Below are 68,527 nucleotides of genomic sequence, written 5' to 3'. Positions count from 1 at the left end.
GAAGAAAATAGGCTTTTATGAATTCTCAGAGATATAACTTTAAAGAGAATCTGCTTTAAACTTTTCAGCATGAGACAAGTCTACAAAGAGCATATCACTTTGTATTCCTGTAGCCTACCTTTTGTTCCCAGACCCTGCTAAAGCAGCCTATGAGCAGTTTGTGCTCTGAAGGATCCTTTCAAAGGCCACATGTTGCATCTCACAGGTGAGGGTACCTTGGTGGTAATGGAAACTGAGAGACAAGAAATAAAGAGCTGCAGCCAGACTGAGTTTTGGGACAGGCTACTTGGGACAGGGTTTGGAAAAAGCCTTGTAGGAGAAGGAATCTGAGGACAGCTTTAATTAAGGAGTGGGACAGTGGGAGTCTGGAGGACCTAGGGYTAAAGGCATCTGTGTCAAGTCACATGGACTGGCCAGAGAGATGCRCACTGAAGCTAATTTGGGTAAGTTAGGCACATTGGAGCATGGTTCTTCCTTTCTTCTTCATCATCTTCTTTCTAACTTTTGGAAACCAACAGCAAAAGGATGTCAAATTTCTGTCTACCTTGCAAGATTTTACTAGATAAAAAACAGTAATTGGAAGATTTAAAGAATGCTGTATAAAGCTGCTGCAAATCCAGTGCCTGTGCCAGTGTCTAATAGCAGTACTGCTTCACCAATATTGATGTAACTTACACCCAAAAGGAGAAAAAAGTGCCTGTTGGAATGAGAGCGGTTTCTGAAACCAGGAGGAGGACACGTTTTAGCTGCCTCAAGCTCTCCTAATCCCAGCTAATCATGCTGTGGTCCATGCAGGCATGGCTCCAAGATTGAACTGACTCCAAGAGGGGAGAGCTGGACAGGGTGAACACGTCACCYCTCCCTGCTGCTCAGCCCACCCTTGCAATGACAGCTACCCCTCTACCACCCAGAATGAGCTGTGGGCCAACAAAAACAGTTACAATATATATCATATGTTTACCCTGAACTGTAGTGTATTTYCAATATACCAAAGACCCAAGGAAATGATGTGATCCTAACTAAGCAAACACCATAGCAAACTCACAGCAAGCCAAAAACCATAGACACCCACTTACTGCTTCTGCAAAACACAGCCATGCTATATCTGATTTCTTGGTCATAATCCTCAAGGGAGAATGGTTAAATGAGCATCTYGGAAACTAAAATCTGTAGCTCTGCTGAAGATTAAGAGCTCAAAAAGAGACTTTAGTTTTGAAACTTGTTACGACCTTCACGATGTCCCCTCTCTGCTGTGCAGGGGCTACCTGCTCTTCCCTCTCTATCTGCCCAGGATGCCACTGCACATTTAATGGAATTAGATATGTCTAAGAGCAGTTCTGTAGAATTTAGCTCGGATTTCATTATATTCTGCTTGTGTGATTAAGCATCACTGAGCTCAAAAGCCTTTCCTTCTCCCTTCTGAAACCTGAGGCTTTGGTCTGAGCAGCAGGGCAAACCATCAGTCTGCTGCTGCTGAGAAGCAAAGCCTTGCTTTGCCCTCCCTGCTCCTAGCCCCAGAGCTCTGATGCACTCAGCACCCTCCATAAGCAGATTAAACTGTGCAGGCTCTTTTTTATTAGTTGTTGAATTTAGTAGCTTTTGGAAGAATGCAAGAGCAGAGAATCAGTTTTGCACCAGTGAATAACCCATGAGATGGGTTATGCCCATCTCATGGTCAGGTGCCTTTGGTCTCCTGGCCAGGTGGAGAATGTTGTCTCTCTTCACAGGCTTCAGAGGAGGAGTGAGCACAGCTGAGTTAATCACAGTGCTGCAAGAAACTGTCCAGAGAAGTAGTGAGCTGAAATCCTCAGATCAAGAGCAGAGTATCCAGGAGATACTTTTTAGTCAAACATGTCCTTAACACAAAATATCTGTGGAATGCAAGAGGTCAAACTAAGTGACCTAATGGTCCCTTCTGGCCTTTTAAAAATGTATGAAAAAATAAAGCATAAATAAGTAAATAATATGAAAATAGCTCACTGTTAGGATCCAGGATTTTAGTTTGAACTTAAATATATTTCAAATTATTCCTCCTCCCCTGTCTTTAAAAGTGAAAAGATAGAAAATTCATCTAGAAGTATGGGCTTGCTCCACACAAGAAGAATCCTCTAGTCATCATGTTAGATGAGACAAATCGGTTAGTATCTTAATTAATGTTTCAGTCAGAAATTGCTGTTCTGGTGCTGCTTTTTTCTTCTCCTCCCTCAAAAAAAAATATAGTGCATCAATAAAGAAGTGGGTAAATAAACTTACTCTATGGTCCTGGCATTGTACCAGGATGAGGTCATATTTGCTACAATAACAAAAACTGTCAGAATTTAGAAAATGATTTAACAGTGGCAACACTATAACTGCTGACACTGGCCGACTGCACGCAAAGGCAGCTGTACCCTAAGAGTCAGGGCATTTATTTTCTTGCTCTTTGGCATTCAGCTTCTTGCTTTTCTTCAGCTCTTTGTATACCACCATTTCTATGGGAGATTATTTCAGAACACAGACTGTGGGCTAAAACTAACTACTTGTCTAAAGTTACTTCATTAGAACATAACTGAAAAACTCTTTCTGCTGTAAAAGATAATGTGAAATTASACTTTAAACTGTCTTCTGCACACATACATGATAAATATAGTGAAAATAATTCCTCAGTGTGATGCTCTTCTCTTCATTTTTTTCTTTGAGTGGTATTGCTTTAGCTATTTTCTAGGACCCAAATTTAGGTCGGTTACTCAGTTTCACTGTAAACTTCCACTGTGGCTGAAAATGAAGTCTCCTGTAGTCTCTTACTTTTGCTGGACCGACAGAAGAAAATGGCATTATAAGTTCTCTTTGGACTTTACACTTCTTAGAATCACAGAATCACAGAATTGTTGAGGTTGGAAAGGACCTCTGGACATCATCTAGTMCAATGTTCCTGCAGGTCGCCCACAGCATGTTGCCCAGGACCTTGTCCAGATGGTTTTGGAGTGTCTCCAGAGAAGGAGACTCCACAATTTCTCTGGGCAACCTGTTCCAGTGCTCTGCCATCCTCACAGTAAAGCAGCTTTTCCTCATGTTCCTGTGTTTCATTCTGTGCCTGTTGCCTCTTGTCCTATGGTTGCCTCTGGGCACCACTGAGAAGAGTCTGTCCCCATCCTCTTTGCACCTTCTCTTAAGGTATTTGTATACACTGATATGATTCCTCTCCCTCAGCCKTCTCCAGGCTGAACAGGCCCAGCTCTTTCAGCCTGTMCTCCTAGGACAGATGTTCCCATCCCCGATCATCTTTGTAGATCTGTTGCTGGACCCTCTCCAGTGGCTCCATCCTGTACTGGGGATCCCAGCACTGAACACAGCACTACAGATGTGGCCTCATCAGAACTGAGTAGATCTTTCCCTTCACCTGATGGCAACACTCTTCCCAGTGCACCACGGGCCACCATTGGCCTTCTTGGCCAGAGGGGCACACTGCCAGCTCATCATCAGCCTGTAGTCCATCAGGATCCACGGGTATTCTCTGTAGAGCCACTTTCCAGGAGTTCGGCACCCAGTTTTTACTGTTGCAAGAGGTCAATTCCTCCCTCAGTGGGTAGAAGTCCAGAATTTATTTTTTTATTTCTTCTTTTTCTATTTTTTAAATTGCTTTTTCTATTTATTTTTTAATTGCTTGTAATACTTCAGCTATCCTCTGCCCCCATTGCTGAGAGACTCAACATAAACATCTGGTCAGTAGGCACAGGTTGACACCAGCTATTCCCAACCCATGTCCCGATGCAGAACTGAACGTCCAAGCGGCAGGCTGCAGAGCACCACAAGTCACATGGAAAGGGCAGGAGGACAAGGGCAGTTTAAAATAGCTTATTTCTCCCAGGAGTGGTTCTCCTCCATGTCYAGCTGCTGCACTATGCCCCTGTGCAAGCTGTACTCATTTGATCTGAGGTGTGTGTCGTCATACCCCATATTTATTCACTGCTCTTCTCTCTCTCTCCTCACCTACATTTCTCTATGTTTCTCCCATTTCTTCCCTCTTTCTTCTACTCTTTGTTTCTTTATATGCTGTGGCAGCAGAAAGGCTTCTCAGTCCCCATGTGTCCCAGCTGGACCCCAAGYTATGGGTGCAGGTGTGGGCTCCCTTTCCTCCAGAAGGAATGTGTTTGGTGGCTCCGAGGTGAGCCCGTGTGGCTCCCAGTGGGGATGTGGGCTGCAAGGCACGTTGCACAGACATCACATCCTCACAGGCCACAGTGTTTACTGCTGCAGAAGGAAGCAGCTTCCATGTGAATCACTGCGACTCTTTGTTCTGAAGGAATTTTCCATTGAGGCAGGAGTTTATAGTCTAGCTAGCTGGAATTAAAGATTAAATTTGCATGTTTAATTAATTGGGACATAACTGGAAAAAATATCTAGTACACACAATGTTGAGAAATAGTACTGTGAAGCTTGTTTCTGCCTTCATGGAGGTCAGTCAAGCATACAGTAGCAAAAACAAAAAAATAAGTGAGCTTGCTCTGTACATGATTTCCACATCCTGGATTACAATGGACCTTGTGCTCATACGAGTGACAAAGCTGAGGCCTAGCAGCAAGTGTCCTGCCAGAGGCTGGTCCTGCACAGATGGGTACACGGTACTCTGAGTGCTCCCCAGACCTGCACACATGATGTTCTGTRCTGCTTTAAGTTCAAAACCATTAAAACATGGAAATTGTGGTGTGATCACGATTTGTTTGCGTAAACCCAGTCTAATCTGAAATATGCTTGTCCCAGACCCGGACAGGCTCTTTAGGAATCACATCTTAAATACAGCATGAAGGCTAGGTTTCAGCAAAAAGCAACAGGAGGGTCTTCTGAGCAATAGAGGCTGTTAATGCATGGAGAGCTCCTTGCCACTGGAAGCACCTACTGTCTGGTAACCTCTTAGTTCAGAAAAAAAACCCTCCTTTTTACGGTATTGCTTAAAAAGTCCTTGGAGGACTTAGTTTAGGTTTAATTGCAGAGAGTAGCACTATACAAAGGCATAGTATGACCTGGAATGTTTCTATGAATAATGCTGCTTGTTATGGGAGCAGTTCCCAAACCGAACCAAGAGAGTACGAAGGCTTCAGGATGAGAAAGGAAGGTTTCCTAGGTTTAACCATGATCTCATGAATGTAGGAAGCACAAAGTGGCTGTCCATGCTGCCAGGGGAAATGTGTGGCTGTCCCTTGACCAAGCCACAAATGCCCCATATGCTCCCTATCTGCAGGCCTGCTCCTCTGCCCAGAGCATGGATATACCAACATCACCTTGGGCATCTTGATTTCCCTGGAAATTTCCTTGGAAATCAGGAATGCTCAGCAGGGGAGGCAAGAGACACATGTCTGAGCACCTGCCCCCTGTTTCGTTGGTCCCAGGGGAGCACGGGCAGCGATCTGGGGTTCGTGTAGGAGACCGTGCGAGGCGGCTGACCATGAGGGGCARGAGGGAAGGAGGACGTGCAAACAACAGAGAGGGACCAGAGGAGGAGAGATGGYGCTGGAAGGGACAGAGACAAGGCAGGGGCCAGGAGCTCTGGCCTCCGCAGGAGGCAGATGCCCCACAYGCCTTGGATGGATAAGTGTGGGAAGAATCAGGCCTATTCTTTTTAATGGCCTTTTTCCTACTAGCTAGATCCCTTAATGCCAGGGAAAGTTAAGGTACTTCAGAAAAAGCATGCTCCTATTTCAACATTACTTATGRTGTAACAAAAAAAAGGCCAGGACAACAATATTAGGCAACTACCTATCTTAAAAGACACCACATAAAAAGGCCAACTGTCATATTTGCCCTTCTTTTCTTCTCACATCACTGCAGATTTAGCATAAATGCTGATTCTAGAGGGGCTGCACCAGGTGTATGATGATTTGAGAGTTAGAAGTCATCTTTATGATCAACCACTTTGAGCTCTTCATGCCCTTGATCACATGAGTTTCCATACATTTCTATTTTATATATAAATAAACCAAGCCTGTTTCGACTCACTTCCTGCCAAAATAGTGGTGTTCAAGCCACAGAAATCCTTTGTATAGTGTGTTGATGCTCATTCTTCTGGGAAACTTTGTGGGTTGCCTATTKTATACTAACAGTGCTTTGTTTTAAGCTTGCAGAGGTCGTTCCGGGATGCTTCCCCACAATGTTATTGTGGCTGTGTTCAACAAGCACTTTAAACCCAGTGCATGCATCTGTASCAAAAATGAAAATATGAGCCCGTATGTCAAGCGCTATTGAAAATCACCACGTCCTTCCATGCTGGGGGAAGGGAATATTATCAGCAGGAAACTTCTGCAAGCCTGAAATAATAGGAGGAATAATAGAAATCTGAGTGTTTTTTGGAAATGTAAATACTTCTCCATTCCTGTATGGGCACCAGTAAATAGTTAAGTTTCATAATTTCTTTTTAGAGTTCCAGAAATATTACTACATATTTCAGAGATGCTGGGAAGCAGTAGCAAAATACCACTAGCTCCGGTCTGATGGAAAATTCTGCCTGTTTACTTAAACTGCAAGGTTATTAATGTGAAAGCCACACTCTCTCAAGCAAGCCAGCTTGAATGGAGCCCAGCTAAGAGCCATGATGATTTTAGTTTTATCCCCCTTAAGACCACCAGGAAACACTATTCAGTGGTGTTTCTAAAGGCAGGGCTTTATACAGATCCGCTCTGTGTGTTACCCACGTCAGCACAGCCCAGGAGGACACTGGTCCTCATTCAAGCACTCACGCAGCAGCTGGCTTGGAAGTCGCATGAGCCCTGGGTACCTCCTCGTCCTCTGTCTCCAAAGGGCAGACATCAGTTTGCTCGCTGTGATGCTCTCCAAGTTAAAGCYCCAGCATCCTTTCCTTCTCATGGTTCTTGGGAATCTCAATGGGTTACGTGCAGGTGTATCCCTTTATCCAGTTCAGAGGTGGACACCAAATAACTGTAGGATAAATGCTACTTTGCTGCTCTAAGAGTCAATTTTATTATGTGTTAATCTAGGTAATTCTAGGACTGTTTCTAGACTAGCAATACAACCAAAGAATACAAATGTGAAACTAATACTAATTTACATTTTGCACTTTTTTGAGACAAAATGTCGCAATGTTCTTGAGAAATCCTTGCAACCAAATAAATTCAGCTCTGAGAGGAGTGGTATTAGATGTGGCCTGAATTTGGTCTCAGTTACTTGAACAAAATTCCTTGTTTAAACAGTTTTGGTTYCTCTGGTTCCTGCAGTTTTCACATATGGTAAAACTTGAGTTAAGATAGGAACTGTCAGCAAAGTAATTTCACAGAATCACAGAATTCTTAAGGCTGGAAGGGACCTTTGGAGATCGTCTAGTCCAAGCCCTCTGCACATGCAGGGTCACCTAGAGCATGTGGCACAGGGTTGTGTCCAAGCAGGTTTTGAACATCTCCAGGGAAGGAGAGTCCACAACCTCCACAATTTCTACAAATATATATTTTCCTATTCAAGAGCACATATAGTGCTTCAAAGTTAACATCCAAAGATGAGTGCCCATTGCTTACTAGATAAATCAAAGCCTATCAATAATTGGATTTCGCCTGTACCATCTCTAGTCTTATTTTGAGGTAGATGGGACCATTTTAGGCAAGTTAAACTGCAGGAAGAATAGACAGATAAAATAAACTCCGCCTTATCACATCAGGTAGTATAATTTATTTTTGCAGTCCTTAATTCAGTGCAGGATTYTGGACGTTTTTTCTTCCAAACCCAGCATTTCATGGCAGGGTGCAGCCTTCCCACTCTTGCATAAATCTCCATTTCCCTGCTGCAGCAGTCACAAGGTCTAGCTGGCCCATTGGAGAGGTGCTCTCATCACCTGCTGCAATCCCTGCATTGATACACCAATCCCTCTGGAGTAACAGAGAGGAATTTGGGAATGAAGCACTCTTATAAACGGCTTGTGAGCAGGCTCCGAGCAGTCTGACTGCCCCGTGGGCCCCATTTGAATCGAAGGGGCTGTTTCCAGTGACAGCAGAGGAGTCTGATGATGACCCTGATCCAGAACAGCTGGCTTTGCTGGGCCAATATTTTATCTGTGTTACAGGAGAGTTAAGTGAAAAGGAAGCTCCGGACAAAGGGCAGGATTGTGATTTGTATTTACACATCTTGCTAGATAGAAGGGTTGGGCTAACTACAGCTTTTACTTGATTTATCGTTTCAGGTACTTGGGCCTGGCCTTAGGCTCCACAGTCTGGGAGCCAGCTTTAGAAGGAAGGTGGCTGTGTTGCCTTTCTCCTTTCTGGTTTGGGGGCAGACCTTGAAGTTCAAATTACATCACATTTTTCGAACGGAATCCACCTTCGTATCTTGCCAACATGTCGCAATTCCCAATATCTTGCCATTGTGTTCAAGTTTCCTTAGCTTCATTTCATTCCATCTTTCTCTGTTTCATTGCCATGGATTTTGCTCAGAGGCAGACACTGGATTTTGCTCAGAGGCAGACACCACTTTTTCAGGGAGATTTGTGTACTGAGCATATAGTTCTGCACTGGAATGAGCAGATGCTAACATTTATTTTTCTGTTGTTGGCTTGGCTAGATGAAGCAAAAAGCATTGAGTATTTTCCAACACATTTCTTGGGGATTTAAATTCCACAACTGAAGAAATTAATGCAAGACATTGCTACAAAGTCTTATTCTTTTCAAAAAGCATTCTGCAAAGACTGAGTATTGGATAGCAAGCTGTATTAAACTTAAGTGGAGGGTGTTTAATTCATTTCTGGATGAACTTTACAGCTGCTGTGTATTTTGGAGCATTTCTAAAACATACATTAGAAAGACTAATGGAATGCAGTCTGATTTACTCTACTGCATTGTATTAACATTTTTTGTCTCTAGGAGAGAGCTCTCTGTTACTGTGGAAAAAAATATGTCTTTTACTCTGCAAGATCTACCACCATACCTAGCACAAGACATATTGAATGTCTTCTTACTACTAATCCTCTTTATATTTTTAATGACAAGAATGAAGTAATAAGTTGGTTTTATCATTGCAGTTATCATCAGAATCAAATCAAGGGTGCACAAATAGTGATTCCTAACATAATACATAGCAGGTGCTTGCATCCTGACTTTCCCTTTAATGGCATCCAAGAACACAGCTTCAAACTTGGATGCACTTCAGTTACAGAATAAACATTCTTATTCTCTCTAAAGAACCAGACGCCTGTCCCTTTGAGGAAATGCTTAGTATTTTAGAGGAAAAAAGCTGTAAAATGATAAGGAACAGAAGGACTGACTTCAAAATGATCTTGTACAGAGGCAGGGAATAACTATTAGCCATCTTTTCCGAATTCTTGTGCCTACTTAGTGCAAAGTGCAGAATTGTTTTTCTTCAGTTTCAAGTTGAATAAAATTCCCAGTTGAAGTCAACTAATAAGCACTGCAGAGTCAGCTACAAAGCAGCAAAAGTAAATATTATTTCTTCCTGTCCAGGTCAGAGTAATTTACTTTTAAGATAAGCTTCTTAGGACCTTCATTTTTATTCATAAAATTCCCCAAGGAATATCCTAGCAAGCACACTTTCAGCTATTTAATTCAGAGGGAAACGTCATGCATAGCTTCAAGCTGATGCAGGTTTCCCTCTCTGGCTTCCTGCAAGACTCTGGGTTCCTTAGCAGCTTGTGCGTGTCATAGCACATCCCAGCCTTGGTCTGTTCATCACACAGATAACAAGGAAGAACACTAGGACCCGTCTGGAATGTGAATGATTTATCACAAATTCCCAGCACTCACTGAATCAATGGCTACAGAGCAAGGCACTCAAGTATGTATTCAGCAGGAGGATTTTGCTAAACTGTGATTTAATTTGCTCAACTAAAGCCTGAAAGTCCTTTCTTGGAGAAGTCATGGTATCATTGAGTTCAAGTGTCAGATCTGGCTGGCTCTGAACAGGTGCCTGTCATCACTTCCAGATTTTCTGGCTTTTAGACGAAATTCTTAGAGGGCTGCCAGRGCACTGCAACATGTCACAGTTGGAAGGAGTCCAAGAGCAATTTAGCTTTAAGCATAACAAAGGCAGGAAGCGGGAGTGTAGGCACCCGTATTCCCCAGAAGCCCCAAAGTCTTTCCAGAGATGTGTTGCTGAAGAACAGGGCAGTATCACAGGCACCCCAGAGAAGTGACCTTCCTGGGCACAGTTAAGGGAAGGTTACTTGTAATAGGAGCTAAAACCCTTCCTTTTAAAATACAAATCACTACCCTGTATTTCATGCAGTTATTTTTGTAGCTGTGCTTCTAGGCTTCATTTGTGTTTTGTGTTGCATGACTGAGCTCTTCCCTCTTTGCATGCCTGGTATGCAGATGGAATCTGTTTCATTGCTTCTGCTGATTAGATAACAAAACAGCCTGTAATGAAAATTATGAAGCTGAAGGCTATTTGTAGGAGCTACTTGAAATCTTTCCAATGCATATTTTAACAGGATTTCATCTAAGATCTACTTTCATAAGACATGCAGAAGCAATCTAATTCTTCAAAAGGATCAAATGTGCAAATATCCTAGAAAAATTTCATTACAGATAGTAGAAAGATATCAGGTTTCTCTTTCTTCCTCCCTTCCCAACTTCATTTGCTTCCTTTTCTTAATCTACTAGAAAATAYGTTTAAAATATTAAACAATAAATAGCTATTTATTATTAAATGTGGATAAGTTAACAAAAAGTCAGAGATTTTTTTAATGYCAAATTAGCTTTTTGTCCTCAAAAGAGAAGATCTAAGACAATATAAAAATATTTAAATTTTCTTTGAATAATGAAGAAATTCTTGAGCAAAAATCATATCTTCTTTTAACAAGAAATTCAGAGACAAAAAGAACCCCCTCATATTGGCCACATCTACACTTTAGTTTAATTTGCAGAYTCACTAAAACTGAAGTGGGGAAAAAGCTCTTCATGGCAACTTTACTTTCCAAAGGAGAAGACACAGAGCCAGTAACTAAGTCATTATACCCACGCGGTTGTCTCAATTCCCACCTCAGCCTGTTGGACCATCTTGAATAAGCAAAGCAGTCACGATTAGATCTAAATAAATTATGCCATGCTAGCAAAATCTAGCATGGTGCAAGAAAACAGTACAGTGTATATTCTCATTTCTTCTCAGGAATTCAGCAAGTACAGGTGCCACTGTGAGCTCATGATGCAGAATTGGTGGGTTTTTTTCAAAGAAAGGAAAKGTGTAGTCCAACATCCCAGCACAGACAATATGCCTGAGAAACTTCCACAGTATAATCACTTAAATGTGTGAGTGATGGTTTCTCTRTATCATTTCACCAAATGGTCCTCTGAGTTACTGGTAAATTACATTATGCTAATTGCAAAATGTCACACAAACATTTTCAGTCATTATGTTTGGAAAGATCAACAACCTCCAACTTCTCTTTCTGGGAGGGTGTCTCCTCTCCATGGAAATTATTATGGAAAACTTTTCTGCAGAGATGGAAAGAGTTGCAAGTTGTAAATGTTTGAAATGCTAGTAACAAATCCTTGTCACAACAAGGACATCTCTTGCCCGCAATGGCTTTAATAGACTGTGACAAGAGCACTGAATTGCCACACTGGCAGCATCCCAGCACCGATTTGCTTCAGTGCCACAGCATAGCAAAATCTCTGTGACAGTGTTTACTTCTCCTGTGGGTAACATGTTTTACCTGGCCCAGATTTTAAAAAGGAAAATATTACTGTTCAATCATATGATGCTGTATGAATTCAKAACAAGTGAATGTCTTTGAATTTAACTAAATTATGTAGTTGAACAGTCTAATAAAGATATATTTTGTCATCCCAACTTCTGGTCCAAACCATGCTATACCTTTTAAAATATCCAAATGACAGATGATAACACTTAGCTGAGGTTTCTTTCACATGAACTATTTGGAGAGAAAAACCAACACATGGCAAACAGAAACAATCAACAATCACCCTCTTCTTCCAATCATATAGGCTAATAGAGACAAAATGAGCATCATACTTTGCTGCAAGATTTGCAGAAGCTTGAAATGCTAAGAGGTTAGTGTGTCTAAAACTTGGGTCAGGTTTAATTAAAATCTGCTTATGTCACAAGCCTACAACACCTTGTAGGCAGCAGCTCAGGTGGTGTAGAAGCAAATAAAGAGTCCAGTTGGGGCAATTCTATTTTTTTAGTGTTTTGGGCAGAACCAAACTTACTACTGTTTCTAAAAATAATTCCTTTCCAAGCACATATGAAAAATATCAATCTCATCTTACGAGCAGAAGTAAGCCATCACCCCTCACACAAGCTCTGGAGACAGGCCTAGCCACGRCTGTGGTGTCATCACAGACGTTCAAGATTTTATGAAACCCAAGAGTGTCCCAGGACTCCTCAGAAAGCATCTATCTTGAATATAGACTGCATTGTTAATGATGTCAAATATCCAAAACTTAGTCATATCACAAGAACAGGAGCTTTCAAGGAACACTGGATGATACCCATTCTTCTCTCTAGGATCGTTTTTGTTGTTATATTGTAAATATATTCTGGCTAGGATTAGCACGATCCTCTCCTGAGGTGGCCTGTTGTGGCAAACAAGATGTTTCTCACTGCATCAACTGCAGCACAGAATATAGGCCAAGTGCTTCAAAAGCATATTCATAATTAAATACTTGGCACTGGGAATTGCCACAGTAAAATATTAAATACAGTCAGGCCAAAATAATAGTTACTTTAAGGGTTCCATTGTGTCACCGATCAAATGCAGATGTCCCAATTAATATTATGCAAACTCAGTATTTTGCCTGGAGAATTTCTAACAGCTAGGGTCGCAAAAGAAAATGCCTCCCAGGAAATAGAGGATAATCAGGCTAAAAATGCTCAAAATCTCCTGAGGAAATGTGATAGATGTCAATTTGAAATATATTACTATAGTAGTCTCTAACAGATTCTTTTATTGAAAAAAGACATGGGACTCTAAAAGAGCTCAGCAATGGCAGCTCAGCGTGACGCACAAAATAAAAAGGCAGCACAACACATATTTTATATACTTTTTAAATTGTGTGGCATATACATCACAACTGATCTATTTTTTTCCAAAGTCTAATAAAAATATAAGACKTAACCTCCATTATGAAATCTTCCTTGATTTATGCCAAATTCTGTACATGCTGCTTAATAAGCTTAACTGAGAGCATGGCATCAAAGGCATCACAGGCATCAAAGGCAAACTTCTTCCCTCAGGACAAGTTGAACAGCAAAGGATGCTCTTGCCTAGCTTCTAATGCCTAGTAAATACATCTGCAGTTAAACAAATAACCCTGGGCTCCTTCATAATGCTTCTGAAGACAAACACATTTAAGATGCAACTCACCTTAGGAAACAGATAGATCAAAGCATAAATTATCTCTTTCTAATCATTTATTTCAACAGTGGCAGATTAGAGTTATAATTTCAAAAAATGCATAAAGTGAGATGACTTCTGTCGACTGTGACTCTACTGTTGTCACCAGATATTTGAAAGAATTATGTCAAGTCATGAATGTTTCCTAGGCACCTTGACATGATATCAGTAGGTGCTTGTTTTTCTGCTGGCTAGGATATGCCTGAAGAGTAGCCATGGAATAATCAGAAGAAACACGGTTCTATTCCCAAATCTAGCTTTCCTGGCGATCAAGAGAAACCCACTGAAACCATGTGAAATTTCTGTTAGGACTAATGGAACCAGCACCTTCAATATCAATCTTTAGACAACTCCTCATTTTCTACATCTTATTAAAAAGAAATAAAGTCCTGATTTTTCTTCTTTTTTTCTTTCAAAACCATGAAATCAGAGACTCGTTTCATGTTGGAAGAGTGGACTATTTGCCTAATTACAGTATGTATCAAACATCTGTCCACAAAGCAGTAAGTCGAAGTGATCCACTTTCTTGAGTATGCCACCATAAATATGACTTGTATTAGGTAATATCAGAAAAGAATACTTCAGAACATGGGCATTAGGGTAGTCAAACCCAGATGCTTGGCCCAAAGTGACAAGGAGCAGCAAGAGCTGCTTTTGCCCAGAGGATGGGGAGTTGGAGTTGAGCAGTGCGAGGAGACAGTGACCTGTGATTTAGGGGCTGGACCAGCTAGACCCAGCCGTGGCTGAGCTGCGGACCAGCACTCTCACAGTGTAGCTCAGGCAGGCACTGATGGGCCATGGTTGGGCTGAAGTGGGGACAAGGAGGCTCATGAGTGACCTCGGGACCCAGGCACAGGCTTCCTGAAATACTGGAGCAGCAAGGTGGGAAGAGCTCACTGTATTCACAGGGCCATTGATTTTAGTAACAAGTTTTAATGAAATGTAATTATATCAAATTGATTTCAGCATCTTCTTGGGCATTAATTTAATTAGCTTTGGAAAGCAGCAAGGCTTTATTTTATTCAGGTTGGAAAAAAAAAAAAAGCTTCTTCCATCATACCTATGAAGAAAGTGAATAAGCTTCTTGCTACTGCTGGTAAGTGAAGTATTTGGCTTTGAAATTCTTCTAACTCATAATTTACCATTAAAGAAACTTGCGTGTTTCTCTTATCTCTCATGCTAAATTATGAGCTGATGATACTTTATATTTTGAAGGTTTATGTAAGGGGTTGCCAAATCCAGTAGCTCAGCAGATGTGAGACTGCTGCAGCTCCAAGGCCCCAGGTCTAATCAGGGGCAAAGCTGAGCATGTATCAGGCACACAAGCAAAGCACATGTACACAACACCTATCTACATATATACCCAGCCATATAGGTCAAAAGAGACAGGAACACTCAGCATCCCTCAAACACCAACAGCATCAATGTCTGCATTCGTCTTTGGCTGATCAGGATGAGGAGCTGTTGGTAGGAAATACATACAGATATACATACACACACACATTTATGCTCTTTCCCTGTGCCATAATGAGCCCATTCCCACAGGCAGTGATCCCGGTTTGTGCAGTGATGCCATCACAGATCATGCTGCCAGGTGTCCCCAGCCCTGGGGCTGACAGTCCCTCCGAGACAGCCCTGGCAGAGGCCAGGCTTGTGTCTCTGCTGGGTTGTCAGGTTTCCCCCACCTGCTCTCCTGCCTCCACGCTCCTTCCTCTCCTCACATCATCTAACAATTTCTAAAATGGCTATGATGGCAAATGACATTTTTATACAGCAAACCATGAAGCTTCCAAAATGAAAGTGCTAGACTGTAAAACCAAACGCTCCATTATCTTATTAACTCGGAAACGTTTTTCTTGCCCCTGGCTTGAGTGAACTACAATTTTGACTTAGGCAGAAAAAAGGAAGATATGCTATTGTACTTTTTCTTGCCTATCTTTAAAGTAATTAATGTTTTTATTTTAATTATCTCTTTTAAATGTCTTCAAAATTTACAGACATTAAGATCTGCAATCCCCTTCTGAGTCTGCAGACCCAGAAGGATGTTCTTCCTCGTTCTGAAGCAGAACTTTTGGTCTGTGAAACTGAGAYGACATGATGTGACTTCGATGGCCAGTGTTATATCATAAATACCAAAAGCTTGTAAAGACTGCTCAAAATGAGACCCTCATGTCTCCACACACTGTATTAGTGAAACAAMGCCAAGTGATGAACAGAGAGCTGAAATCACTTTTTGTGTGTTTAAGCTGCGAGCAGAAAGAGCGCTAGAGGCATAATCATGTGAATTTCTCCAAATGTGTAATTACTTGACTAGTTCTAATCACAGCTGAGTGAATTGAACACAGAGTGTGATTATCTCTACAACTATCCAATATTGTGTGTTACTATAGCAAATGAATTAGCTACTGAAGCCTGCCACAAGAGATATAACAAATGGGGCGATGCTATCAGTCCGTGGCTGTGCCACTGGGCTGGCTGGCTGCCATTTCCTCGCCTTCGCGTAAACCGAAATTCCTCATTTGCAGCTTTGCATAATAATAAAACCAATCTATTTACAAACACGAACAATGCCTTTAGAGATGCGCATGCACACACATGATAAAATTTCTTCAGGAAGAAGAGGAAGACTAAACCACAAATCCCCTGCTTCCTGTATTTTTCAGGCAGAGCCAGTTYCTCAGATGTGTATAAAGGAAGCAAAAATCTTATCCCCAATGAAATTATCTCAATGAAACATGCCTATCTGCTGCGCATACATCCCACCCTGCTGCACTAGAAAGGAAATACCTAGGCTGCTATTCAGTGTCCTCAGCAGGCAAGCAAAGAGCCCCCTGAAATGCTGTGGCCTTGTTTTTCATTTCCTTGTTCCTTTTGCAAGCATTCCCATAATAACGTAGCTCAGCTGTCTTCAGCTGCAGGACTTCATGGCCAGCTGGGAGTAGTGATCAAGACACCTAGCAACTAACCCTGCAAAGTCTAAAACAGAGAAGATTGTAACYGTATGGGCACGCTGATGCTAATGTTTTGGGTCGAGCCATTTCTCTCCTTAGAGATTCCACCATTTAGATTCCATAGTCCAGAAGCAGAAATTCTAATAAAACACTTCAGTCTCTTCTTCATTCGTTTTTAGAAACTGCTTCCTTAAAGGATTTTGAAGTTCAAAAGCTCATCTTGGCCACAGCAATGCATCCCCAGCTAAATTCTTCAGGGCTRTATCAGTTCACATTATTCCCAATAATCATTACGCTCCTCTGGAGTTTTCATCTGGTGCCACACGCTAGCTTTTTCTTTATTGAGACTTAGAGTGTCTTCATACCATGGTCAAGATCCTTGTTACTGCTTTGTTCTTCTAATGAAAATAATCCTCTGCCATTGTACTGCCATAATACTTTCTTCAGGCATTAGTAATATGCAAATACTAAGCTGAAGATTATTGTACTTCTATTTTTGCTGGCTGTTTCCCTGAGAAATGTATTCTATTTATGGCCCTTGTAGACACAGCCTGTTCTATTTTTCCTTTTCATGCACAGCAGTTCAGGGAAGCCTGCCATACTCCTGTATGTAAACGTGATCATGCCAGGCCTTTTTTTCTGAGAAACACCACAGCCTATGGGTCCTTTATACTGCCTGGGGAGACRTTGCTTGTGTTTGCTTGCCAGATTGCCCTCAGCTTCCTCATCAGATACATAGACCCTTCACTGGGACCACAGCCAGGGATAACAAAGAGAGGGAGACAATGCTCCTCAAGCCTAAGGCCTTGGTTTCCTCCCACTATTCTGGAATAGGAGTGTCCACAGATGGAGTTAATCAGGGATAAGACCCTAWACAGGCAAGGCCCTACACTGAAGTGCCACTCTAAAGGATACTGAGGCCTCTAACCACACCCTAGGTCCTGCATGCTCACCMGAGACGCTGAAACTTGATGTTGCAATCTAAACCTGAGGGTTTAATCTTAACACAGAAAGATCACAAGGTGCATATYCAGAGTTCCACTATCAACGCAGAGATCTTTTACAATTATTAATGCAATAGTTGTTATACTTCACATACATATTTAAAAAGCCTTTGAACATATCTAATTAATCTGTACAATACTWCTATGAAAAAAAAGTTACCAAATGCCTCACAGTATAAAAGTCTCATGTCTATGTTTAATCTCAATATGTGAACATCAGGAAATACAGTTGTTATATGTCTCTTTCCATGTGAGCTGACAGAACGTTATGGCTTCTGTGGATTCTAAGTTGCTATATATTTTTTTTTTTGGAGAGGAATCATGGAGAGAGMTTGGGGAGATGATTCAATTCACCCTCTAAATTCCTTTGGGAATGCATGTTGAAAGGATACTTTTTTTCTGCTTTCACATTTTTGGACAAAATTAAAGGCAAAGTTCTAAGTTCAGTTCCCAGTTACTGCTGTGTAAATCTGGACAAGCTCCACCAAAATCATTGGCATTACTGTAGATTTATGCTGCTCTGAGATCAGAATTTGGATTGCAGGCTTTGTGGTCAGTGCTTGACTATGATGCTTTGTAACTTGAGGGTTTTATAACCATCTCTCCCAGAATTCTTTTCAGATGAACTTAAGGCGCTTCAGACAATGATACACTTTCATTTCAAACAATCACAGTTTAGTTRGTGACTAAATGTAGATGTGAGTTTACATATGCGTACAAAGCAAAATAAAAATAGTTATGGAAAAGAATCAACAAGTCTGAATAGCTTTTGTTCATTCTTTCACTGATAYTCAACCCATTTGGATGTGTTCGGCAAATAGTGGGAATTGAATTCTCCTGCAGGAGATTCAAACAAACCATTCAAATGAAGCTCAAAAGAAAAACATGGATAAACTCGCTGTTTCTGCTTGCTTATGGCACTCAGCAGGGTTTGCACAGGAAAGCACTGGGTGCTGGTGCCGGAGGTCCCTGAGGCTGCATCACCCAAGGGACTTGCTGGTTGCTCACGTCTGTCTCCTCCTTCTCCTCATGCTGCCCAGCCCAGCTGCAGTGTCATGGCGCGSAGGGCCTGTGCACCGCCCGCCCAGGCCGCAGCCCCGCTGTGGGGATCTCAAGCTCGGCCAGACACCATCCCCCTGCAGCGGACAACATGGTGCTCCTCCAGGAGCCGTAGCAGAGCAGTGCTGGCAGCCGGCCTGCTGCGGGCCTGCCGCGGTGCCACACGGGCGGGTGGCAGACATGGCCAGGCCTGTGCGGCCACAGACAGCACTTGGTAAAGCAGAGTGTGCTTTACCAAAGTGGCAGGCATCCCCGGTTCTAACAGGATTAATGACGGGATTAATGTGCTTCCCAAGCAGGAAAGCAGCCACGCTGCATGGGCAGGGCCGCGTGGAAGGGACCCCGCTGAATGCACCTGTGCGGTTGCCCGTCAGTGCTGTGCAGGCAGCAAGGTCCGCTTCTCCATCCCACTCCTCCTGCAAAACCTCTTGGGCAGACAGTCGTCTGGCTGCCAGTCGCGGCTCGTCTGCTGCTGGCRTCCAGGCTCGTCTGCTGCTGGGATCCAGGCAGCCTTTTGCTCTTGCARTTTTCTGAACCTGCCACACCAGTCCACAGTTTATTTATAAAATTTCTCTCATACGCACACTCCACCCATCTCCTATGAGGTTATATTTAGACTTCCAGGCAGTTTGGATGGTTGTTGGAAAACAAAAGTTACTGTCATTTTCATTTCCAATTTTTTAAAAAAGAGAATCAGCACGAGCAGAATTTTGCTTCATTTTACTCCTGTCAAAAATCTGCAGACATCAGTGTCATGTGTAGGTTTTGTATTTTCATTAAAGTACAAKCTGTTCAGCCTTGAGGGCTCAGTGGAAGTGTCCCCGAGCCCACAGTCTGTCCCCTGTGGTATTCTGCTATGCAATGAGGCACTACAAATAGATACAGCAGCAGCAGCARAATTGATCCTAGGAAAGGCTAGAGAACTTTGCTAGCTGGGAAAATGTGTGAATTCAACGGGAAATGCAGTGTCGGGTCCATCCCAGCTCCTGCACCCCAGAGAGGGGCAGAGGTGCGATGCCTCATTGGAAATGTCCCTTCTCYATGTGGGAATCCCTTCTGCTGGAGGGTATTAAGTGTATTATCCAAGGGTCAGAGCAAACCTGTCAGCAGACATAGAGCTGGGAGAGGGTCTTGTAACCAGCCAAAGCTTGAGATAACTTTTGTATGTTCATACAGTTTAAATTCATTTGAATTATTTTCTTCATATATTCAGGCATCCATGGATAATATGTTTGCACCCTTACATATGCTCTTTTATTCAAGATAATAAATCTTGATATTTCAAGATTCAAAGTCTTATATATACAGAGTGTATTTTCAGCATGATRCAGGACTAAGTAGATAAATTATCACTCACTGTGCTGAAAATTTACCTCTTAAAGAGCATTTCTACTTCATGCATTGCAACCTGAACTTCACTGGTGTCTTTTCTATGTTACAAATGTTATTTTGCTGCTTTACCAGGCTTAATCTAGTCAAAAAAATGCTAATGTATCTCCTATAGAAATAGCTATTTCCCCCAAGCTTTTTAATCTGAGGTGTTCCTGTACGGCCACACGRTTTTAATCACTTTACTGTGAGCTGTTTCCTTCCTGATTCCTTATTAGTCTCTTGGGAAGTCTACACTTATTTCCAACATCTGTCACCTATTGACATATCTGTATGGATGCTGTGTTTCCCCCTACCTCCCTTTCCATGTTAGCACATACAGACCTTGTTCAGTCCCATCCCAAAAGTGACTGAATGACAGTAAATATTCACAGTGTGACTTRTGATTTCCTGCAAATCTTCCTGCAAATGGTAACATGCCTTCAACACAAACCATTCCTTCTGCCATATTACCCCTCTCATACCTTCCTGCATCTGATGTACCTCTTACAAGCCCTTCTGAGTTGGCGGTCATTAGGACATTTGCTCGTGTTTGCTCTGTCTGTATCTCCAGTCCAAAGGCATGTGGCGTGGTCCCAAGAAAAGGCATTGGTGACGTTGGGCAGGCCGAGGACTAGCAACATCGCGGCTGGACTGGTCAGGGAGCAGTTCTGCTGTGTGGCTGGAGCTGCTCCAGGGGAACATTACCCCAATAGACGTTGTGCAGCTTAACCTTCCCTTTCACCCTTTAACCTTCCTTTTTGCTGTTGTAACACCTACACCTAGCACTTATTATTGATATTTATTACCGAGCACTCCTCTCATCCATCTCCCTCCTGGGAAACATGGACAAACAATGCCTGTTGCTCTCTTATGGTGCACTGATATGCATGTGTGTGGCTGTGGGTGAATTTTGCCAGGGGGTCTCCCTCTAATACTTCATAAACCAGGGCTCATGTCCCAAGGCCTCATCAGCAAGGTCCAAGGCTTGCCAGCTTCATGACCATTTTAAATAATCAGGGAGAAGAGGATTGGAAAACTTGTTTATTGCTCAAATAATGTTGCAATCAGGTAATTTTGAAAGATGGTGACCTAATCAAAACCTAATTAATGCTCTGAAGTATGCAAAGGAAATAGAGTTAAAAGAAAAAATCCTAGTATTTAGATGATTCTTGTTAAACTTTCTCATCTCTTGTGATAACATGAATACAAAAATGAGTTTGACAGACCTCAGCCATAATGTGCTTCCACCACTAGCTCCGGGCTTCATGTTTGTGTGCATTTGTTTACAGACATTCAGAAATTTCTCCACGGTGACCTTTTTCTACAGCTTTTTTGAGTTTAACATTTTTCCTGCCATTTTTTTCCTGGTGTTATTCTTCCTGTTTTCTCTTGAAGTGTTATCTATTCACTGCTTCATATTATTTCCTCCCTGTTTACGTCTATGCTTATTTTAGCTGCCTTTTCCTTCCTCTTTCTTGCTTTCTCTATCAATTAGCTATATATTCCTATGTCTTCCTTGCTGTCTTCCTCATGTAGGGAGCCTGCTGTCTCCCTAGAAAATGTTCATATCTATTTGGACTTTGTTATGTGTGATTCATCAAAAATGTCTAGAAACCAAATCAGTTTCAGCTTCATGAGCTGTGCCTTTATCTAATTATGACAGGTGCAACATTGACCTCTAGTTAACACTTTGTTTTCCTCCCAAGAATAGGAAATCATTTGCAGTAGGAATGCTTAGGTTGATCTAATGTAGTTTCTCTCATCCTCATTCCTTGGCGTACAAAAGAACACACCTTTCTGCTAAATGCCACAGATTCTGTAATAATTGAGCTATAAWCTTATCCTGTGTTCTTGAAAAAAAGTGTTCAAGTCATCTTCCTAATGTATGGCTAATAATATTTGTCCTGCATACCCTAGTACCATAACTGAGAAAACATATGTAGTCCATTTTGCRTAGGAAGCAACAGTGTACTTTTTATTTCAGCCCTCTCCAACAGGATTCAAAACCTGTGAACGGCAGTAGTGTCTGTAACTTCCTGTAAAACATATTGCTTTATTGGAAAAGTTAGCCTCCTGAAATAGGAAGAATACAGAATTTTATCAAAATTCTTGAAGAAGACGAGTCAAAAGGATATTGCTATCTATAAAAAAAAATATGAGAAACTGGAGGTGTCTTTTCCATTATGCCTTCTAATCCCTTGCAGTACCTGCACCTTATAACTACATGGAAGTCACTGCAATGCCAGTAGAGAATGGGGATTAAGCATAAACATACAGGCTAAAACAGTAACTCTCTCCATACACGGGAGTATGAAGGGAGTATTACCACTAAAATTTGATTTTAGCAAGATCTTTAAGATTTTACTTTTCTTTGTTTTTATTGAGAACTGAGGGCCAGATCCAACACTGTTCTACTTTGAGTCAAATTTCCAGTTATGTTTAGTGGGGTTTAGAGACCCCTCTAAGCACAGATGCAGCCACTCGCAGCAGACAAGAATTCACTCAAGAGCTTTACAGAGCACATTTAAGATATAATTAATCCCTAAATATCAGCTATCAGCTATCAATTCTTCAGCTTGAATACATTGCTATTACATCTACAACCTGATCTCCAAGTTTGGGTTTTTTTTTTTCTTCTTTTATTTGCAGCTACCATATGCTTTACAGTGGCCTGTGCATAAATGTGGAAAAAGCAACTGGATCTCAGTGGGTCTGGTGACATGGTATTACACCCAAAGGAGCTTTAGACCACCCAAGATGCTGGCAGGTTCTTAGCTCCTTTCATAAAGGAGAGCAAACTAAAATTATGCTCAGGTCTCCTTAGGATTCAGCAGTCAGCAACCCAAACCAAGGCAAGCCTGAACAGAAGGATCATTCCTAATCCACCGTTTATGACAGTGCATTGCTGTAGAATAGGAGTGCTTTTTATCCTACATTAGAAGGATAATGGTTTTTAGCCAGTGGTCTGGGGATCCTTGAGTGTGTATGTGTGTGTGAGAGCATATGTGATTTTAAGAGGTGTYAAAACGATGACTGAGATAAACAAGTACATATAGATTATATATCCATCTACATATGTATGAAATTTGTAAGGGTCTGTTTTCCCTCATAAAAGTKTGAAGGTCTGTGGAAAGGGTTCTCGAAAAAGACTGAACAAAAAGGGCTCACTGATTTAAGAAAATGGATCCCATTAGGAGACGGGTCATGAACGAGATAGGCTTTCAACTACCATCCTGTATTCACAAATTTGTGATGACGGAGAATTGCTGGTCTCTAATTGGGGTTAYAACTAGAAAATTTCAGTATCTGATGATTTAACTCCATCCCAGGAAAGCTCTGAGTGCAAGATAGTATCAAGGACTGAAAGTAGATGTCTTTTTGCTTCCAGTTCTTTGTGGCTGACCCAAATTCCCAAAGGGAATGAATGCATTCTGTACAAGCATTGCCAAAGACATTACCTTTAGACTCAGATCAGCCCTTAACAGCTATGAAAAGCAGCCTGTGAAAAGATTGCTCCAGATAAGGACTCAGTTACGTTGTTAAAAAATGCCCAAACTACCCTCCTGCCAGGGACCAGCCTTTGTTCCTTCTCTCAGTATGTCTAAAACATCAGACTCCAGAGCTGGCCTCACATTCACTGCGCTGAATGGAGCAGGCACTGCTGGCGCGTATTGCTTTAATGAATGGTTTAAAGACAAAGTTCAAGTGTTTAATTTTCTGCTCATTATTGGTTTAAGCTGAACCTTATGCAGTATTTTAATCTATATGGCATGTCTTCATTGGCTTACTTTCAAACACAGCACTGTGAAATAAACCCTTCTCAGGTGTTACCCAGGGCTTTTAAAAAGTCATTCATTCCCTTTTCTAAAAGCCTTGATCTGAACACGCATCTATACAATTGGGATGAATATTTATAAAATGTGTTTGATATGTCTGCCAAGTCTTTTCTCTACAGAAACTTTGCTTCAGAGATCTTGTGAATGATATGAGCAAGTCTGAAGCTTTTTAAAGGTTGATGTGCTGTTTAGCCAATACTTAAGCAGCTCACAAGGATTTCAGCATAACCCGAAGAAATGTATTTTAAGAAGACAACAAGACAACTTGATTATTGCAGTATGTCATCTTTTATATTAGCATTCCAGATGGGAAACCGTGYCCAGAAGAATTGTCAGAAATGGTGGTCTGCTCTCCAGGCATGAACTGCCCTCTCCTCACAGGAATACAGGAACTAATGTCCTCCTTCACCTCCCACAGGATCCTAGAGTTGTGCACCTTTTACCAAGGCCAGTGGCACCCAGGCAACTCTGCTCCCCTGGAACAAGATGCCCATAAAGATCTACCAGCATGGATTTCCTTGTAAGATAAGTCTGCAATGCTCACAAAGTAGCTAAAGAGAGCATGAGCACCTGCTATTKCTGCCCAGGAGGATGACTGCCCTGATCCTACAAGATACATCCCAAACATCCCATATATCTGAGAGCTGCGGAGCCAGAGACATGCGCAGGGAGTGGCTTCTCAGGTGGGAACTGCCACCAGGGACCACATCTGCTGGCCATACTGGTTCCAGCTCGGGCTGCTCTGGGTGGCACTGGCCTCCCAGCACCTCCCATCTCACTGCCACACAGGACTGGCTCCCTCCCGTTGAAGGAGATGCAGCTCCCAGTGGCAAGGCCTCACCTGTGCGTTTGACTGCACCTGGCTGGTGGCAAACTCTAAATGCTTGGGAGCTGCCATGGCCCAAGAGCAGCTGTAGGACAGCATCATGCCAGCAGGAGGGCTCTCTATCTGACTTGCCTCGTGCCAGAAGTAGAAATAATGATCTTACTACAACAATAACAGATGCTGGGTTCACAGGGTCGTAAACAGAACAAAAACCAGGAAGATGCCCATGTTAATGTGCTACCAGAGTTGCTTTCAGATTACAGTCATCTTCACAGAGCCTGGGCTTTTAAAACCATCTCCCTCTGGGATGCTGTATAATTCAACTAGAAGATTCACTTAGACTCCAGACCTCATTTGTCTTTAGAGGGTGATACAATAAATCAGCTTTGTAAGCAACAGAACAAGACGCTTGCTCTGTCCTCCACCTTGCTCATTGATCAGTCTGACAAGCGTGCATCTGCCTCCCAGACCTGGGGCTGGGCTTTGCCCCTTGGCAGTCTGACAGCAGGAGCATGAGCAAGAGCCAAGCGACTGAAACAGAAATAACATCAAGTAGGAAAATTAAGTCATTTCTCTCAGTACAGCAACTGGAAAATGCACATGCAGAGAGAGACCATTTGTAACCCAAAATTGTATCTGTGAATAAATATTTCAGTTACCATTCTTGGTCTGACTTTATTGCTGGCAATGGTCCTGTGTTGAACACAGGCATCATTGAAACTGAGCCTAGTTTTCAAGCTTGGTTGAAAAAGGACAGGGGTGCAAATTTCTGCCAATGTTAATAAGAGTTCAGCAATTGAGTGTAGCGTCCATTAGAGACCTTGCATTTTGGGTTTAATTTCAAAGAAAGTCAGGTAAGTGGGATTAGTCTGAATGGCATCTCTGTCAGCAAGTATAGTTTCTTCTGTACAGACTCCTCAAGAGGCAACCAGCTTTTAGTTGTGTAAAACATGTTGTCTCCATGGGTTTTGTAAAACGTGTTGTCTCCATTCTCTTTCCATGGCCAGGATCTGCTTTGAAGGATTCAACATGCATGCAGACAAATATACTGCTAGCTAATAAACATGGAAAAACATGGAAGAGCTATATGGACTAGGACTGGAAAGGGGCACAGTTAGATAGGACTTGACTGTTCTTTTTTTCCAATCCTTGGACAGAATACAGAAAGGCCTCATGAATCTCGGATATACAAGTTGCTACCAGACATATGTATGTTCAGATGGCACTCTGTTTTGTCAATTTGTCTAATGCTTGAAAATCAATATGTCACTATGTCTTGGTAAAGGCTAAGTGCAGATAATGGATTAATTGGATTATTGGCCTGTAATGAAAATGGTCCCAGGAGAGCATAGATGCATCTTGGATTTGAAACTGTGCAGCAACAGCTGAAAATACTTTCCTTTTTAGTACACAGATCATGATCATATTAAGATCATATCTTAACACAGTGATCCAGCATACGGTTTACAGTGGCATTATAGAGGGATCATAATTAGAAGTTGGCTGTTTTTCARTCTCAAGGAAGATAAATACCCTGTTCCAGTATCATTCAGTACATGACTGCTTCATCCTTCCTCAGTTAGCATCTTAGCTTTACTGGTGACAGGCAATAAATCATATGGCAAGACCTTTCTTCCTCATTTTCAGCAGTTTGGACACTGTATGATGAAATGACCTATATTTGCTTAAAAGCATTTTTCAATACTGTTTCCCTCTTTCCTGTTTTTAACTTCTGGTCAGTGGACCATTTCTGTGAGGTTCATAAGCAGGAACAAAAGAGCAATCCTGCTGTGAGCAGGCTTAGATTCCCTGCACGTGAACAGAGCACCTGGAAAAGCCAGGGGCGCAAATCAAGACCTTATAGAGGGTCAGGTCATGTCATCTCAGCAAGAACAGTGCGATAACTTACAAAGTGCTKGTCTTCCTCCAAAAGCAACCCCTGTGTTTCATAAAAGGGACGGAGGAACTGGCTTAGTGATTAACTCAATACTGAACTAACTGAAGAGAGGCAGGAAGGAGAACACTGCGGTTTATTAAGCCTTGCTTAATATAGGCAACTGCACGCGGAAATTGATTCCTTCCCTATGTTTTAGCTGTTAATGCATAAAACAGTGTGAACATTCATGACCTAATGTCTGGACAAGGGACTTCTCTGCTCTCTCAGTGCTTTCTGGTTATTTTTGTTCATGCTATCTCAAAATATAATAAATAGAACAAGGAAAAAAATTAATTTAGGCAGCCAATGTAACGTAAAAGATCTTTTTTTATACCCTTTGACACAGTAAACATTCAGSGCCAATTTCTGAGCACTGCTGAAAGTAAAAGCAGGGTAAATAATCATTTCGATTTTAAAAAAAATCATGAATAATTTATTTGTGCAATAATTCCCACATTGGCCAGATGAATAATTCACAATGAATAATTAATCCAACACCATTAAATAACTTTAAATCATTGAAACCTCTGTGCCAGGCGGCCAATATGTCTCCTCTAAAATTATGATCATTCTAGAATGATGTGATCATTTGCAGTATTAGTTCTGAATATTTAAGTTGTAGTTTTAAACTTATKACCCTAGTTAGGACAGTTTCAGGAACTGCAAGTGTATAAATCAGGATCTTTCTACTGAAGAGAAGCAATCTGAATTGCTAGGAAGAGCATGAATGTKCTTCATTTTTATATGTAGATCCTCATTTGTATCAACACAACTGTTAGATCACAGCACAGATGTACTTGATCATTCAGTTCAGTTGTGCGAAGCTTCAAGATCAACCTTCCTCCATCCCTTGAGGACCTCAYACCATCTCTGTTTTCTTCTACCCGAGTAAAATCACCCAAGGAAAAGTATTTAAGTCTCTGCTCTGTAGGTTAATGAGTACCTGGCTAAGTAGGTGAGTTCAATGTGAACAGCCTCAACAGCATCTACAGTGTGTGGCAGGCGGTAGGATCAGGCCTTTATTTTTTCAGCACACCATCTAGCCCCTTGCATTATGATACTTTACTTAAAAATATGTCAGAGCAGAGCCATTGAAGAAGTAAGCAGTTCCTGTTTGCTAGCAAAGGAGCCCTGTCCAACTTATTCAGCAGTTTGTGTCAGATGCTGAATGTCTGCGGTCATAATCTCAAATTCCGGTTAGTTTTCAGTGAGTCAGCTGTTCCTCCTTTTTCTCTCATAAAAACGAATAGTTTCACAGGACTTGGTTTCCTTAGACACTGTACTTGTTGTGAGAAGAAGGGCAAAAGTCACTTCTGGTCTTCCTTGATCCTTGGGTCATGATAATCACTCTGATCACTTGTTTATCTAGTTCCTTCACCCTGAATGTCCTTTCGAACCTACCCAAATGGGTATTCATGAAATTATTTCACAAAAACAAAATATATAAAAGCCATTCCCCGCCTATCTTGCAGGAGAATTAAATGTGAGAGAAATAAGCATTTAATTTTACCAAGAGTGGCTAGACAGTATATGGCAACAATATCTGWCAATATTTTTGAAAGACTGGATATGAAAAAAATTTGAAATAAGTTATAATAAACTATGTGTGCCGCAGAGATTATGCACTCTACCCCTCTGTCATATGCAGCTCAGTTTAAACATTTTATCAGTGTCTTTTCCTAATGAGGGCAAAGTTGTTTCTCTTTTTTTTTTTTTTTTTTTTTGACAAATAAACCAAATTCCAGCCTGATATTATAGCAGGAAATTTCCCTTGGGAGTGCACAGAGCAGAAGATGGGGCCATTGTTTCCTGTAACGTGACAGCGATGGAGCCAGGGAACATAGATCTTCTTGCCACAGGGCACTGCCGTTTTCGTGTTGTAATCTCTTCCAGTGCAGCCACCCAACGCACAAGGGAAAATGTCTTTTTCCAAAGAGGCTTAAGTGTTTTGGAGCTTGAGCAAGATACTCATGCATTGCTGGAAAAGTTATCTGAAGTGGTGCTGTGTCATGTTTTACCAGCTCTGTATTGAGATTTATTATTTTACTGGGGAACAAAGGGAAAGCATACTGATCATGCCCGTATTAATGGTTTAAATAGTGGTGTGGGAGGTTCCTGGGCACTGGCACGTGGTTGTCTGTGCTGTTAGACAGTTAGATCTGTTCTCAGCAAGGATTTGGCCCAAACCATGCAACCCACTCCCAATATTTCCTGTATGTGGTTATTTCCCTGGGATCTCTCCTGGACRAGCGGCCTGACTGAGGCTACTGAAATTGGGAGGGTGAGAGGGGTTAATAGATCAATGTGGGTTCTCCTCAACAGCAGCGGAACATTTTTATTATGTACAGTTTACCAGTGCAGGTGTAAATATTCAATCTAGCCCATCCCGTAATGATTTCTATAATTGTGATCTTCGGATTTTTTAGTAACAATAACTGTCAGCTACAAATGRTATTAGGGCCCCTATGTCTCCTCTGGAGGATTCCCAGTTCACAGCACATCACTGCCTGCAGACAATCCTGACACCATGGGGCCAGGGCCAACTTCTCAGTCTTCCTTCTCAAGGTGGCACAAGTGACACGCAAGACCACCTCTTGCCACCAGCACTTTCCACCAACACACTGGAACTGCCAAGCGCAGGAGCATGACGTGGGAGCCCACAGATACASCAATTCTGGCAGCCCACACAGGAAAATAGAACTTGCCTTCGGGGCAGGGAAAAGAAATATGTGCTGAAAGGTTCTAGTGACTTTGGAATAAAATGTAACACTCAATTTTCCTGGATGGGAAGTGAACAAACGCCGTCAAGAGCAGCTTGATCCCATTTCCAATGAAGTCAATAGGAGTTTTGTTCTTTATTTCTTTATGGCTGGACTGCATACATGGAATGAATCATTCTTATAAACATTGGTTGCATGGTTGTTGCTTTTTCAAATTTTGCTCTTCAAACACAGTTATACCAAATACTTTTAACAATCTCTGTTGTATCAAAGCCCAGCAAGGGCTGCAAGTTTGAAAAAAAAGAAGGAAGAACGGGAAGTAGACAGTCTTCTTTTGCCATTGCCTCATTCACATCAAACAGCAAAGTTCCTACAGAAATCAATACATTTAAAAAATTAATAAGGAAGGACTATCTTTTTTTTTCTTGGACAGTTTGAAAGTGCGTTATYATTTAAGCAGTGGGCAATGTTCTTTTCCTGATCTTTCCTCTCTCCCTTTTTGTCCCCTCCATGTTTCTGTTTCATTCGTTAACCCTACATAAGCCCATGCAAAAATAAAAAAGAGAAAGAGAGCTGCCTGTGGCACAGAAAGGAAAACAAAAGGCCATTGGGCTGTGAATGAAGGGAATCAGCAGCAGAGGATTTGAGCGGTGCATTACAGCAGTCTGCAACCTGGTACCTCCAGCCTGCGCAGCAAGGGGTCACATGGCGCAGGTCTGCGTGTGTCGATGACAGAAACCCGTGACTGCGGCGAGCAGGAAATGTTGACACAACCCAGTTGCTAAGAAAAAAAAAGCCCACATGTTAGTCACTGTCCATACCAGATGCAATGCAGGCTAGGTCGCGCAAATGTTATTCACACAACTACCCCGACTGCTTTTTTTGGTCTTGAAAGGCTCTGTGACCGTCAGATGAAATGCTTGTCCGTGCATGGAATAAGTAACATTCCACAAATAAATTGAAAAGAAACATTTTGACCTTATAGTGTGGTTGTATCCTTTGAGGGTTTGTCACAAGGAAGGAGGCGCTGCRGGGAATTGCCATAAGGACAGATCGGACACGCGTCCCCCTTCTCTGGTTACTATCTTTATTCTAGTTCTAACAGACTTTGAAATGCCCGTGAAGGGCTTTGATCCAGTATTTAATGATTCTCTTGTGACACAGAAAAGTCTGAACAGTGAACTGCCTGTGGGAYTACATCAAGCGCTGCAATAAAGTCACTCCTGGAAGCAGAAGTCATTGGGTGTTTGGGAGCTTCRGTCAGATGCAATGGAGAGGAGTGACTAGTTGGGATTAGAAGCCAGGATTTCTAAAATATTCATCTCTGTATTTAGCAGGTCGTATTATCTATTTTCTCCCTTTTAGAATAATACAGGATCCATAGATCTGCACATTTTACACATGATGCTAAACTTGTCAGAATAGCTGTGGGTTATTTTGAATGGGTATGTGAGGAGTTCACGTGTAAATTAGAGTTGCTACCTTTCCATTCCTGCATACTGTTATACTGATGGCTCCCTTAACTGACAGAATGTGAGATTTCTGTTTAAAAAGGATAGAAACAAGTGTGAATGTGATAGAAGCTCATCTGTTCCTGTGGGAGCAGGTGGCCCATCACGGATTTCTGTGTGGTGAAAAGGGAGGTTTGTGCAACTGAGAGATCTCAGGCAGAAGTAACCACAACAACACGATCATCATGCACCGTGATGTCAAGGGAGGAAAGCCAGGCTGTCTCACATGTGAAAGCTAAAGGTCACATTCAAAACATTTCCAGGTTAGCAATAACCTCAAGATTCTTACATCAGCTGGAAGCCCCTAGAAGTATGGAATATTCTACTTCAAATATGTTCATTAAAATACACATTTCTTACTATTACTAATACAATACAGATTTTCCAGTGTGTTGAGAAATATGTCTTCTCCCTTATCTTTCTAATGAAACTGCAAATGGGTTTCTGTAGGGATGGGGTTAACATCTGCTACTCTAAATGTCAGAAACCTACTGAATTATTGAATCGATTTTAAATTTTACTCAGAGAAATAAGTAGAAAAAAATCACTACAAATCTGTTTTTACTAAAAATAATGCTTGTTGTTCATTTGGGATTTTAATGCTAAAAGATTTTCTCAAAAGCAGGGTGTAGGTTTTTTTGCTGACATCATATTACTAAGATACTGCACATTTTTATGCTGGGAAAGGCTCGTCCTCTTTTCCCTTTAGGCTATAATCTATCACTCTTACTATTTCACCTATGGAATAGTTCATATCGCTTTCACTTTAGCAGTCTAATTATCGCAGTTAGAAATACAGTTTTTGAAAAGATAGCRACTTGTCTTTATTTGCATTTTCCCYCCTTTTATTTGACAAGTACATTTATCTCCCTTCCAGAGTAAGACTTTCAGGACAAGCACCCAGCACCCATTACATAAGGCTCAGTATTAGAAGTACAGCAATACTTTAGGGACGCTCTAGATACTTTTGTTCAGGAAAAACAAAAAAGAAATCAAACAGAAGCCCTCCACAGTTTAATGTCCTAAAAAATTAAATTAACTCCATTCATTATGGAAAGGTTACTTAGACTGCATCTCCCCAGAGATTCTGGCCTCTTTACCRATTACTCTGGTAATTTCCTATGATATGGACACTTGTTCTATGGATATACAGTTCGGGCTACTATTCTTATTTCATTTTGTGCACTAAATGGCAGACAGATGGTGGCTTATTATAAACCTTTTAGGAATTTGAACCCACAGTGAGAAACCAAGTGTGCTTTTCTCAGTTGTTTGCAGCGTGAACTGCATGCACACAATGCAAATGCTGTATGGAACAGCTATAACACTTGCTTCTAGGGTTATAGACATTTCCTTGTCTTACTGTTTAAGACAATATAATAACTGCATCCAGGAACTAATTCTGGTGTCATTTCCTTTTGAAAATGAGTGTCAATTTATCTAATAGAAGTGGAGAAGTGCCTGAAAGCCCCTCTGCATAGGGTGGTAGGAGGGTGTCTGTGGTCTCCAACTCCATGCTGTGCTGTCCATCCTCACAGCCCTGGAGACATGTGCTCCAGCACTGAGATGTGGCAGTCCATTCTTCTCCCTTTCCCCAAAGGGGATTTGGTTGGCAGGATCTCCTTCATTGGCTGCTGCCTTTCCCTCTGTACCTCATCTTCTCATCAGGGAACTTCTTGACTCTTGACTCATGCCTTGAGTCCAAAAATTCTAGGACTTTAAATCTTTCTAAGCCCATTTTTATTTAAGCTGTCGGAGCTACAATATGTATTTAAGAAAGACATCCAGGCTTAATTTCAAGACTTCCAAATAACAAAAGCAYGATGACATTCCCAAGCATATTTTTGCAATAGCTAAGCTGTGTACTCAGAGATGTTTGCTGTTATTTCAAATTAAAATATTAGAATTCCTTCCGCTTATTTTTTGTAGAAAGTAATCTGCACTCAGAAATCTTTACTCCATTATTTTAACCTTCTGGACCATAATCAGGTCATCTCTGGTCTGTACTTCTGTAGAGCAAAATAGTTATGCCTTATTAGTCTTCTCATAAGAGAGGGACATTTGGTTTCTGCAAATATTCCCCCTCTCCACATCACTCTATTTTAGGATCTTTTTCTACTTTAACTACTTTTCCAAACATAGACATAGTACTGAGAAAAATCTGTTGCTTTTTACTTCCATTAATGCAGTACCAAGATGACACTTCTTCCTTAGGCCATCTTGACATTCATCTGCTTATAGGGTGAAGGATTATCCCCTGCATGGGTTTAGAGCATGGCACTGCAGACCAGGTTGACCTGGATCTCCACTGTTATCTGTAGTTCTCTTCAGCATCCCTGTTTTCTAGGAGACTAACCCCACTTCAACTTAAGTTGAACTTAACTTAAGTCCTGGTATGAACCTGGTTGTCATTTTTTCAGAAGTCGAGTTTCATGTCAATATAGAGGAAAATATAGAGGAAATATAGAGGAAAAAGTAGGTCAAAAGCAAAAAGCAAATAAATGAACAACAACAACAACAAAAAAAAAAAACTTCACAAACCCAAATTAAACTTACCACAGAGAAGGAGAGAGGGAAAAATCGTAGTGAGATGGTAATAGTATGTACTTTTGGCAATCTTAAGGCATGTTTTAAAACATGATTCCTCATTCTTCAGCTAGCTATAAAACATCATTTTACCAGATTGTTTCCATACAGCTATTATACACATTTCAGTCTTTCAACACATGCAATACTGAAAACTTCCTTCAAAAGGAAGCCTGGTTTTCTAGCGGAACGAAGCCCTGTGCAACGATGCCATCTGCCTGCCTCTCCACTCCCATTTCAGCTCAACAGCAACGTCAACCCACTTTGAACGAGGTGTGAAGGTCTCCGAGACACTAAGTTCCTACAAGTTCATTGAAATTGGCAGCTGAATAGAGGAGAGAAGCCTGTTTTAGCATCTCCTGCTGAGCGCGAGGCAGGCCCAGCTCAGCATCGTCTCTTCTTGAGGAGGCAGGAGCCATCTGGCCGTGGTTTGCGCGTTGAGCCTGCTCTGTGAGCACGCGTGCCGCACTGCAGCAGCCACAGCACAGGCTGCAGAGTTGCTCCATGTTTACTACATGTGGAAGAGATGAAGGTGAACCTGGGGACGAGCAGAGCTAGGGCCTGTAAAACACAAGTTCTTGGGGAACGAGACCACTCACCTCGCTGCTCAACATCTTTGCCTGATTTCTTTTAAAGAAATTACTGTGCTTTTCAGGAGACTGAAGCCAAGGAAAGAAGAGTCATGGATGACTTTCAGGCACAGTGCCAGGTCGTTGTTGCTTTCAGTTAGATATTATACAACCATTAGGAAGGTCAGCATAGCAGGGCAACTAAAATCTCACCACGATCCCTCAAAACTCAAACCRATGAAGAGGTAGCAGCATTTTACACATGCCATCTTGTGTCTTCTTGTCCTAGTGCATGGTGCTAGCACAGGTAAGAGGCAGTTACACCTGAGGTATCTGAACTGCTAAATTTCATATCAGCTCCCTATTAACTATCATTTTCATTTTATTTCATGAGCAGCCTTCTTTTTACTCTGTTCTTCTCATCTCTTTGTGGCTTAGGCAGATGCAGCTGTTTGTATCACTTTCAGATTAATACAGAACCAGATTTTAGGTGSTCTGACCTCAAAAATATGACAGTGAATCACGAGGGATTTTGAAGTAGAATTCAGCAGCCTTTTATGATTCTTTCTACATGCATAAAGGCATGAAAGTTAGTTCTGAAACAAGTTCAGGCACTGTTTTCTGAAGGTTGTGTCCTGCCTTTAAAAATAAATAAATAAATAAATAAATAAATAAATAAAAAGAAGAAGAGCCAAAATATCTTTTTATAAAGCAGTTCCAAGGCAGCTCAAAACCAGCATGGATTATAAAAAACATTGTTATTTTGTTTTGTACACATCTAAGAAAGAGAATCTGCTGTGGTGGAGTCACATCTGCTGCCAGCTGAGCTGTTTTATCAGATGTTTCAGGAACATTAGGAACTGGAGCAGCAACAGGAAAACAACTTGTCAAGACAGAAGCAGGCAGAGATGAATATAACTCATTAAAACTCAAAAACAAAGCAGCATTGTGGAAGAGGCAATGGGGAAAACATGYCCGTCAAGTAACTGCTGTGTGACAATAAAATATCAGAAAAGTAGCTTTGTCTTAAACTGCAAAGAAATACACGATATCACTTCTGGGGGACTGTTTTTCTGAAAACAAACAATCAAACAAAAACAAAACAAAACAAAATACTGAAAGTTGCAAAACAATGGGGAGAGAAAACCCTGTATTATTAACATCTAAGGACAGTTCTCTGGAGAAAGAAAAAAAAAATATTGTCCTTGTCAAAGAGCAGTTGAATGCTCATGTAACATCACAATGGCCATCAGTGGCTTTATACAAAATAAATGAATAAATAAATAAATAAATAAATAAATAAAATTGAAATTTGCAAGCTAGGGAGTTAGAGGCACAGGCTTATCCATACAGTACCAAGGAGCATTAGATATCTTAAAAAGGGTTTCCTGAGCAGCTAGCAAGTAGTGCCAGGAGCCGCCTGAGCTGCCCAGCAGGGAAGGGCCAGACTTGCTTTGCCCAAGGGGGCTGTTTCCTGGCAGGAGGGCAGTGTCCGGCTCCACTCAGTGCATTCCCAGCCCTGGGAGCTCTCCCCCATCTCTCTTCCTCCGGTAATGGCGAAACTTGGCTGTTTGCCCTGGAAAACCCAGAAGGTTCTGGAAGAGGGGAAGCCCCTTTCTTTTGCTCTTTACACCTACTAGTGGAAAGGGCAGAGCACTCACCCACGAAGCAAGAGATTAAATTCTAATTCCTCCGAGGCCTCATTTATCATAGTGTTGACCCCGCTTCTCTGGAGAGACCTCCTGTTTGATGGTTTAGTGTTTTTCTCCTAGTATGATTTATTTGCCAACAACACCTATGATTCCCAGTTTTGTGCTCTTTCCAGGGGCTGGGGGTACCTGTCTCCGGGGGAGGAAAAAGTTTTGAACCTGGATATCTTCAATATTATATGAATGCCTCAATGACTAAATGCGGTTGCCACTACCCCAGCTGACACCAGCAATTCAGCAAGAGGAGGAAAACTTCAGATGATTGCTACCCTGCATTGCCATTGCTGGGGGTCCCTCACCTAGCTAGGYTGGAAAGAAAACCTTGGAGCAGAGAAGTCTGCTGCAACCACGCAGGCTACAGACGTGCTGTGTAATTCAGATACATGCAGTATTTTCAAAGGATGCAGGAGTCCTGCGTGCCTGTCCCRAAAGTATGAGAAACCCCATCATTTCCTGCGTCTGGGGAACCTTCACAGGCTGTGGCCACTTCATTCCTAGTCACATGCCACTCCGGGGGCTGTTAGTCACTCAAGTCTCCCGTGACTTGCAGGGGACAAAAAGCTGGGCTCAGTGAAGTACTTCGTAAATATAAACATCCCTTAAAAGGAAAACAACTTGCATTCCTCCATGGAAACTATAAACATGAAAATAAAATACTTGCAGGGGATAGTCACTGGATCCACCTTTGGTATTACTAAAGTTTGCGTTGTCAGAGTGGCCAGTGGGATGACTTCCATGGAGCACCCGAAGCACATTTCCAGCTACAGCTGCTTTCTGCTTTCTAGAGAAAGACTCTCATCACCACAGGAGCTTCTGCACAGGCCACACAAACAGCTGGCTCCATTATTTTTTATATCTTTGATCTATCATATCAACAGCTAAAAAAACAGATCTAATTCTTATATTATCAGAAAAAAAAAGGTGAGCAGAAGGTAGGGCAAAACATTTTGCCACTTTGAACTGTTTTAATGGCAAACAGTTAACTACATGTAATAGAGTTGTGTGGTTTTTTCTTAAAGCACTAGAAGTTAGAGAAGGTGCCAAGAGGCAGACGTGCTATTCCTTGAAATATCTTTGCCAGTTGTAAGAGCTCTGCAGAGACAGTTACGTAGTCTTCCAATCATCTGAAGCATTAGAAAATTCCTGTTCCAAAAAAATCTACGTGTTGAAACTGCTTCTCATTGAAGTTTCCTGCAAGCAAAAGAAACATTTGGGCCACTTTGTGAAGAGCGACCAGCAATCCAAATTGCAGTTTCCTAGTGGAAATAAATGTAACTGTTCAGGGTGGTTTGAAGACACTGACAGCAGTCACCACCAACAGTGACGCAAAAGGCCAGGGAGGTGACGGGGCAAAGCTGCCTGGGGCATGTCCCTATGTCCACATTATGTAGGTTGTAGCTCTAACGCTTAGGAGCTTATGAACTGTTTAAAACTGAAGTGTTGCAGTTTCTCACAGCAGAGACTCTGCTTTAGTCATACAGTCTCATCCTGGGTTTGTGATAGGCCTTCTCTAAAATAAAAAAGAAAACAAAAAGTTAAAAACAACAAAAAAGTAGAAGTTAGATGTTGTAAATCAGGAAGTGGACACGTCTGGGTTTCTTATCAAACTGCTGCGCCTGGGTCACGGCAGTCAGCTGAGGCTTCCCCAGCAGCCTGGAAGTGGGGCCCAGCGACAGCCGCAGAGGCGCCACGCGAGGGCCTGTGCCGCGAGCGCTGCCGGGGACCGAGACGGGATCCCCTCAGCACAGAGAAGYGCCTCTTCCTGGTGTCCGGAGCAGGGCAGGGGCACCGAGCAGAGAGAAGGCTCTGCCCTTAGCTGCTGGAAGGGCCTGATGTGACGCGGAGCGGCTGTTAGGTGACGGCTGTGAGACAGGAACAGCACGTGGCAGCTGTGCAGGGCAGCAGATGGGAACATGCAGACCCGTTTCCTGCGCTGTGGAACTGAGTGGGAAACCGGAGAAATAGCACCGGGTCGGCATGTTCTTAGTGGTAATTTCTGGGGTCATATCAGAGCAGGCTGCAGCTTGGATGCACCCTGCTGTTATCACAGTGCTGGTGCCAGGAACATGCGCAGGAGGCCGCTGGTTTTCCAAGGCCAGATCCAACACTCGGATCACAAGGGCCACCAAGCAGATATCTCAGAGTCCCAGGAACAGGAGGCTCTAATTGTATCCAGATCCTGCAGCCAGGAACAAGATGAGATAGGGAGAGTCAACAGTCAACTCATCTCACTGATGTTTGTGTTGAGTTGCTCCTACCCGTGCACAGAACCCGTCAGATAATGCACTTTGACCAAGACATGCTACAAAGTAAGCAGCTAYTCTAATAGCAGGTTCATACCACTTCTGATTATCTCTACACCTGCTCTAATCTTGCTGCCAGGGTTGCCCTTCACCAGTGTTTGCACAGCCATGGGTAAATGAGGACAGTCCTCAAGCTACTTTCACTTCTCTCAAGGAATAAGCTCAAACCGATCTTTATCTGCATTAAAAGTAGCTTAGTGCCTGAAGTCACRTTGTCCTCCAGTGCCTTACCTTTATGCACCTTTCGGTGTTTGCAGCTAACCGTATTTTATCATTAATCATTAATTGTGATTACAGTAAGTCAAAACCTCTGGCACTCTGCTCCTTCCTGCACTTTGAGCAAGGCACTAGGAACATCGAGCTCTATTTTATGGCAATATTCATGCCAACAGGCTTTAACCTCTGAGCTAAACCATGAGCAACTCAGCTTGGCAAGCTTGGCAAGACTGGGTGACAGCTTTATAAGGAAGAATTTCAGTGATCCAACCTGATGAACCCTCACAAATGCCTTTTTTTTTTTTTTTTTTTTTTTTTTTTTTGACAGTCAGGTGCCTTTGTAAGTCAATATTCATTATGTTCGTGCCATAGCAGATTTACTTCTGCTAACTCTCCTGCCAGCTGCAGGGGGATGCAGAAGCAAAGCAAACTGAGCTTCTAAACCTTGCCACCTTCGCCAAGCACAGCCCTAATGGCAAGAAAACTTCTTGTCATCCAAACACACRGATCTTTCCTCAGCGCAGGAGAACTCACCAAGCAGTGTACAGTATCAGGGCTTGTGTCCAGCACTTCATCTTGGCCTTTTAAGCAAGGCAATGATCTTTTCCCACATGCTTCTCCCTGATAGAAAAAGGAAATGTCCATCTATCCCACAGAAGTTGTCTCTGCCCTGTCTCCTGCCCTTCCTTGCCTCCCTGACTCCTTCCCCAGCATCTCCTCATTCCTGAAACCATCTTCCTCTATTTCTCTTTCCTGATTCCATCTTATTTAGACTTTAGTTGATAATGTATACTCACACATCCTCTAATTATCTTTAATTATCCCTGGAAGTGTGGTATTTYACTCAGCACTGTGTTTTCATGTACCATGCACAAAAGCTGCTATACAGAATAAAGTTTTACTTGGAATTAGCTGGAGTTAATCAGTTTGGTCAGTCATATACTATAAATAGCACATACTTCATCTGAGCCAGCATTCTTTCAGGATGTTCTGATGCTCAGTAAAGTGCTGCATTGATATCTAACCTGCTCAATCTTTGTTTTAACCCAGTGAGTTTGATACTTAGTGTCCCTCGCCGTGAGGCCAGGAGAATGTGGTGCAGCAAAAACCTCGGTTTGTGAACAAATTGATCTCCAGATTACTAGTACATAGGAAGACAGAAATAACCAAGAGGATGACTGAAAAAAAAAAGAGGGGGGGGGAAGGAAATTAACAGGTAAGGAAATCAGTTCACCCTGACAACTCACCATGGACTATGGATTTCACTATTTGCAATGAAAGAACACTTTGTTCTGGAGCTGCATTTGGGATATGCAAGCTCTGGCAGGAATTATTTAGCCTGAAACAAGTAAAGATAAATTAAAGTTTCCATTGAATTTGCCAGGACAATTATTTTCAGCCTGTTTTAAAAAAATCACGGAGTATAAACGTACTTCAGCCTAACACCACAAGGGCTGACTTGAAAAATAATAGTGCAAGCAGGATGGACGCAGAGGGAGACCCAGTACTTAATTTAGCCCTGCAGGTCTTAGCAGCCCACTGCAGTGCTAGTTGCAGGTGGGTCTTAAAAGTATTTTAATATAAGGGAAAACATAGAAGGTTTATGACCACTTCTGTCCCATTTTCTTTCTGCTTCCAAAGATCTTTTCTGAGCTGTAGAAGGAACAAGCGAACATTCGTTGAGTTGGGGCAAGAGGGGGRGATGCAACCACACGCTGCACGTAGCTGCTGTCAACACAGACTGTGACACAGCGGGCTKGACAGTAAAGATGCTGAGGCAGAGCCGAGGCAAATGCAGTGATAGAAAAAGAAAAACTTACTGCAGCAAACCCAAAGCAAAGCTGTGTGGCCATGTTCAAATGTGGACAATTTATCCTAAAGTTACACTCAAAGTAGTATTGGGCAGTCAGGAGGACACATGCTGGGATCTCTCTCCTCTTCTGACTCGTTATGTTAGAGGCACAATGCTAGGTGTCACACAGCAGTGATGTCTGCACATCTGTAATTTAAAAAATAAATATCAGAAAAATGGACAGAAAAATTTTACTGGCAATGGAATCTGCTGTTTCTATATTGCAGTGATTTACAGATAGTCTTTAAAGAAAACAAAAACACTGGTGTGCTGTTTAYAAACAAAACATTTTATTGTTTTTAGGCACATTTTTAAGGCACTCATACTACAGTTTTGAACTCCATTTGGTAAGAAAAGGAATCCTTCAGAAAGCCCATCTTTCTGAAATAAAACACACATGCAAGTTAAGCGAAACAACCAAAATTCAAACCAGATTCTGACCATAAATTATGTTTGTTCCTGGACTCACAGTGAGCATAAGTACAACATATTTGCCTTCTTGGAGACTTTCCACAGTGGCTGCTATTTGTGAAACCCAAAACCTACTACCAGCAATGTAAAAGTTGGATAATCTGAAGGAGTCACCTCAGCTCCTGTGTGGCCACCAAAAGGAGATGGGCACTTCCGACGAACTGCTCAGTGCATATGTACAAATACCTGTGTAAGAAAAAACAGAACCATCCTCTACTAGAGAGACTACCTCTCTGTACTGCCAATAGGGAGATTTAGATTAAGATGATTAGATTTTTTAATGGGAATTCAAGGCTGTATATTAAAATCCATCTTATCAATTGCATTTTTACCTCCACATTTCACATGACACTCAGTGTTTTATCACTGATAAAACATACTTTTTCATACGTGATTCTCACCAAAATGTTCCCACTGGACATCAGGTATTTTGGTACCCAAAATTATATGCCAGGAGCACCAACTGAGGGACAAGGCCCAACACTGGAAAACTTCACAAGTGAATTAGGCTATAAGAGATTGTTTTTATTAAAAAGGCAAACAAACAAAACCCCACACTTTAAAAAATGAGAACAGCACTCAAAATACAGTTCTATGTCTGATTTACCTGAAACGAAAAAACTCTCAGCCAAAAGCATTTTGAAAACAGAAAAAGAGTTCAACCCATTATATTTGATTCTGAAAAAATGCAGCATTAATCCTGTAGATTACTGTTTTCTTTTTTTCATGTATGATTTCTTGTTYATAGGGCACAAACAGCTCCATTCAGTTTGGAGGCTGTAGTCGTACTGCTGGTGTTTCTGACCCATCTAAGATTACCTCCCAATTCCACTTTCAGACCCTCAGTACCAGAGCAGTGCTACGCTCCATCTCCAGGGCACACTGAACAGCTAAACTTGACCTGTCTCGCTCGATGCTTGTTTAGCAGAGTCTCATTAGGCACCTATTTTGCTTCCACATTTTCTGACAACATGTCAGGGCATCCTCAGTGGGGATTCTCTTACACCAGCAGGTTTCAGTATTACAGCATTTTGGCACTAAATTGGCAGCACACATCTTGGTCTCATGGAGGTTTCAAAGCACAGCATCTCTTTTGCTGTTGACAGGAAGATCACAGGAGCTGGGAAACACAAGACAAGCCTCTCCTTATGTCAGGAAAGTGCTGGATTATAATTCTTTACTCCTCCTTGCCTTGAGCCTTGCAGGAGGTGTGAAGGGATAAGATTCCTGCTCCAGCGAGAAGGCAACAGAGGCAGAACACAGAGAATCCTCTGAGGACAGCTGGCCTTTGGAGGAAGCTGCTTGCTTGACACTAGAAGAAAATCTCCCAGGAAGGTGCAGGAAATGTAAATCTACCTGCACAAGGATGCAGGACTCACCCTGCTCTGCCTGGCAGCACCACCTCTCCAGTTGAGTTTCTAAAACCAGAGTTCCAAAGGTTTTCTTTGGAAAAGCAGAGCGAGATCTGCTCACCTGGGGCACTGGAACACCCCAGCCTTTACCTTTGATGGTGCTGGGTGAGTTCCAGCCTGCTCACACTGGCATCGGGGAAAAAGGGTAATGATAGGTAAAGAAAAACTGTGCATCACAGTGTCCAAATACACTTCAGTGTGAGGATGGAAAGTGTTCACATCTTTAGTCACCAGTACTCCATTAACTCCATCAGCTGAAGATGTGGCTTGATTATTTTATGCTGACACTGAACTCTTCCCTAGAAACGGGCAAAGTGCACCACAAGTAAGGCTGATGGTGGAAGAAGTGAGAACGATCAGTAACCCTGTCCTCATGCTCTTCAATTTAGTTCCCAAGACAAAGCAATAAACAGAGACTTAATCTGGCCATCCTCATTGGTGAAAATTCCCCATAAGTGAAATGATTGAGTAAATAGCAAAATCACAGCTAAAAGTCACCAATAATAACAACAACAAAAGCATGGTGAAATGAATAGCACCAAGGACGCTCAGGCACCTACRTCCTTTCTACAAGTGAAAATAGCAGCCCCTGGGCTCAAACAAGAACATTATTCCAGTGTCCACTCAAAACAGTACTGTGGTATCCTGACCYCGAGTGCAATGGTAATACGGAAAAGCTAACTGGAAAAACAGATCAGAATTCACTGTTTAGTAAGAGACTGGTTATGATCACAGCACCATTCCCCTGAAGTCAATTAATTCCCTCTGAAGTCAACAAGAATTTTGCTGTTGTTTCCACGGAGGAAAAACCTGGCCCTTARCAGGAGACTGCCCATCGCTATTGAGCTTGGATCTTCATATAAACAAAATCACCCTCCCTACAGGGAAATTATTGCACATTTTAGCAACAGAGCTACAAGCAGAGAGTACCAGGACTCTYCATATTGCATAAAGGTCCATGTGATGCTGAAGGGCAAGCCGAGCACCTCCAGAACAGAGCCTTTACCTCGCACAGGATTTTGCTTCTGCCAGCAGTTCCTCAACACTTGCAGACTCAGGTCTCAGCCCAGTGGCATCTACTTGAACTCCCAGGCTCCAGAGAGCTGCATTTGCTTTCCTGGAGGCACAGCCCAGCCCTTAGCCAGCAGCAGGAAATTCGATGCGTGCTTCCAAACACCACCTAAGCCTAAAGGCAACGCAGCAGGCGGGCTGACTGACACACACACACACTTCTTGCTACGAGCATTAGAGGTCAGGGGTGCATTTTAACAGTCCACACATATCAAAGGTTAGTGTACAATAATAAAGGTAAAAAAAAAAAAACCTCAAAAAACAAACAGTTCACAGTAACAGTTTTACCACTTTGTCATTACTACAGTACTGTTGCATAGATTTCCAGCTCAGTGACCCAGGTGAATACCTGTCAACATGATCACACCTTTGTTTCTTTAGCTCTGGCCTTTCAACAGCCTTTAGGTCAAAATGACATTTTTAAGACTAATCATCTAGCAACTACTTCTAAAAAGGGTGGCAATAGGTCTTCTATTCTGTCCTGAAGCAGCACATTACAGCAAATTTGATTATTCAAAAAAAAGTAATTGTATTAAAAATATATAATCCATGATGGGAAATTCTACTTTATTCCTGTCACAAGGAAAAAAAAAAGTGGTGTATGCACAAGGTACGCTTAAAAATCCATAAAACAAAATTCTGCACTGAATTTMATGGCAACTTTGCTTAAGTAACAATTGAAAACCTGATTTTAAGACCATTGTAATCAATGTTTTGGGTTTTTTTTTTGATTTCACTTTCATTTATTCTAAGTATGAATCATTCAACCAATAATAAATAAGCACAATAAAGAGTAAATAACATGTCAGTAATGTATACTCTCCTTTCCCTTCTAGGCCTATTTATATGACCCAAGCCAGCTATACCCAGTACTGATTGCGTTTCAAAGTGGGGTTTGTTCTTCGACAGTACTGGATCATTTCAGGATCGAGGTTTAACCAGCTGTTTTGCAAGGACTGTTTTACAGGTGGAGGAAGCAGGGTAGCACCTGCAGGGAGCATCTGCTCTTGGTGTCTTCTTGGTGTGAATGCTGTGGCTGTAGCTCCCTCAGCCCCCTTGAGAAGAGGGGTCACTGTGACAGTGGGTACYGTCAAGCTCCGTTCTGGACCACAGCCTGGGCTACTGAGCACTGCATCCATCTGATTTTTGACAAGTGGCTTTGCCTTCTCTTTTCTCTGACACAGTAACAGAACACACACAGAAATAACGGCAATAATGAGCAACACAGACACCAGGACCAGGGGGATAATGATGTACCAAGGGTTGCTGCTTTCACTAGGTTGCTTTCTGGGACTCCGACCACTCGCTTGGATTGTGCTCTCAGCCTCTGTGAATCCATCTTTTGCCACTGCGAGATTAGGCAATGGACTTTCCTTGTGTAGCTGTCCCCAGCGGTCACGACGTTGCCACGTGGTTGGTGTTGTCTTCCCTGCTGCTACTGAAGGCTCAGCACTGTGGGAGGAACCTGGTGCCTCATCCCTTGAGGCAGCGAGAACGTTCAGAGAGATTGTGCTGGCTGAGARAGGCACTTGGGTTGCAAAACGCTGCACAAGCAGAGGATCATGTGGCACTATGGAGTACTGGAAACGGCCCACAGCAGGCTGCACAGCATCTGCCCTGAGTATAAATGTGAAGGAGTCATTTAAAAGATCAACGCCCGTCATATTTGTATCTACGTGGAGGAACACAACACCTCTATCGATGTCAGCCTGGGTGAATGCCAAAACATCTTCCAATGCTGCATCATTCATGAGCCTCTTCTTYACAATTCTCCCATGAAACGGGGGCACTATCACTTCGAATCTAGGATTACTGCTTGTCAAATTAGCCAGCTCAAAAGCATTCAGGTCACTGCTTCTGAATGTGTAAACTGCTTGATTTGAGATCTGCACGTCAGGAGCAACCTGTACTAAAGGCTTCACTGTGATGTTCAGCACTTGCCCTGCTAGACTGCTTTCTTCAGTGAACAGCATAAACTCCAGGAATTCTTCGAATGCAGAGAGATTTGTCAAGTGGTAAGACAACCTTCCTGAGTACAAATCCACCTGCTCAAATTTAGTAACCGGCTCATTTTCAATCATCAGRTGCCCAAATTTGAGTGGCTGAGTTATTTCATACATGATATTAGTGCTTTTTCCATTTGTGACAGCTGCTAGATGAACATTAGTAATAATGACAGATGTCTGGCCCTGAGGCAGTGCAACATTGGTATGATTTACCAGGACAAGAGCAATTGGTATGACCTCAAGAGTGAAAAGTTTGTATAAAGGGCGATGTTTACCATCAGTTACACTGAAATAAAACACACCAGAGGAAGAACTGCCATCCTGGACAAACCAAACGCTGCCGCTGTCAACATCAGCTTGTGTGAAATCCTGTATGGAGACACTGAGATTGCTCTTCATTGCTAAATAGCCATTATTAGGATTGCTAATAATGGTGTATTTGAGCTCAGCTGGGCTGTTATCTAGGTCTTCGACTTTCAGATTCTCTGGCCCCAGTACTGAAACATCTCCTTGCAGCACTTTCAAGTGAAGCATTTTAGTCCTCAGCTCTGGAGCTTGATCATTCACTGGAACAACAGCGATATTAAACATCTCTTCTAAAACTTCCCCATGAGGCTTTGTAACAGATTTGCCCTTTAGGTTTAACCACACAGCAAAAATGAAGTGGTCAGCGAGTGATTCAGAATTATCATGTACATACACAACTCCAAATTTGTTCAGTATGTACTGGGAGAAGTTAGGTTTCTCTTTGGTGATATTTCTTTCTCCAACAACAATTGTGCCATGTTGGGGTAAAGATACAACCTGATACCATATTTCATACATGGACCGTTGTACTTCAGGTAGCTTAATTAGCAGATTTGAAGCATCTAAATTTGTTTTGTTGATTAAAACTCTACCTCCTTCCTGGACAATGGCACCTATCAGAAAGGAAACCACAATTTTAAAATATGAATATTTTATAGTTGCAATACTTCAGAARTTAGATATGCATTTCAAACACAGATGATGCTCATTGTGAAATCACGTATTTCTCTTTCACAGTATCTTTGATTTCCATGTATCATGGCAAGAAACATATTACCACTATTTTTAAACACAAATCTAAATACAAGAGGCTAGATTTGCTGTTGATGTACAGAACAGGATTAGAGAAATATCAGTATCTCCCAGCTCCAGATGGTACTTTCATTATCCCTGCTATCATGGCAAAATGGAGGATACCTGCTACAACAACAGCAAGGATCAGAAGTATGTAGTTAATATTTCTAAAGATGCAGTGGTGCAGTCTTTCAAGCTACGACTCAGACTATACACTGTGCTAAATGTATTCTGGTCATTTGGTACTGAAAAACGTTACCCTTTTTATTTTTTTTAATATTTGTTCACTGAATCCCAGAGACATCCAAAACAGTTAGGAGGCTCAAAAAGCCCAGCATCTTCACCTGTGTTTGCCAGAAGACAACTGTTCTGATCATGCCTGGTAATTCCATACGAGATGGCAATATGGAACACCTGGAGGTCCAGGGCTGATGGTGGAGAGGAGACAGTAAACGTAAAGTCATCTTCTGCACTCCAGTCAGTTGCATCAGTTTGTAAGTGCTCATACATGATCACACCTTCATCTACCTGTTGAGGGTAAAGAAAGCCACAAGTACAAGAGGAAGGTGATTTTCATACAGAGATGTAAGGAAAGAAAAATCTTGAGAATACTGTTCAGTAGAGGACTTTGTACCTTAGTCCATGCATAACGACTGTATATATAACTTAGCTAAAGAGATTATTTTGYATTTCTCTTTCTCTGAAGATTAAAACTGTGCTGGTCAACAAGCAAGTTGGGGAAAACATTACCGAGACGAATGCCTTATGCTAGGAACAGAAGTGTGGAACACTGAAAAACTTGTATTGAATTAGCAATGGTGACTGCAAATGGGAGCTCAGCTAGMCTATGATTAGAGAAGACTATCATACAGCTAGGGGATTTTCCTTTATAAGGATACTACCTGGGCTGGACTTACTGTTCTGGAAAAATGTATGAAAGAATGAAGGCTTGAAACAAGACTTTGATGGATCATGTGCTTCATGGTAGACAGCAAAAGATACTTGGTGAGAGATGACTGAAACCTGAAGGACATGCAATGTCCATGAAAATACCTCCTTCTTTATAACCAAAGAGCCAATAGGACAGTTTAATTGAAAAATTCTTTATCTTGAAGGGAGGAAGGGAGAAGGAAGCTAGTCTGCCCTGTTCCTACTTTGACTGTCCCTCCAAACCCTTACAAGAAAATCCTGTCCGGCTCACAGAGACRATCTCAGCTTCAAAAGAGAATTCAGCAGCAGTCTTTCAGAGAATATATGTACTAGATGCAATTCTCTTATTCAGATCTGAAAGCAAAGGATGGTGTTTTCATACGAGGATTCTCATCAGCTGGAATTACACCAGAGCTTTAGGATGAATAACATAATTCATTGAAAGTACAGTAAAACTCCCAATAATCACAACATTCGGATAMTTCTTTAATCTCAGTAACTAAATTCAGCCTCCACTTGATAATTCATTCACTGACCTGGAGAGAAGACAGTTACCTATTAAGTCCTCGGCAGCTTCCCAGACAAATACTGGCCTGGCTCGTCTGGTTAGTTTATAATTGCCCAAGAGATCAGCACCCAAGACGGCGCCGCTGCTGGGCCGAGCACTGGTAACACACACTGGGCAGCTCCCAAAYCCTGCAGGAAATCTTCCTATTTCCATGACACATGCTTGCATGGTGTGAAAAACAAAAGCCAGCCAGTGGAGCACTTGAGCACTGCAGAGGACGGGCTGTAACGATAGATAGAGCTCCTCCTGAAACCGGTGCAGGAGCCTCCGCTGATATCATGCTGATAGCATGTACGGAACAGGGCTTTCGGGGTCAATTTTCTCAAAAACTTCCCGTCTTATTGACTATGAAATTGAGCCTGACGTGATAAAATCTCACACATGCTTCACCTAACACTCATGAAAGCATAGATTTTAGGAACAGAACGGTGGTGTAATACAGTGCATCTCTCTCATAATGTGAAACATAAAACTCAGCTCAGTAATTACTGCAACACAGTCAAAAACATAATGGGATTAGAATACAGTACTAGGAGAAACACCCTGTCTTCACCTTGGTCTGCACATCTTAGGTAGAGATTTCACCATAGTCCCYGGTGAGGATGTTTCAAAGTCAAATGTTAACTGTAATTACTAAAAATGTGAACCTTGTTTCTAGATTTTAATCAGTCAAATTTCAATTTCTCACCAACAGATTTTCTAACTTTTCCATTAGTAGATCAAAGAGTGCCTTTCTTAATCTCTAAATGTAGATTAGTACCAAATTATCTCTTAACTTCTCCTCCAATAAAGTCAGAAGTTGGAGTTCCTTCTATTTATCCCTTTTAAAAAGTTTACTGAGAGGACAGTGATATTCAGACTCTGCAAACAGAGGTAACTCATTTTTTCAGTCGCAGTTTCTCAAAAGACATCTTCCTTCAAGCTGTATGAGCTGTCACTTCTTAGCCTTTCAAGTATGGGACTCTGTATCACAGCTGAGATTCTTTAAACACTTAATATCACAGCCCATAAAGGCAATAAGAGTCCGCTTGGGGACAACGAGGACTGCAAATAGCCTGAATGAATCCGATGCTTGGAGCTTTCACACAGCAAAAGGCTATTCCCTCTGCCAGAAACTAAAGGCTTCTAACCTCTGACTGCTGGTTAATGGCAAGGGAACAACTCTTCCTGAAAAATACTGTTGCAAGCAGAGCCATGGAAATTGCCAAGGCTCTGTGAGCATCCAAGGAGAGGAGAACAAAGGCTCCTCTCGCATTCATTACTAGATGCCACATATTTAATGACACGGCAAATCTGGGCGATTGCACTGATGGGTCACATATGCCTGGTTACCAAACAGATTCAAATGCACAAGGCAAATAACAAGCAACTCAACAGCCTTTGAAGTAATAACTCACCCCAGAACTACTATAAAGAAAATGCTTACCATAGACTGTGTAAAACTGAGGATTTCCTGAGTGGTATTATCAGAATTCACTCTGATGAGCCTTCCAAGTTTGGGGGAAGTTACAATCATAAAAGTTATAGTTCTGTTTCCTGCATTGGTCATATCATTGGTTACAGCTTTCAGCTCATGTCGTGAAATAGGCTTCCTGGATCCTAAAAATATAAATTAAAAGTAACTCAGGTTTGCAACAGTAACTTTTCACCAAGAACAGGCACAACTCATCTAAATATTGTACTTAGAATTTTATTTAAAAAAAAATATTTTATAATATTTCATAATCAGTCGTCTTTTCCTAACTACCTTCATATGTCTAGAACCAAATTCATATTCCAGCTCAAGAAGCCTTTGCTAATGTCTTTGGCAGCCCCATTTGCTCATGGAAGGCAGGGTGATTCAGCAACGTCTGCCCAAGAGAAGCCTTAATCCAGCAGTTTTCTAGTGAACACACATAAACCAAAATCAAATAACACCAGCAATCTGAACTATGTTTTATCGATATGAAGAGATGATTATCATTAAATAAACACTGAACTACAAGTAGGAAGCACGTCATGCATACCAATAAGGGCCTGAATAGAAAGCATATATTAGTAAGAGACTGAGGGGTAACAAAATCCTTTTACTACYTAACACTTGATTTTAATCAAACCAAGACAGTTTTTGGCATTGCTTTGACAAAAACAAAGACATTCTTCTTACTGCTAGCTGTTGTGCAAGCAACTCCCAGGAATTACAGAGCTGTAAAATATCAGGAGTTTCACTTGGCCTCTTTTTGATGTAATCTTTGCTCCTGGTTTACACACAGCAACTAAATCTGATGCTTATTGYGCAGCATTTGGAAAAGCAACAGACTCCTGTAAGCTACAAACAGGAACAACTCTAGGCACCCCTCGTCACTCCCACTTCTGCCTCCATTCTTGTATTTTTTTTTTTTGTTGCTGTTTTTAGCAGCAAGCTTTATAGGTATCTACATATAATTTCAGACACTAGCCGTAATCTTTGAAGTCTGCATTATCAACCCATCTCCATTAAAGCATAACCTTTAAGATGAGTAACACAAAACATGTTCCTGCTATAATATTCAGCAGAAAAAACACACAGCAAGCAAGGCCATGAATGGGAACGTTTCGCAAGCATTTGGTAACCTCATGATTCGGCCTTTTTACATGTAGTTCCATCTTGCTTCAAACCACATCTACTTTGAAACAGAGCTGGAAGAAAATGAGATCCTCTTGCTCTATGTTCCCCCTTTCACCTTCCCATGCCTCTCTGTGTGCATTCCTCAGAAGAGCAGAGCCCCTCAGGCCTGGAAGCCTCCTGCACTGTAACTAATCCAAGACGTGCCCCCTTCCTCCTTTCCCTGCCCCGCTGTTGTGCGGGCCGGGGGGTGCGGGAGGGCGGCTCCGCGATGGGCACACAGCAGATGTGCTCCGGAATGCAGAGCAGGGAGCAGCAGCTCCCRAGCCCCCGTGTGGGAGCAGCAGCTCCCGAGCCYCCGTGTCCCCTGCGCCACGCGGCGGCTCCTCGGTAACCTCACACTCACGCAAAGCAGGCCAACACGGAGGATCCCTGAGGAGCATTTGTGCCCCGGTGATGCTGGCACCACTCCAGGTTTCGTGCTGATGACACCGCTCCGCATTCCGACATGGCAATGGCAGCAGAGGCCCGGGGCCGGGGGGAGACGCGCCTCAGTGCCACAAAGGCCTGCGCCGTCCCCACAGACCGGATCGCTCCCTCCAGAGCCAGCACCGCACCGCACTGCAGACACTGCAATGGAGTTCAGGGCTACCAGACAACAAAGCTTGTCATCCCTTACATACCTAAATCACAGACAGACTAACAAGCCTTGTAAGTGGATTTATTTGAATCCCATTTATATTGACTGAATTAGAAGATCATGCTGCTACAATCCCATTTTTTGTTGCCTGTGTTGAAGTGACTTTCAATGCAAGCCCTTATTTAATATAGCTTATATTCATGAAGTTTAAGAAACTGAAGTRCTCCTTTTCTGCTTAGGATGAAGGCATGGATTAGTAGCTTTCTTAGTTTTGAACTTATCTGTAGTTGCATGAACCATATTCAAAGAAAAAAACAAGGTAGAACATCTACATAAGAAGTGTGATAGAAGATGTTCCTGATACTGGACTAATCTAAACACTAAMTTTCTCTTCTAATTCTGTACTGAATGTTAGATTACTAACCCAATGAAGAATTACTCTTGACAGTGCAGAGCAGTAGGTGGCTCTGGTGAGACTCTCAACTCATCAATTCCTAAAGGAGTAGGATTKCATTAAAACAAACACAAAGCTGCTGACCCAGCTATTTCCAAATGCATAAATAGGCATCAAGGTTGCTGAGGCTTTCTGATTCATCAGTGCATCCCAGCTACTCCCCATAACTCTGCTCAAATAAAAAAGCAAACTTGCATTGTGGTTAGCTTGAGTTTGCTCGTCAGACTCCCTGAAGTCTCCTGGGTAAAATCACAGCCAGATGAGAGGTGGAATATTCTAATGAGCACTTTGCATCTTTACTTCTATGAATACACTACTGAGCTTTTAAATTAATTTGAATCACATTTTTTCAGTGCTTAGGCAGACAGTGTTTCCATTACACTGCACTTATAAATTCCACGATCTATTTTCATCACAGACAGTGCATATGCGAATCAAGAAATTAAAGTCTACACACCAGAGAGTGTAGACTCTGTGTACTAAAAGAGTGTAGTATGAGACTACATAACTGGTCTTTTAAAAGTCAGACAGACAGATGACAGCTATCTAATAAATGGTTAGATATTGTTAGATGGCTATCTAACAAACAGCTATATATGGCAGCTTATGAAATTATTTCAAATAATGAAATCAAAATGATCTGTTAATGCCAAACCTGGAAAGACTCCAAGTCCTTTGTTCACTTCCAGGCTAAGTATCAGAGTTTGAGCTGTGATGCTAAAAATCTGTCGGGGTGAAAAGTTCAAACCATCTGTAACCTGAAAATTGAAGCCTCCAGACATTGCTCCTGCAGAAAACAAAACAAATTTATTCTTTTACTTTGCCATTTTTCATCTAAAATACACAAAAACACATCGCACACATTTTGCTTTGGGCCACAGCAAAAGAGAATCAATCATCCTGAAGCCATTTTGTGATCAGTATTTCTGTATCTTAATCAAGAATTAAATAAAATCACAATGCAGGGAGCACAATCCCAAGGAAGAACTGTCAACTATCACTTAAACTAGGAGAAAACATCCCGTGGTGTAAATCAGTAGGTTCCCCCTTCTTTCACTGAACCTAGTAAAGCTGAAACCAGCTTAAACTTGGGGAGACACTGACCAAGTTTTTTCTCTCTCTCTTTTTTTTTTTTTTTTTTTTTTATCTTAGGAGGGACCTGAGCATTTAAAGAGTCATATTTTGGCAGAGATGTAATTTGGGGAGAAAAACAACTAGAACAGGCTTTCATTTTGGTTTAGATTTAACCTGAGAGTTGAATCACTCCTTTAACTCTTTCCTTCTCCTGTGCTCCTTCAGTTTTGTTGAAAGGGCTATGCTGTCACAGCTCAAAATATGCCAGAAATAACATGCACTCATAATAAATGTCTATTCTCTGCTTTAATCTTCTCTGTATGTGCTCAGGCATAAGCAATAGTAAAATTAGTTCCAGGAGACTGAATGAATTCCTATAAAAATATATTTCCCTGACTCTTTAGGGTGCCCAGTGGTTTAAATAGAGAGTCTTAAAGTTGTTAATTTAGGTAGAAAAAGAGAATGAGAAAATTCAAAATTAATGGACCCCAACAATTACTGTTGCTCCTCCACTTGATTTGCTACATGAACCTTCATCCTAAAGTGTGAGGTTTCCATGTACTTTTACATAAAGATCAGCACTCCTCGCTGAACATATCAGAGGGACCCATGTTGGTTCTGAGATTATAGCTAAAATACTGCCCTAGGGAAGTTAACTATAGTTAACAACTTGCCTGGGAAACTATAGTTAGCAAATTCCTACAGCAAGCACAGAAGCAGCTCTAAACCATCAAGCCAATTTTCTTGTATTTTCAAAGCTTTTATTTTCTGYTATTTTCTATTGATAAAAACGCACAATTGGTTGCACATTTAAAAGGGCAATGAGGATTTCGGGCTTTSCCTGAAGCTGAGGGGAAAGTGCTTACTTAGCTTTACTTGCTTTCTTGGCTAATGAGGAGCAACCTTCCGACTGAAATAATCAGAAATTTGTCCTTGATGCAGTCACGAACAGAACTAAACCCTCAGGTGCTACTTGAGTGCAGCATATATTACTTCAGCATAACTCATTTTAAAGGCACAACTAAGTGAAATTAATAAAGGGTGCCAGAAAGGGTTGCAAKAACTTTGCTGCAAGACACCGAGGCTTGAGGAGGAGAGCTGACAGGGGTTCAGTTGTGCCACGAGGAAACCACTGGCAGGGTGTTAGGACAAAATATGGGTGGCAAAAGGAGGTGAACAAGGGAAGGAGTGTGCACATTGGAAGAGGAGTCCCAAAAAGGAAATCAGTCAGCATTTATACTGCTGACAGAATATGCAGGGATTACGAAGAAAGCAAATATAAAACGTGAGAACAAAGAAGCAGATTTGCAACTCGGCACACAGTAAGCAACAATGTACAATCACAACACCGGGCAAAGATGAAGGAAAAGGTTTTAGGGAGATTAATACTACACTGAAAACAAAAAAATAGTAGTACTCTTGCAGTATAAAACAGACAGAAGACAGAGACTCATTGCAATGTACAGGGGCAGACCCTTAGCAGCTGCAGTGATCAGTGGCACCAGGAGTAGCCAATGGACAGAAGAGCAGCCTCAGCCCTAAAACCTTTTTGCCTTGGAAAGGGTCAGAGTAAGCAGGAGGAGCAGAAGCCAGATTGTGGGGGCAGGAAATTGGGCTACTCTTTCCTAGGAGTTGCCAGAGAAGCTGGCATACACTAAAAGACCCGAGAGGAGGGACACAACAACACTGTATGAACAACTGAGATGTCACCTTTGACAGGGAAAGAACAGTAATGACAGCAGCCTGATAAGGACAGGCCCCAGGACAAGGCTGTGGGCAAGAAGATGAGTATAATTCAAGCAACTGTCAAAGACGAATGAGGAAAGAAAATCCCAGGCTGAGAAAGCAGAAAAAGTGAAAAAACAAGAGCCTTTTCTGAAGCACTGGCCATGAAGGAGAGTGGCAGAGACAGAGCAGCTGCAGGAGCAGCCATATGGCTTGAGCAATTTTACATTTCAGTTTTACTGTGCATTCTACATGCCTGCTAATTGAAAAATGAAACCTATTCATTTTAATTCTTTTAATATAGATTCATTTCGTGAGCCTATAGATGTGCATTTACCCTTTCTGAAACGCAGCGTAGACTCAGTTCCTTAAATGACAACTATCATCTTCCTTCTGCCCTTCCATCATGACAAGAGTTTTACACGTCAAAGTCTCCCTTGGAATCCCAGTTTAAGCAGCTTGACTCACTTCTGCCATGTTTTTGACCTGCTACTTGGGTCATTACAAGGACATCCCCAAAGGATTACAAAGGCAAATACAGTGAACAGGTCCAGTATTCTGGTAACACATACCACTGTGCACAAACACCAGCTGCCCTTCGACTATATGAGCCTGTGTAAAATTAAGGATGCTGTTGTTTGGAGAAGACTTCAGAGCCAAGTGCCCAATGCTGGGCGCAGTAAGGGTATACATCAGCTCAGAGGGTGAGGAGTCCTTGTCTTCTGCACAAAGGTCATCCACAGTTATTTCTGTGACTGAACCCACCCAAACCTAGGAAAATAAAAGAAAATGACAGACAGGAAACTCAAGCAAAAGCAAAACGGGGAGGGGGTGAAATACAAAGAAAAAGAAAGACTCCAGATTTTTACTGTATGTCGCTATCACCCTTACTGTTCAAATTYCTTATCATGAATTTCAATGGTTAATGTTGGCAGACAGTTTTCAAAAACAAGACCTTGAAATAACACTAGCAGAAACATTCAACAGCAGTTCAGACTTTAGCCAGCAGCAACACAAGTGCTCTATTTGTCAGGCACGCTCCGAGTTCGCACAAACATAACAAAAGTGTACTTTGATAACTGAGTCAAGCAAGTCCTTTCCAACACATCCACATGATCATTAGTGTCACGTCCTTCACAGTGGGCAGGGCATTCAACAAGCTCAACTTCCTTCACAGGAGAAGAAAAAAGAAAAACAGCCTGAGGACAACAATAGCTTTAATATCAATGAAGTTTCTTATAGCTGGATTATTTTCTTTTTATAATTTGCACCAAAGGCCTTTATTTTTGGGCACTGACCAACTCTGAGGAGTCCCACCCAATAGGAGATGAGGGCACCAACACCTCTCAACAGCTGCTTGGGACTTTGCAAGGTCTTGCTTCAAATAAAGGAATAAAAAATATAACACTAACATTTGGAAAGATGGTGGAAAACCCACCATCTAATGCAAGCAAATATATTTGACATTTTTTTTTCTTAAGATTAAGTTCTTTGAAGAAAGAGAACCACTACCTGAGCATCATTCACAACTCACTGGTTTGGAAGCAGTAAGCAACAGCCTACTTTACTGTTCATCTTTGCTATTTTTATTTAGAATTAATGACAAGCACCAAGACTAACAAGAAACAATAGATACTTCCCTTAAAACGAAATAATGTCCCTAAACACTCAACACATCAGTGTCAATTCATTTCATGCAGTACATTTTTTTTTTGTTTAATCCTTAAAGACCGAGTCTTTATAAAGTCTTGAGCTTTGAAAAACTTACTGCTTTGTTCTTTCCWATGCTCCTAGGGCCTTAGTGCACTTCTTACAAGTAATACCACCCCAAAGGTTAAAGAATATACATGATCTTTGACAAAGGAAGTTTTACATCCACCAAAAATAAAAAATTAATAATCAGATTTTCCCCTAAGTATCAGTGTTACTTTTTAATGAAAACTATGGATGAAATACTGACTTTTTAAAACAGTCACTGGGGTTTTTGCCACAATACTTCAACAGAAAAAGGATTCCACCCCACATTGTATCATAAAAATCTTTGCCGCTGAAAACAACATACTGTAATGAAGTTATACGTGTTTTCCAACTAAGAAAACAAGTTTGAAAAAAAAAAAGTTGAGATGTTTTCTGTCACAGAAATGTAGCACATCTTGCAAACAAAAGAAAGCCTTTGTCTTCATTGAAATATGTATTTCTCTCTAAAGTCATTACTAGAGAGCTTTGATAGAAGATATCACCTAGAACACATGGGATGGTAACTTAGAGGAAAGGAGGACTTCCTAAGGACCAGCAGCAYGCCACGGCAGCCGAGTCACTAGTTTAGTGCATATTCCTGTCACCAGTTTGATGTTCTGGGACCGTTTCAACTCACGTCACTAACACTTGGCTCAGATTATTCTACACAGAGGTGACAAAGTCACAGAGTACGGGAAAGCAAAAGAAAGGACTATGCAAGTATATTACCACATATAACTCTGGCTAAACTTCCGTAAGTTTTAAAAACAATTTCTCTTATTAAGAGTTTTCCGACCACACTGTCCCCATTTATGTCTGCTTTTGCAGCACACTAACAAAAATATAAAATATTGTGCAAGTACTGTACTGCTGAGGTCCTCTATGACCTGAAACATGATCTTCAAAGAAWGGAGATACACAAGCTGAGCCGGGTTGTAGAGAAGTGGCCACTCGGAATACTGCAAATACTGTACAAATAGCTCGTTTTCCACATCTAGGATCCAGCCCTCCCTGAAGAGCACCATGATATCTCTCTATCCCATCTCTACGATGTAGCATTACATTAATTTTGTATTTGCCTAACACTGTCGGCATGGTCCCCAGAAAGGTATGTGACCTGCCTGCTGGGAAACCATCCGTTCTGYTCCACTTACAACTTTCAGCAAGATTTTTTTTGAAAAAAATAATTCTAGTTATAGGAAGCTACCACCCTCTTGTGGCAACAAAAGGGTACAGTCATTCACAGCAGCATTATCCGATAAAGATATTTCAAAAGATACATACATAGAACAAGTAAGGTCAGGACAGCAATTTTCTTTAAAAATTGTATTTCTCTGTCTTCACTCCATCCCTCTCCCCCCAAAAATAAAACTCTCTATAAAACATGCCAAAAGTATAGGAAATAAACTGTAACGCGTTGTATAAATTCACTTACTCAATACATTTATCCTTGAAGTACTATTTTTTCTAATGAAAATGCTTTGAGTTAAATGCAGGGATATCTAGTACACATTACAGAATCTCTCTTTCAGTGAAACTTTCTATATTGCATGTGTTACACTAACATAAATGCTTGAGCACGTTAAAAAAAAATTCTTACATTTGACCAGAAGCCCTGTGACAAAGCCCAGTTAACTTCCATATATCCTCACCAAGATCACCAGCCATGAACCACACATYTTCAAGGGTACCTAGTTCTCAATACCAAGCAGCATGTAGGAACTTATCTATTCTTCTGAACTCTTTTTAGATTGAAAGCTGCAAACATTCTGAGATGCTGAACTTCTGGCAGCTCAGATAGTCCTACTGAAGAGGAGAGTGCACAAAATAAAGACATGCATGCACTGTAGAACACAGAACTGGATCTTTTCTAAAAAATACAACAAAATCCAGGGCAAAAAATTGAAACATTTTTGCTAAAATAAGGCGTTCTGAATAAGACATACTATAGGTACTTCAGTTTTCACAGAACTGGTCTCTGATTTTACACTTTTGTATATTCTGTACGTTTCTGACCTTTCAGAAGGTAATGCCTAAATGAGTTACTGCATTTTGGAAAGCAACATGCAGTTTATTACTCAGCTTTCACTACTAGTCATATCCTTGAGGAGGACAAATTGCTTGGCTAGAACATGGCAACATCAGCAAGTATTATCTTGCATAGGATTGCTTGGCTCATCGCAGCATCCAGCAGGACTAGGGAAAAAACATTTGCTCTAACCTGAGAGATGTGCAAGGTTGCTCCAAAGAAGGATCATCTTGGTGTATGCCTCCCAGTACATATCCTGACTGTACACGCTCTCTCTGAACACAGACATACATATACACACACACACACACACACTATACAGGTTGACTTTTAGCTTTGTTACGACTCACATGAGTCTGACTTACCTGTGAATTTTAGCGCCCAGTTATTACAAAAACAAGGCCTATTTCCCTCGGCAGCTGTTCCTGACCAGGAAAACCACAGCAAACACATGATCCTGCTTGTGGGTAGGTGGACTGCACGCCCCAGGGCAGGGACCAGCTTTGCTGGGTTAAGCTTGTCCTTATTCCTGGGAAGTCTGTGCTTCACAGACAGGACTGTGGAGAACTCAGCGTGCTGCCCTGCACTGCACAGCTGCAGGTCCCTGACAGACTGTGATTCAAAGCCAGGAACACACCAGAAGGGTGACACAAACATCTGACAGGACATGAATCCTTCTCATCTGCTACGAGATGATCGTTACTGCCCGCTGTGCTGCTGTCTATAGGTACCACTGTAATTACTTGCAGCAGGTTTTACTCTGTAACACCAACTGCCTGCACTGAGCGTCTGCCCTTCTGTCAGCAGCCTCTGCATGGGGTGGAGATCTAAGAGCTGCAGTGGCCTGTGCTGTGGGAAGCTGCAGATTATCACAGGCCACTGCCATTACTGCGAAGCTGCACACTGCTGCCAGCCTCACGGCCTAGAAATTCTGCTTTTTCTCATGTGAAAAGCCTATTTATACAATACAAGGTTACGATCATCACTACAGCAATACATGTCTGATGTGCCACAATTTTGTAAACTGCATCATGCAGCACTAGGGATGCTGCAGCTTCTTGGTATCCTGATCACCTTCTTTTGAATATCTAATTCCTAAAAGTCTTCTCTGTCCAGATGCCTCACAGCTAGTTTACTGCAACCACAGGTTTATCGGCTGAYCTGCACCACTTCATTCTGCTTTTCACAGTCACACAGTTGGTGTCACATCTCAGAGTGAGGGGCTTTGCAGGTGGGGACCTTTTGTTTTACAGGGGTACAGTGCCCAGAATAAATTTGTTCTGGTTACTGTGTGCTACTAGAACACAAATAATCATCCAGAAAAAAAGGAAATTTGAAATATCGCAGGAAATAAGAAAAAGCGTCAGGAGTAATGCTACAGGAAGAGATCTGAGAAGAAACCAAGCCTGACTTTTTACAGTACYGTAAGTACTGTAACTACAATAAAAACTTGCTGTGGATATTAAGCAAAAAAAAGGCAGTAAAAGTGGATTAAATTTCATTTGATCAGTCTTTAAAATGTCTTTAGGAACTTGGAGGAGAGAGGAAATTTAATGGAAGTTAGAATAATAGCTTCTATATCACTGCCACAAGCCCAATGTGAATCTAAAAGACTTCACACGTATCTTTAAGATTAAAAGAAAACTCAGTCAGCTCTCTACATAAACTTACAGCCTGCTTTACATTACAACAGCAGAAAAAAATCTTTATAATGGCTAGAATATGCCTGTATACAAAGTACCTTTGTACTACTTCTTTCCTTTCATTAAATAATTTATTTAAATATTAGGAACCCTTTCACTATATTGAGCATCCCACCACATACACACGCAATACTCATTAATGAAGGAAATTAAATGATATCAGGTAGAAAATCAGCATTTTAAGATGACAATGAACATACCTGAAGAATTTTGTTAACTTTTATAACAGGAGCTTCATCATTTACTGCAATAACAGTTACAAATAAAGTCTTGGGCAAACTTTGTTTCCAAAGTTCGGTATTATTTACTATCACAGTAAAATTGTCTGTCAGTTCCTCACTGTCATCATGAACATAGTAGATCAATTCTTCTTCAACCTGAAAAACAGAATGACCTGAATATAATAGCTGACTAGCTGACACTAAAATAAATAAATGCATTCATATCTAGGATATTTCTTGACTCAACCTTTTAGGTTTTTTTTTTTAGTTTTTATGACCTTTATGAATTTATTTACACTCATATCTGTTCCTCTATTCTCTCTCCACAACAGCAAATTCTACAGCTCATCTGTTCAATCCTTCCATCTTAAATTGCTTTCTTGTTGCAAATCTATGCATTCCCCCCTCCACCTAAAAGGAAAATGAAAACTTCAATCCCACTGTATTTACCACARTATTTTTTGGAAAAAAACTAAACTGAAAATGATGAGCATTAGTGGATGGTGAGTTTTGTTTTGTTTCCTGGATTGAAAATTAGCTTATTAGCCACATACAGTCTCTCTCTCAGAGAGGAAATGCTGCAAGATCTTCGGTACAAAGCAAAGCTCAAACTCATGCATTTTACCACCTCCCATTATCTCCTCACAATGCAGATAAAAACTACCACTTAACAATATAAACAAAAGAAGTACTCATGACTGCAGTGAAGTGGACACCTTACCTGTTTTCTGGTAAATTTGGTTAACTTTACTCCAGGAATGCGAGTGTTTTCAACATATCCATGCTTTGGCTGCTCAACTAAAACATATTCACAGCTGAGTTTTGCAAAGTGCCTACTAGTAATTTTTAGAAAATCTTCCACGAGGGCTTTCGAGCCCCCTTCCAGTACTGTGAAGTTCTGCACTTCCAGTGGAATCACCCCGGGGATGATGTCTACAGAGATTCCAATTCCACGCACTACTCGGACACCATTGGTCACATCCAGAGAAAAATGATCATTTAGTTGGCCAGAAACTGTCTGCACGTACTGAACGTTGCCCTCATCAACATCTTGTTGTGTGAACGTCAAAACTGGCTTTTGGTCAGAACCAGCAGCGTTTTCTTCTGATGAAAACTTCCGAATGTACCCATGTTCTGGAAGTACTCGTACTGTGAACACAATCTCAGATGGAGAACTATTTTCGTGAGCAACCTTAAAATTAAAAGAATACCACAAAATTGTTTAAACAAAAGCAGGAGAAAGTCTTTAATGTTCTACTGTTTTGGGGTTTTTTTCCACTTTTAACCCTGGGATKGCCTACGTATTTAAGTGGCATTCCTCATTTGAGTCACACAGAACATCTGCAATTCCTGATATAATACAGCTCTTTGAGTAGATGTGTTAAATAACATGGCATGGGAGCGTTTTATAACTGCAAACATGTTTTACRTGTTCTGAAAAGCAACACACTGTGGCATTAAGGATTCCCTAAGATCTGCAGATGGGCTCCTAAAGCAAACTGTTCCTAGTCTGCAATGGGCTGCACAAGCCCCTTCATGGTGGTTATTGTAAATCTTAACACGAAAAATATAGGAAAGGGTTAATCCAGGAGATTAAAACCTACTGTTTGTGAGTTTTGATGGTTATCATGGTTGSATGTGTTAAAAATTTTTAATCCAGTCCTCAAATAGTGTTAATTGGGCTCACTCCAAACTGGAGGAAATGTAACCCTTACCATTCTCCACCAGTTCAACTAACAATGAAACACGAACATAAATAAGTACAATTGTCGTGACCAAAATATATGGGTGCAACCTCTCCAAATCTTAACTCGTTCAAGAACCAGTCCAAGCCTTTGGTCAGTCTCCCTTTCCTTAACACCACTGTTTTTCCTTCCTAGCACTCAAAGTTTGCTAGTGTCAGTCTCTCTCTAGAACTCAGCATCTAACACATGGACAAACTAGTTGGGGGAGCAGGGAGAGTCAGCCAAGAAAAGACAGTTCTGTGGAACTGAGCGATTAAAGACTCTGCTATGACTGAGCAAGCATAGGGCAGGCAGAGCAAGCTACAAGGTCTCAGGGAAACAAACAACATGATTAACTTACCTGCAGTTTTCCCTTACTGATCTTAACTTGTTTTCCTTCTTCAACTAAGAGATTGTTATTGTTCACAATCCTCGGTGGCCACTGATGACTTTCCAAATACACACGAACATGCACTCCAGCATCCACACGGACATCCTTAGCATGGACTGTGAAGTTAAATGTGTCAGTAAGGTTGTTGCTGCCGTCGTGCCTGTAGACCACATGCCCCTCTCTCAGATCAAGCTGAGTAAAAGAATCCATCAACTGGTTATTTACATATATTTGTCCATATTTTGGGAAAGAGAGGATCTCATATTTAATCTYGTGGTCACTTCTAATGTCTTGGTTTGTAACAGCACTGAGGTTGGCTGTTGCAATAGTTTCCTCTCTTCCTTTTTGAACCAGCAAGCCTGTATTATTTGCCAGCCTAACGTAGGGCTCCGTGGCACTAACCTCTAGCAGCGAAGATGTGTAGTGCTTGCCATCSGTCACAAAGAGGACAAAGCGCCCCACGTCTGCGCCACGGTGCATAAACAGGACCTGCTTCTGTTCCAGGGCCTCTTGTGTGAATTGATAGAGTCTGTGAAATGTATCATTGGCGAGCACCAAATCTCCATTGGAAATGCCACGTCTAGTATACAGCAACCGTCCATCATCAAAGTCAGAATCGGGATCATGATGGCAAAGATCTGCCAGAGTTAACAATCGCTGCCCATTTTTCACTATGTCGAACACCTTATCTACTACACGTACTGGTTTCTCATCATTCTTCAGCTGGACAGAAATATTGAAGCTAATTTCTACCGACGAAGTCCCTACTCCTGCATCAGAGTTTATCCGTTTTCCTGATTCTTCACTGGAAGCTCTCACAAGAAATTCATCAAACACTGTCTCAGAGTCATCGTGCACATACATAAGGCGCTTATCAATTATATCTTGGTTAGTGAAAGTGGTGATGTTATCACTACTCTCAAACGAACTTGACAAATTCATGAGTTTTAATTTCCCATGCTGAGGAAATTTTAAAACTTTATATTGGAAAGTTTTATTATCCAGTGTTTGCACAAACAATTTTGYGCTTGTTATGAATTCTCCTTCACCTTCAGTAACAGTCAAGCCATTATTAGTCACAGTAACACTTCCAAGATCTGATTTAATGTTGATGATGAATTCATAAAAATTTGATTCCAGATATTTAGTAGAAATGAGGAATCTAAATGAATCCTGGGTGTCTTCAGGATGACTGCCCATTAATTCGTATGCCACTTTTTGATCAGCAATGTCTTTCTGGCTAAAGGCAGAATCTTTTTTCAATGGTTCATCACTAAGAAGTATTTGTCCTTTCTCTGGTAGRGAAAGCAATTTAAAATGAAGTTCATCTTCAGCTATGTCTAGATCCACAACTGCAGCATAAAGATTATCTGAATTCAAGTATTTCTTTCTTGATTTCTCAATTTCTAGAGGAGTGTGTTTCAATAAATAGTACTTTAACCATCTCACTTTGATTGGAAACACGTACTCTTCACTGATCCTGCTTCCTATGCTCACCTTGAATTTAAATTGTTCAGTAACATTTTCCAGTTGAGTTTCTCTAGAAGTGCTGCAGTATCTCACACGGCTGCGCTGAACAGAGYGCTGAGAAAAAGAGCTGACCTGCTTCCATTTCCCTCTTGAGAGCTGCCGCTGGACCTCCCCAAAGCGGGGCGGTTCCGTGATCTCGTACCTTATCTCCAGCTCCTGCAGGACAGCATTTGTTTCAACTGCCAAATGCCTCGGTGTGATCAGAGCTGCAGCACCTTGCAGTAGTTCGATTCCCGAGTTGTTGACAATTTTGTAATCCAAGGGAATGGCCATGACACGTAACACAACAGTATTGCTCACTTTCTCGCCATCGCTCGCCCTCAGAACAATCCTTGAGTTTTTGACACCTGTGTGGACATAGAAAATGTCACCTTTTCTTAAGTCCTTGTTAGAAAAAGCAGTAATAGCGTTTCCAGGATGTTCCGAATGTTCCAAAAACCCTGCACCTGCATTCAGATTTCCGAGCACTGAAAGACTGAGACTTTCAGAATCCGTATCCTCATCCAGAACTTTTATTATATCACCAGTCAAACGTTTCTTTGAGTTCTCCAACAGAACTAGTAAATTCCCCTCAGGAAGTGTGATCTCAGGAGCATCATTTACTGGAGTGACAGTAATGTTAAACAAGTGCTGCTCATTACCTTGCAAATATGGAAGCACAACCTCTTCGTTGCTGGTAGAAATGGAGAAAGTGAAATGATCATAAGGATTCTCAGAGCCATCATGGACATAAAGAATCCTTCCTTGCCACAGGTCCTGCATGGTAAATGACTTCACCTTCTGCACTGGTTCAGCATCTAATTTCAAGTGGCCATGACTGGGTGGTTCCTTTATTTCAAAAAGGATTTGTGATTGATGAATCCCTGAATTCTGAAAGTCTAAGCTGGCTTTAATATGTTTAGATTCAAGTGAAGCTTGCCCACCCTCTAGCACAGTCAAGTTATTTAGAACTAAAAGGTGGCTTTTGTTTTCCTTGACCAGGGAAAGGGAACTTTCAGGAGAGATGACAAATGTTGGAGCTGCTTTCACATTAGGATTCCTTACAGCTGTCTTTAAAGAAAGGTTTGTATTGAAAGTGTTTTTCATTTCACATCYAGCTGAAATATCCTTTGTAACCAGAACATTCTTCAGTGATTTCCTTTCTGAATTGGCTTTCAGGTCTCTTAAGCAACCTTTGAAGGACCCTCCTCTGGCATACTTCCCAGACACTGAGGCTAGCTCTAACTTAATCACTTCTGATCGGGTGCKGTCATCCACCCCACCGACAAAGAGTGGCCCCTTCAGAAGTGGCAGATCGCCATGGGGAGGCAACGATGTTTTCACAGTTTCTTCATCCAACATCAGCTGTGCATATTCTGCAGTAAATTTCAGCTCAATGTAGTGCCAGTGACTGTCATTGACTGACTTACGAGACGAAAGCTGTGTCCTACTCTTATGATTTCCAATATAGGCCTTAATTAATCCATCTTCCATTTCCATTGCAATGAAATCTCCTCTTTGTCCTGAATGATAAAGCAGCAGGCCACGTGGAGCTGAAGTCTGTAGTGTAAAATCCAAGATTCCCTCATCATCAATGTTCCACAAGGGGAAAGAAACATACGATCTGGAACTGAAGAAGCTAATGGGCTCATCCTCACCTGCAAAGAACTCATCACTGCATCCCACTGAAACCTCGTGGACATTTTTAAAGCCAGGGGAAGGCCTAAGGGACGTCAGAATATGCAGCTGATTAAATGTCACACCATCAATACATCCTCGGAACCTAGGCAGTGCTCCATCAAGATAGGGAACATCCAGTTTACTAGCACCACCAATGAAGAATCCATAATCAATATTTAGTTCATGCAGAATKCCAGGCATTTTTGCACTAGTTCTGTCATGTTTATCAATCACCAGTGTGACATTATCAAGTTCATGGTGTAGTTCAACCAGGTGCCAAGCTAAATCATTCAGCTGAGAACTTTGCTGAGAATGCAGTACTTCTTCCCCAACTCCAAAGTTAATCCTCAACTGCAAAAGACAGAATTTTAACTATGAAATTCCAAAGCTGTATTTTTGACAATCAGACATAGTCTATTAATTTTCAGAAATTTTTCTATTAATCATATAACTTACAAAACACCTTTTTTAAAAACAAAATTACATTAGAAGTTTGTTTGCAAGGTYCAGTTGCTATCCCAATTTTGACTTGGTTAGATGCAGAAGTCTCTCTAGCTCTGCTAGGATCAATAATTTCTAAGAATCCAGGTGACAATCATGTTCTAAGAAAAAACTTACCTTCAAAGCAATTACTTGGATCAAAACAGTTTCTGAAATGCTAACATCATTGAATATGAAACTTAGTCCTTTACAAAGCATGAACTTAATGCTTTAAATGGAATGATCTTGATCTTAAGACTCTCTTGAGGTCTAATAGGCTTCTAGAGACCAACTTTAATTATTATCATTACAAGAAATACATACCAAGTACTGAAACTAATTAGATTATTTGAATTTTCCATTTTTTTCTAAACAAACTGACAATTAATACAGATCACAGCTTAAATAAAAACACTAAACAGTGCAGGCCACACAAGCCTTTTTTTTCGTTTTAGCTGTGAATCCCACCTGTACATTTCCCGAGCAAAGCTCCAACAAACAATAATCCCTCTTCCCAGCTGCCAGGAAGAGCAGTCCATGCGGCTTGCTTGTTCGGAAGCGCAACTGCAGGGATGTTCGAGAGGATGCGTCTGTCACCTTCATCTCCACAAAACTGTCCCCATAAAAGGATACTAAAAGGACAGAAGGGAAAGCAAGCACGTAAGTTAGTCACATACAAACACCCAAATCTCTTTTTCTTATGTTTATCTAAATAAATATAAAAATACATACAACAGCTTTATTATTTGTTACTACACAGCATGAGAACAAATACAATCTGCTTGACAGGTTGCTTATTTGGGCACATTTTTTACTGCTCAGGTAATAAACAGAATGAAACCTTCATTTTAAAGTACTGAATAAAAGAACTAGAGAAATATATATTTTATATATATATTTATATATATAATTTCATATATATAATTTACTTTATATATAAATCATATATATTATATATTTACATATATAATATATGAAAAATTATATATTATATATATATATAATGAGTGTATTTCACTGATGAGCAAGAAAATAGGCTACATTTTGCTATTTTTATGTTAAGGCAAATTTATATCAGGACAGTAGCCAGCATTGTCACTCAATCTCATACAGTTAGACTGTAAGTGATTGTGTCCCTACCCTGTGGTGCTTTGGATCTAATAAAATAGGCAAGAAAGAGACTCCAACATCCACATCAGCAGCTCAGGCACAGAGATAAYACAAAAGACATCCTGAAAATCATGTTAGTTTCTGAGCTCATTTAGCTTAATCAAAGGATTTCTCCATTTCTCATTTATGTTRGTATAGCTACCTGACATATTTGCATTGTAACTACTGCAATAGAGCCCATAAATTTCAGTGGGTAATTTCTGCATCAAAACTAATGACTGATGGTAGAACTTGAGCCTTCAGGAAACCGGAGTGGAGCAGCCTCGTCCCCTGCTGTGCTGCTCCGCTCCCAAAACCCAGAGCCGCTCTTTGTGTTTTGGTCCCAACACATTTATTCTGCCTTACCAAGTCCCTTCASGGTGCTTCAACAAGAGGCAGAGGGGCTGTGGAATTGCAAAACGAAGGTGGGTTCCACACAACAGCAATACTTTCAGGATAGATTGAAGTACTGCATGAAACACCATTAAGTGCTGTCACTCACGAGAAGCTATGCAAACAGCAAGCGATGGCTTTAGTCCCAAAGAGCTTCTGCTGCAACTAAGATGAAATAACCAGGGGCGAAGAAGTGCAAAGGACCTAGTGAGCAGGACAGTGGAGAGCATAAAGCTTTCATTTGTACTGAACTGCAAAATTAAAACAATATAGGTGTTGCATATCAGCTATCTTAAGCTGGAGACCGAATTGCCAGCTGTACAACATGCAGGTCCCAGCTTTGCTCTCATACGCRGTAGGAAGCTCCAGGATCAAGTGCAGTAGTAAGATTCTCATTTAGGACAGGATTTAAGTGATGGAAGCAAGCGTCTAGAATCTATTAATACCAAATATAAATAAGTTGTTGTGGTATTAATAACTTCTAGACGCGTTGGTTATTCTGACTGCAAAGTACAAGTGGAGCCAGATTGGAAAGTATCAGAACTTCAGCAAAAAAAAGGAAACCCTAATCCCACAGACCTAACATAAGAATCGTAGAATGATTTGCCAGGAAAAGGTCAGAGGGAGGGACTGAACAAGACACTTGCAATTATCACCCATGTTCACAGTCTGAAGTAGAGACGCGCRCTTAACGATGGTCCACAGACAGAACCAGCAGTCCCCTATTGATTCAGGTCTGCACCCACTTCTCCAGGTGTTTCCAAGGGCATTCCACAACACGGTCCACAAATACTGTGCCTGCTCCCACACTGGAGCTTTACCTTCTCGCTTTATTTTACTTTTTTGTACTGAGGTGCTTAGCTGAACCGTTTATCAGAACAACAGAGCCGAAGTTCTTTGCAGATTTCAAACACCTATTCAAAAACGTTGTGATCGGCACGTACATTTCCCTATCCAGCTGTATTCCCTTCTTCCACCTGGAGCTGTATGACCAAAACCATAGCTGTGGCTGTAGGAGAATCTTAAATTCAGAATATCCATAAAATGTTTTACAGAAATAAATGTTGGGCTGTAACATATACAGTTACTAGTTCTTTAAAAGTGACTAACTTACATTAAAACTCCTGAAATAAGCTAATAATAACAGATATTAAAAAAAAAAAAAAAAGAAGACATATGAAAATAACGGAAAAAATACCAGTTCCGTATTGGTACTTTCCCACCCTCCACGCTGGCAAAAGATGACATGGATAGTGCACTGGGGGCACGGGAAGAAGGGAGGTGGAAAGCAGGGTTGCAGGTTTGCCTGCAAGYCCTTTAAGGCCAACCTAACCTTTATTCACAAGTGTCTTTTGTGGGTTAACGCATTCTTTGTAGGATTTACACTATTTTATGGGCACACTACGTGAACCTTCAAGCCAGCAGCACCCACTGAACACGCTCGCAGTGATGCCCGTCCTTGTGTGGAAGCTGCGAGCGCTCCGCACACCCCGGTGCCGGAGCAAAGCCGGTCCCGCGGCTCGGGGAGCCGAGCACCAAGCGCACGGGGCGTTTGACCGCGCCTGCCCGCGGCTCCTGACCGCACCGTGCCCGCGGGAAAGGCCGCGGCCCGGCGCGGGCGGCGCAGGCCCTACCTGCGAGCGCGGGCGGGACGGCGGCGAGCAGCGGGGCGAGCAGCGCG

General features: G+C 41.5%; 1 protein-coding gene across 1 annotated transcript; it reads right to left on the bottom strand.

The window, feature by feature from the left end:
* Nucleotides 1-40,464: 40,464 nt before the first annotated feature.
* LOC112944181 (chondroitin sulfate proteoglycan 4-like) lies at nt 40,465-65,907 on the bottom strand. The gene is made up of 9 exons (XM_026035573.1): nt 65,773-65,907; nt 61,606-65,175; nt 60,242-60,712; nt 59,500-59,676; nt 54,403-54,601; nt 51,687-51,818; nt 48,780-48,952; nt 46,200-46,383; nt 40,465-45,674 (listed from the first exon to the last, which is right to left on the bottom strand). Exons 1-9 carry the CDS (start codon nt 65,905-65,907, stop codon nt 43,609-43,611), a joined length of 7,107 nt encoding a protein of 2,368 aa, XP_025891358.1. The 3' UTR covers nt 40,465-43,608.
* Between the last annotated feature and the right edge of the window lie 2,620 nt (nt 65,908-68,527).

This window comes from Nothoprocta perdicaria, unplaced genomic scaffold (genome assembly GCF_003342845.1).
Source record: "Nothoprocta perdicaria isolate Ctin4 unplaced genomic scaffold, notPer1 scaffold_1, whole genome shotgun sequence".
Taxonomy (NCBI): Eukaryota; Metazoa; Chordata; class Aves; order Tinamiformes; family Tinamidae; genus Nothoprocta; species Nothoprocta perdicaria.
Note: the sequence above shows the minus strand (reverse complement) of the source record. Positions and strands in the feature narration are given on the sequence as shown.